This window comes from Saccostrea echinata, unplaced genomic scaffold (genome assembly GCF_033153115.1).
Source record: "Saccostrea echinata isolate AGI-Se365-2 ecotype Australia unplaced genomic scaffold, CSIRO_AGI_Sech_v1 ptg000016l, whole genome shotgun sequence".
Classification (NCBI taxonomy): Eukaryota; Metazoa; Mollusca; class Bivalvia; order Ostreida; family Ostreidae; genus Saccostrea; species Saccostrea echinata.
The window spans coordinates 6106593-6178681 of record NW_026889765.1 but is presented as its reverse complement, the minus strand read 5'-3'; the positions used below and the strand labels follow the sequence as shown (position 1 = coordinate 6178681).

Genomic DNA, 72089 nt, shown 5'->3' with positions numbered 1-72089 from the left:
GCCATGTTGTGCTATGTGTTGCTGTACTGACCATAGAAAATGCGAAAGCGTGGAAACTGTTGAACAGAAAACAGAAAAAATCAGAAACAATGGTTCAACTGATATTTTATTGCAAGATCTCAAGAAGTTTGAAGTAAAACTTTCCGAGACAAAAGTTAAACAGGAAAAAAATATCACCGAAATAGAGGATAATACTGATAAGATGACAGAGGAAATTCAAAATTTGAAAGGAAGAATTATTCAGCATGTTGAGAAACTTGAATGTGAATATTTGGACGAAATGTCAAAACTTGCAAAACAGTGTAAAGAAAAACTGACAAGAGATGTCCAGGCGGTGGGGGATAGAATTAATTTAATGAAGCATTGTATCACAGATTTAGAGAGAGGTAAAGGTTTACATGGTATTAGCTTTTTGACAGAGTACCTTAAAGCGGAAAAAACACTAAGCTATGTCAAGAAAAGCAAATTAAAGATATCTGACTTCACAATTCAGGCAGGTGTTGATGCTGGATTCAAAGCTATCACAAAGCTTTCAAAAATTGGAGAGATATCCATTGGTGAAACAGAAGAAAATTTAGAAAGTACATTTGATGTTAAGAATCTCAAACTGGAGTTATGTCAGGAAATAAAAGTACCTGGCGGTGATGCCAGAAGTTTGATGTTACTTTCTGTCAGTGAAATGTTAATCCCAAACTTGAACAATGCAAATATTTTGAAGTACTACAGAAACAACGCGACATGGAATCTTCAACAAGAAGTACAATTTGGATACAAAACATTTGACATCAAGCGGAAAAATAATGTTCTTTTTGTATCCTGTCCTCACAGTAATGTGATAGAAGTTATCTCTGTCAATTGTTTTCAAAAAATACGCACAATCCTCGTTGGTGTTTCATGTAAGGGACTTTCAGTATGGGATAATTTTCTGTATGTAGCGTGTTACGATTCTATTATCAAAATGGACACGGATGGAAATAAGTTAAAAACCTTTTCAACCGAAAGTGGTGTTCTCTACGTCGCTATCACGAAGAAAGAACATATCGTGTACAGTAATTATCTTAAATCACAAGTTACTGCCATAACGAATGAAGGCACTAGGCTCTGGTTATACAGTCATCCTTCACTAAAGTTTTCATATGGCCTTCACATAGACTGTGATGATATTATTTATGTGGCAGGGACAGAGAGTGACAATGTCCATTTATTATCAAATGATGGATCTCTTCTGAGGATTATTGAAAATATGCCACAGCCTGTGTATGTTATTCTTAATAATGAGAGAAATATTTGTTGTGTTGAATCAAGACTAAACGGTGCATGGAAAACACACATTAAGATTTATTCAATAACATAGTTCTTAGACTTTGTCCTATGCTAAATAAATCATTATAAAAAATAAATTGATTTTGTTTCCATGTGAAATGAAAATTATATACTAGTATACTACATTTTTAATTTGCACTTTGTTAGAATGGTTTCATTCTTAACAAATCACAAATCATATGAACTTTGTGATTTTTGAATTTTGTTTTTCAGTGAACTTATGTTGATATTGGATTGATAATAAAAGATTCATCAAACACAGATACGGTTTATCCATAAAATAGTTGTATTTGTAAACAAATCTGTAAAAAGTACACAAATTACTTGTAACAAAAATAAAATCAATACCTACAGATTTTAGGTCGCCTGGGAAGATTGGAGATACGTCCTGATTGTGCTGTATGACTTCAGTCAGAGTATTCTTATGCAAGTATTCAGAAAAAGTTTCAATTTATACAAAGATGGGAAGTCCTTGTTGCTTCTGATTTTGATGTTATTTATGTGAAATGAATGATGGTCATGTTAACACAAAGTAATGCGATCTCGAGGATGATTTGAAAAGCATCATTTATTAATTCACACAAAAATTCGGCACATCCGGAAGACATCTGTTGTTGTGTGCTATATTTTCAATTTTGGCAATTTTTGAAGACATTTATAAACCCGTTTTATTGGAGCTATCGGTAGATTTCTGATCGTACTGATCATAACTTCTTGTAAGCGACAGAAAATTCAGCATCAAATAAAAGGAATCGGAGACAATATGTACCTCGAACATTGATAAACATGTATATGCATGTACTATTGATAACAACAAGTTGCAAATATTTTAAGTGATGTATAAATTAATTGTGTGAAAGTGGATGAGAGAGAGAGAGAGAGAGAGAGAGAGAGAGAGAGAGAGAGAGAGAGAGAGAGAGAGAGATTCAGTTGTGTTTGAAATTTTATGTACTTTTTCTCCCTTGATTTTTCATAACCAAAGGAATTCAAAGTCAGAGAAGAAGGTAAATAGAGACAATTTGGAAAATAATTGTGATAAAAATGTCCATCCTCCGTATAAACGTTTTAACAATATTTTTCATTCAAATTTACAGCCCATTATTTCACTGAATTGTGTACGGATTTTTCCTTTTACCCGTTGGAAGAGCCCACGACAGGTCGTCAGGTGATACGTCCCCCTCCATGGCACCTGATCCCACCTCTGATGTTTTTTAGAGGTCTATAAGGTCATTGCTTAAATATCTGCATTGTTTTAATGGACTTTTGAGCTTGATTACTATTCCATATTCGCATTTTATGAAGATAATATATATATATATATATATATATATATATATATATATATATATATATATATATATATATATATATATATATATATATATATATATAATATAAAGTTGGAGGAAGTTTATGGATTATGTGCCCCTGGATAAATGTCGGCTCGAGGAAATTAACACTTCCGGAATATCAAGAGACCAAATATACAGAATGGTTACTAATTAAAGGGGTCATAAATGATATAATAAAACCAATGAAATACCAACCCAAAACAAATGCGATCACAAAAAAAATAAATATAGCTTATTGAAAAACAGTAAAGAATACTGACTAATTAAATGCATGATAATCCAATCATAATTAAAATGAAATATCTAACTTTTGTTACAACAGCAGGACGGATAAAATTATGATCAAAATCATGTTTAGCATAAGACCTGTCTTAAAAAATAATAGGAATGTAACTTTTTATATGAGATTTCAAACCTACATTTGATTTAATGTCATTTTATTGTTCCCCTCCTAAATAATTGTAAAAATTTGGTTTTATGTGTGTTTTTATTTATGGGGAAATGGCAGAATGATTTTCTGATCAAAACGGTTCATGTCGTATGGTAAAATTGTAAAAGTCATCTATGCTTTTCTCCTCATTTATTCAAGTTTTTCAATTTCCTGTAACGAAATCCCCACGTGCACGTAATTGACATACAATGGCTTCATTATGGATACACAACAAACAGTCCTTTTCACTGTGATCGCTTTTTTGAGAACATTGTTAAAAAGGGAATATTTTTATTATTATACTAGAAGTTACTCAGAGTATCAATTTTTGACAATCTAGGAGAAGTTTGTCTTCTTATTCTCTCACTTCCAATCATGGGATGCGGACCTAGTGACTGTAAAGGTATGATGGAGAAGACAGAAGTGTAAAATATCATCCTAGAAAAAAAATCGTAATTTATTGAAGTCGACAACCACTATGCCAAATGACAGGACAACCTCTGCCTCTGCATTGACTTCAAATGAAAACCTCAACGAGATCTACACAACAAGGAATATTTCTAGTACATGTAAGATAATATTGATATAGACATACAGTAAAACAGTCTCTTAAACAAGTGTAAAATTTGGAGTTTTCCTTGCTCAAAGGCATGTCAATGGTTTGTGAGTTATTTTGGAGGACACAAAATTCCACGACATAAAAGTGGATTAGTGTTTTTATCCCCTAACAAAAGAATGTTCCAGGTACCTTTGTATGTAAGGAAAAACAATGCAAGAAGAAATTATGTATTATTATAATACGTCTTGATATATAGTTATTATGAATCACTGATTGCATAATAATCTTTGAGTACTATCAAGCTCCACTATATTATTTAAGTACACACAAATCAAAGTTATCTTTATTTTGTTCAGTGCCAATTCAAAGAGTACAGACTTATTGGTTAAAATTGAAGCGAACCGACAATCAGCTAAAATAAGTCAAAGTTGGCATCCCACAAAAAAAAAAAAAAAAAAAAAAAAAAAAAAAAAAAAAAAAATCAAAAACGCTTTTCGGTATTATAATAAAACAGAATGTTAGGCATGTTATTCTGGATTAATAGATAAGTTAAGAATTCTTCTTGTAATGATGTGTTTGAAAGACATTTGTTTGCAGTTAATGAGTTATTTCATCGCAAGAAAAAATAAATTCCAGCAAATTCAGAACCTACACTAAAGTTTTCAAATGAAAGTGTATATCATGGATCGTCAAAGTATACGTTTCGAAATTGCGATTGAATGGGTAGTCTTTTGGGAATTTTCTTGAAAACTTTATCATATCGAAAATGAAAAAGAAAAGGACAATTTTAACGGACAACGTTTCTTCTCACGGAAAAGAGGTAAGTACATGCACATTCTTGTCACACTTATTTTCTATGTATTGAATGCATAAAATTAATCATTTCATAATCGAAAACGTTAACCTTAAAATCAATTTTACTTTTTGAAAGAAAATAATCTTTTCTTTAATTGTAAAAGACAAGACCGTTTGAAATATGTGATTTGTTTTCTTCTAGATCTTGAAGTAAATGTGAGCATGTCCAAATGGTAAAACACATTTCTTTCGAATCGCTTCAAAGTGATAATGGTGTCTAGAGAGGAAATGAAACGTATCTTTGCTGTAACAAATATTTAATGTTTGTTATATCATTATAACAGTCAGTACGTCAAACAAAATGAATGTAGAGTTGTAAACATACGGGTAAGTGATATGGTGATTCAAATGGGGATGCTCAGGCCTCCATAGCACCTGATCCATTTCTGTTTTTTTTAGGTATGTGTTTGCTCTGCTCACAATTTCATTTTGTATCGTTTAACTGGACTTTGAACCTGATTACTGTTCGTGATCTTCACATTTCATGTCCACGTTTTATGGCACCTAAAATGTTTGCTTGGTTGCATTTTACCACAACATTATTTTTCTTTATTGATCTTCTTAATTGTAGGTAGAAAATGAAACAGGTGGAAGTGTTGAAGTGAAACATACAATTTGGTTGAGGACCCTTCAGTCTAATAGGCTCCCATGATTCACAGCAACAGGAAGAGACTTTAAAATTATAGCACAGCATTGTTTTGTAACTTTGTACTTTGTGAAAGAAAAAGTGGAAGGGTTAAATTGACAATGATTTGAAACACCGCTGATCAAACATTTAATAAATATTAGGCTATTTTGACGCTTTATTTCTGTATGATCCAACTGAAGCGCCTTTACACAGAGGATTTGACAGTTGAAAGATTGCAGAATTGACAAAAACATCTCAACAATCTTTCAACCATCGCCCAGCAATTCACCGTCGTAAACTCTCATTGATTTCCAAAGGTCTTCAAAGTATCCATGGTATCTCAAACTCTTAAATAGACCCAGAACAGTCTATCAACGATTGCAAAGATAACCGGTCTTTTAACGAACATCCAAGGATCACCCAAAAAGCGCAGAGAGCATGCCTATTAATCTTTTGAGACAATCCCCGGAAAATTTATTCTGGTACAAGCGGTATTTTAGTCATGTTTCCGCTAGATTGCGCTGTTGGTCATGTAGGGTATAATTATAAGTGAAGCGGCAGAGTTGAGTTAATAAGTGAAGTTACTGCTGAACCGGCAAGACAAGCGGATCATTTTTGACCAAAGGCAACATTCAGTTAAGGACAATAAATAAATATTTTAAGCTTTAGATGTAACTGAACAAGTCTTTCGTGGTTTTAAATATTATTTATTATTAAGAAAGTGACATTGGGGACCAGCAAGAGCTGTAAAGAGCAGAACTGCAGGAACTGTGCTGTAAGAGTCGGTATTTTAAGAAAAAAAAGAGCTTGTAAGAGCCGGGAGCCATAGGAGCCGATCGAGCTGTAGGAGCCGATCACTCAAGACTCAGAATAACTTTGAAGTCTTGTACATAATTGATTAAAGACAAGTAGTCTTCAAATGTATCTGTATATATTGCTGAATCACATATTTGTATATTTTGAACATGCCAGGTCCTCAGAAAGTTAACTGAGAGGATTCAGTCGCCTCGGCTATTTGTAATTACATGTACATTATTAGGTTTCAGGCTTCACTTTTAGATACCCCAATTGTCACTTATACCTCCTTTGGATTACACAGAACATTTAAAACGCTGACTGAGAGATCATTGGGAGATTGCAAAGATCAGTTGATCAACTAAAGTGCATCACAAAACTGTCGGAGATCAAAGTCTGCTCGTGGTGTCACTGAAAGACCTTGATTTGGGGAGATTTCGGAAACAGATTAAGATTTGGTGTTTACTCTCGCGGCAGTCAATAGCAGTATCTTAATATTCGAATTTTTCATCGCAAAATAAGCATGATCTCCCTATCATATTACACAGATCGGACTATTCGAGTCTTTCATAGATTGCTGATAGCAAATCTTCCAAAGGTTTTTTTCAGTAATCTCCATGTGTGCGAACAAGCCTTCAGCTACGAAAGAAAGATCAGTCTACATTCCTTAGTTTTTCAGTTGAGATCTAGCAGCAGAAAATTTAGAAGGTATTCAAATAGCACATAAATGTAGTTCAAACAAATTTCTTTGTAAACTTTAATCTCTAGAATAGAGTTGCCTTTGTTTGCTCATGTCGGTAACACTCTATTTCCGCCTACGGAGGTAAGAGGTAAGTGGCAAAACAATTTTATTGTTCTTAATCCTAAATCTTTATGCAAAATTCTTAGAATCGAAATTTGTGCCCTTTTTTCGTGATAAATTTTATTAAATCTAGGAACACCCTTTCTTAACATCTTATAGAAAACAAATATTTAAAAAATGATTTGATGTTTAAAAAATATTGCATCTCTTTATGAATCCATACAAAGCTGTATAAAACTTTCTTTCCGAAGGGATATCATGTCTTTTAGCCATACCATTTTCATTTAAAACACAAAACCCACAAAATGGCAGTCAAAGAAATAGACAACTGAATAACATGGTTCATAAAACAACCTCTTATCATTTTCAACAAAGATGATGGAAAGATAAAATGCACTGGACTTCAACACTGTTGTGCGTTAAAACCCAGGGACAGGAGCATATTCCATTTCCCGGACTTGGCAAATAAACAGTATTGTGTATCATTATATCGGTGTCCTCTTTTTTAGAAGTTGTGTGACTTAACTAAAGATGCATATGCGTAACTTAAAAGAAACATACACCTAACTTAGAAAAAAAGCATACGCATACCATTGAAAAAAATGCATATGACAGATTGACGGACAAACAAATGCACAAAGATTGATCATTGTTGTATGACGTAAACATTCACAGAATGCAAAGCAGTGACCCTTTACTTTCAATAGATCACCATTGTTCAAAAATTGTAATAAAGACTATGGTTGCACACAAATATTAGTCGATTATTTACCTATTCACATTACATGTATATAAACCATGTATAAAAAAAAATAAACCAGGGCCTAATAAAAAAAATCTGCGTTAAAGAAATATCAATTGAGCTATTGACAAACACAAAGAACGCAATGCTATCTATATTCAAGAAAGCTCTTTCCTGATAGTTAGTGGCAGAAAATTCTTAAAAATCTCAAGACAGCAAAACTCTATAAAGGAAAAATAATTTATCATTTAACAATCATGTAACATGTCATTCATTTAATTATTTTTTCACAACTAGATTCTTATGGCTAGTTTGAGCAATTATTTAGAAATATAATCGTAAAAAAAACAAAATTACGGATAAAAAAATCTACACTCCTCCTTTAAATTAAATTTATTGTTACTTTAACGAAATATAAACATAAAAATTATAAATTAAAACGTTAACTTATAAACATTTATTTGCAGATGATACGTCCTTGTTTGAACTATTGGTAAAAATATAAACAAAAAGATTCTCTTACTCCTGGTTTGAAAAAAAAAAATTAAGCCATGAATTGAAAAACGGGCTATAAATTTTTACCATTGTGAAACAGTAAATTTTCATTTTACTAGAAAAAAAATACATTAAATTTTCCTAAAATAAGATTTTGATCTGAAGATCTTATTGTAGATAATGAAAATGTACATAATATCTAGGACTAACTCTCAAGTCAGATGCTTTATGGTCACTACACATAAAGAGTCTTCATGAAAACCTTGTAAACCTTGAAATATAAACCGGTCAACAGAGGATGCTTATTTCTCATAGGCACCTGATCCCACCCCTGGAATATCCGGAGGTCCGTGTTTGATGCCCTGTTCATAGATTTGCATTGCTTGTATATTTTTTGAAATCGATCACTGTTCGTTATCTTCATCTTTTTTCATATACATACATTTGTATACTAAAAATGTTAAAATATAAAATTGATCAAGGTTCCTTAATGAAGAGTTTTTGCATTTATAGGACCATCATTAGAATATGCAAATGTAAATAGGAGCCATTGTAATGAACTCAATTCTAAACTATTTGAGGATATACAAGTTCAAGCACCAAGAATAATAACTGGTATGAGATACAACTCTTTAAGGTCTAGATTATATGAAGAGTTAGGTTGGGAAATTTAAAATGAAAGAAGAAAGAATAAAAATAATTGATTTCGATTGATAAGAATGTCAAACATTACACAGCAGACGATTTGTTTCACATGTTAGAACCCTGCATGCATTTTCAGAATGAATACAATCTAAGAGATGAACAAATTTCTTTTCATGTTAAAATTTTTGAGATATATCCTATATAATAAGTATTTTTTTACCATCTACAATTAAACTTTGAATGAACTATCAACAGAAGTAAACAAAATGCATTTCAGTTTAATCTAAATAAAATAAAGGAACACTGGAAAAAATCAAAATATTTGATTATGAAAAAAGGAAATTAAAACACTTTGCATTGACAATTAAGAGAAAGATCTGGTAGTCAGAAGCAGACATATTTAACAAGTTTCTAACAGATGACCCAACATGTAAAAGCTGTAGTTAATTCAATGAGGATAATTGCATGGAATTTGTTTTCTGTTTTGTTTATATTATTAATTATGACCTTGTTCTGAGCTGAGAAAGGGGACTTCTATAAGCATTTTTTCATGCCGTCAAATCCCTTTCTTTCTGGAATAATTATTGTTTGAATTTTGTTATTTTGTCTAATTAGAATAAAATTTAAATGACATTTAAATACTACTGTGTAGTTCAAAACAACAGTAATTCACACACACATATTCTCAACAAGAAAATTAAAAAGAAAAACGACTGCGACCAGAGAAATAATAAATACAGTGCACTGAAAACCAATTAAGATATATAAGATATATAAAATGAAAAAAGCTAACTTTTGTTACATACAGCAGAACTGATAAAATTATGATCATAGTCATAATTAGCATAAGATTTTTCCTAAAAAAATTAGGGGAATTTAATTTTATTTAAGAGATTTCAAACCTACATTTAAGTTTATGCCATTTTATCGTTCCCCTTCTAAATAACTGTAAAAATTTGGTTTAATGTGCATTTTTATTCATGGGGTAATGACAGCATGATTTTCTCAGCAAAATGGTTCATGTCTAATGATACTATTATAAAGTTATGTTTTTCTCTCTATTCAAAATTATTCAATATCCTTTAAGGACATCTACACAGAAATGACATACAATGGCTTCATTTTAGATACACAAAAACTATCCTTTTCATTCTGATCTCATTTTGAAAACTTTGTAAAAGAAAGGAACATTTTTATCAATATACTAGTAGTCACTAGGAGAATCAATTTTCTACAATCAGGGAGAATATTTTTTTATTCTCTCATTTCCAATTATGGGATGCGGACCTAGTGACTGTTACGATTGAGAAGACAGAAGTTCTAAAATATCATCATCCGAGAAACAAACTCGTAATTTAGTGAAATTAACAACCACTATGTTAAATGACCGGATAACTTCTGTCTCTTCATTGACTTCAAATGAAAACCTCAAGGAGATCTACACAAGAAATATTTCTAGTAAGATAATTAATATATAAGATTATAAAAATACACATGAAATGTATAGCAGTTTTTAAATTTGATATTTTGCTTGCTCAAAGGCATGGTAATAATTTCCCGGGAATTATTTTGGCGGAGAGAAAATTTCACGACATAATAAATAGCTTATTTTTTTTTCAATTCTTTTAAAAGTACTGTCAAGTTCCACTATATTGATTATATACACACAAATCAAAGATATCTTTATTTCTATACAGATTTAGTGATTAAAATTTTAGCGAGCTACCAACAATTAGTTGAAATAAGAAGATGGCATAAAAAATGCTATTCGGTAATACAGTAAAAAAGAATGTTATTCATGCCTGGACTCCTAGACAAGTTAATCTTTTTTCAGTTGTAATGATATGTTTGAAAGGCATTTATTCGCAGTTAGGGTTATATTCCATTGCGCGCACACACACACACGCAAACACACACCCTCACACACACACAAACACACGAAGCAAACTTCCAGCAAACTCAGAACCTGCAAAAATATTTTTGAATGTATATATTATGAAGCATCAAATGATACGTTTCGAAAATGTGATTGAATCGGTAGTCTTTTTGGATTTTCTTTAATACTTAGTACTTTATCATATCGAAAATGAAGAAGAAAAGGACGATTTTACCGGACACCAATCCTTCCTTGGAAGTACGAAAAAGTGGTAAGTACATGTACACGCACATTCTTGACAAACTGTATTTGAAGATAGTTTTCTATGTCTTTAATGCATAAACTTAATCATTTCATAATCTAATAAAAATCTTTAATTAATTTTACTTTTTGAAGGAAAATAATGTTTTTGCTTTCATTGAAAAAGACAAAATTATTTGAAACTCGTGAATTTTTAGGACATTACCTCTAGATCTGGATTTAAATGTGAGCTCAACATATAACAGTCCAAATGGTAAACATTTTCTATCAAAATGCTTCAATGTTATAATTAACTATGTTAAATGCATAGTTAAAAGTGCCCTTTATTTATCTTCGTAAATTGAGCTAGAAAAGGAAAAAGCTGGAGGTATACATGTAAAAGTGAGAAAAATTATTGTTAGAAAACCACTTCAATCTACTTAGCCTCTGTGATTCAAGCGGCAGCAAGACTTACAAATTACGACACATATTTTTTTTTTTGGTTTTTATGCACTGTGTGGGAGGGAAACGGGAAATCTTTTAATTCAAATGTGATTTGTAACGCCGCTGAATATAGTATAACTTATACAATTACTTTGCTACTACATGTATTCTGACTGTATTATCCAACTAAATCCTTTCAACTGGCGCACAGCCATCTCTACAAGAAGTCTTATTAATCTCAAATAAGTATCCATGTTCTCCTCAAACTCTAAATAGACACCGAACAGACTCCAAAAATTGCAAAGGTAAGCAATCTCTCAAAGAATATCCAAGGATTCCTCAAGGAGTGCAGAGAGAAAGCCTAACTATCTCTTTTACACTTAATTGTCAAACGGAGGTCTTTCGAAGAACACACCATTTTTTAGCGTTGTCTGAGAGATCATTGGGAGATTGCAAAATTAGCTGAGCTTGCCTTAAGTACGTGAGATTAAAGGGAGAAAAAAAATCGTGTGAGGTCATTAGAGATGGCACATTTTGTACTTTGTGAAATTTTCAGTCATTCTTTTTAAAATCACAATACATGAACCACATAACACAATTAGGTCACAGCTTTTTTGAATTGTCACAATGCTTTTACCAAAATTTGATTAGGAAGCACATCCAGCTATTATCTTGTATGCGGAAGTAAATTCTAGGTCATCACTAAGTTTATGGGAATTTGCCCTTTCAGTACTTGATACAGTGATTTTAGAAGTCCTATACATATTACAGCTTCAATTCCTGCAAAGGCAAAGCATCGCACCCCCCTTCCCAATGTCTTGTATTGGTAATTCCTTACGTCCATTAGTAAATGGGGATATTACTAGTGCAGCACCTCTCACAGCCAATTTCTCTTCATTCACAAATATCATATCTGCTAGTGCTTGATCTGCATATATCATCTTGTCTTATATGCCACTCTGTTAAACAATATCCTTGTCCGAAATTTTGCTAGCCCAGACTCTAGAAAGAAAGAAATGGATCCTGTTGGTGTGACTGTAACAAAGGCCTTAAAAATGTTGTGTGTAATTTACTTTGACAAGGTCTGGGCCCTTGCCATCACTTATGATATCAATGATCTATCAATAAATTCCTCTGTACAATTATACAATACAATATGCGATACAATATGCATTCGGAAAATGTTTTCTAAGCATATTTGCTAGGTTCCAACGGTGTGCCTCACGATTTGAGCACTTCACAAGAAACGCTACATGTAATCAAAGGTTTGTAAAATGCCTAACAATTTATTTTAAAAATCTGATTGTTGTAGTGAAGAATATTTCATGTGCTTAGTCCTCAAACGATAAAATTAAGGCGTTGCTTCCATAATTAACGAACCATTCATCTTGCAAGGAATCTTGTGTTCCTTCTTACATATGATCTTTAACAAAAAGCAGAAGTTTGTTTGGGAATCATTTCTTTACATGGACTTAGCTTTGAATGCGATCGACTTCATTTTGGTTTTCATGCTGTCAATTTCCTCTTCAATTGCTTCTCTTCCTTTAGTAAACTGAGGGCAGTGGGCTCTGCATGCATCCAGTGCCTCTGGATCACTGTCAAGATTATCAAGACTGGCAAGGGATGAACGTTCATCATGACCCCGATTTGGTGTTTCTTTTTTTGTCCTGCACTCTTTTCCTCTGCCTCTCATATCGCATAAGATCCCCTACCAATTTCCTCTGAGGAGTAGAAGAGTGTCTGAAGATCTTTGGTGCATAATCTTGCCGAGTCGGGCTATCAGATGGTTTTCCTGAATTCAAAATGCGAATTACACAATAAAAAATATACACCTCCAAATGTGATACGTTTACGGTATCGAATTACTTTTATTTACGTTTGCCTAATACATCGATTTTAACATCGTAAAACTTTAAGAATTATACCTACCTTTTTTGGTTGTATGTTTTAGCTTCTTTTTTGTTTTGAAAATATATGTACAATGTATATTAAACCTACACATTACTGAAAATGTAAGACTCTGTGATGTCACAATAATAAAAAAAGATATATAAGAACCTTATCGGCATTCCAAACATTATACCTCAAACCTACTTTCGTTTTAAATTAAAGGAAGTTTGATGGAAAAAGAGAGGGGCAAAGCCTTTATCCATTTTGCATTTGTTTGAACAGTTGACCAGTATAAAAACGTGATTTGCATGCTGTATGCGTTTTGTCAGAATTTGTTTTGCTTTTCTATTCATGATATATCCGCTTGTCCAAGGAAAATTCGGTAAGATTTCATTGTCCATTATATCGGAATTTGTGAGCCTTCTTCGAGTTTCTGTTTACATTTTCGTGAATGGTTTAATATTTTCCTTGTGTGAATCATTTTAGAATTAAAATTATAGTATCTGTACTGATTTTTTAATGTGTTCTTTTCCCAATGTATAATTATCGTCGTTTCCAACTAACTCACAAACATCCCCCTCCCCCCAAATTTTTACACAATTTAAAGAAATTGTTTTATAGATAAGGTACGTATAACACCCCTTTCTTATAAAAAATGCACAGGTAAAAAAGTGTGGAAAACTTTGTAAAAATGTTCATGCAAGAGTTTTATCCCCATTTTTACATGCACATCATGTCTGAGTAATCTAAAATCAAGTCATCGTAAAAAGACCTGCTCTAATTATTAACATGTATCCTTTTGATTGAATTTTTATGATGTGTACAGTATTATATAATTATGTCAGTTTTCTTTGCTTCGAAATTACACGTCTTTGCGGTTGGTGTATAACGTGGAACTATGCGATGTCACAAAGAAAAGCACCAATATTTTTTTTATGAATTCCATATATTATATGCATTCAAAAGTTAATAGGAAGTAATAATTTACATCTTCACTTTCTGGGAAAATGTAATTGTCATTATTTGTACCTATACGAGTATTCATTAATCAGTATTAGTCTAATTCATCAGCATGTGACGACATGGTGTAAATTATTTACTTCCGTAATTTAAATTAACTCTAATACAATGTTATCTTGAAAAGAATGAGATTTGTTACTTTTTTCTGGATAATTATGTCCTTTGTTTGTATGAAAAAATGTATTAGTACCTTTTGGTTTGAATATTTTGGATCTCAGAGTTTATAGAAAAGATAAGTTTCATTGTATGTACATAATTTTGCAACCTACTTTTGCTTAGATTCAAAGAGTACTTCATTATGGGATTTTTCTTCACACAAGAAAAAGAGATGGACAAAGAAGACTTATCGAATTGTCCCATTTGCTTTGAGCAGTTTAAAACATCACGCTATTTACCATGTTTGCACATGTTTTGCCAGGATTGTTTGTTGTCCTATATTTTGTCTGAATGTCAAGCCAAGGAAGACCCTGTAGGATTTGACCGTCCATTATGTCGAACATTTGTGCCTTCTCCTAATTTATTTGTAAAATTCAGTGAATGGTGTGAACATCTTTCGACGAATAATCTGTTGGATAAATATTCTAGCTGAGGTGACAGTGGGAAATTATGTGAAGCATGTCAACGATTCGACGAGGAAGAGGAGGCAAGAAACTATTGTCTGGCTCTCTGTGAAAACTGTACAAAAAGTCATAGAAAAAGTCGGGCCTCTCAGAATCACAAAATCCGTCCGTTACAAGAGATAAAAAGTGTAAATGATATGTCGAAAATGTCTCCAGATAATATGTGCTCTAAACACAGAGATCAGCCAATAATAAAATATTGCAATGATCACGAGAAGCCATGTTGTGCTATGTGTTATAGTTCTAACCATACAGAATGTGCAAGTGCGTTAACCATTGAACAAAAATCCGATGAAGTAAGACGCAGTGGATCCGTAGACGTCTTATTAAGTAATCTCAAAAAATTTGAAGTAAGACTTTCCGAGGTAAGATGTAAACAAGAACAGAATATTATCGAAATAGAAGATAATGCAAATAAGATGAAAGAGGAATTCAAAAGTCTGAAAGGAAGAGTTATGCAGCATATAGAAAAACTTGAATTTGAATATTTGGACCATATTACAAAAGTTACCAAACGATGTGGAGACAAATTAAAAATTAAAGGGATGTCCAAGTTGTTCGAGATACAATTAATTAACAACGACAATATGTGCCGTCACAAGGCTGCATTACAACACTATATATTTTTATTAATGAATGTCAGTAGCAGAATTATTTTAGATTTCAATTCATTTGATTTTTTATTCCAAGGGCGGATCACACTGACTGCATAAAAATACCATACGATTAAGGCTCTTTAGTATGCAGTATATAGACTGTTGTTAAAATACATATCTTTTTATTCAAAGTTTGGGAATGGGTAAATATGAAAGATTTAAAGTAAGATTGAAATTTTTCAACGTACAACGTATTCGAAAGGTAAGAACACAAAGACATTTATAGTCTATCCTGAAATATTCTGCTAGGACGGAAAAAAAAATCTGGCTAATCGCATTTGGTTGGTTCTTGTTGAACACCTAATTAATAAACTTTCCATATATGTGAAATTTTTATGTATTAAAATAATTAAAAAATTTGTTCAGACTTTAAAATGAGAATAATTTAAAAGCGCTGAGAAAAATCTAAAAGCGCATATAACATTTTAAATTTTAATATCTATGAATACCAACACATGATTAGCAACGAAAATTGCATGTGACATAAGCTCATATGAAAATTTATAGGCTGGGCTTAAATCACAAAACAGACTTATTATTACAAAATGACTAGTTGGATTGAATTTTGATGAACAGACTGATGACTTAAGTAGCAGTTAAGGACGAATGGTATAAACAAAGCATGGATGTCTGGATTAGTATATATATCTTAGGACATATTTTGGTTGTAAATAATACGAATATATTAAATTTCTAAAATATTAAGAAATTGTAAACTATGATGTTTACAATTCAACCTTACAGCAACCACCCTTATTAATGTGTATAGCGTTCTGTCACTTTAAATCACGTTATTGTGAAACTTTAGATGCATGAAAAATTGAAATCTATATGTTTAAACTTATTCATTTTACTAACATAAGCATGACTTTAGTTATTATTATGATTGTTGATAAAAGTATCATCTGTCCTTGAAAAGCAGTATATATAGCAAAAACAAACAGTAAAGAGAACAATTATGTAATTATTTGTTCATTTTGTCCTTGATATTTTACTACTTTTAAAAGACTTTTCTAAGGTGTCCACCATTTTAAAATTTCAGTATTTCAAGACATTTACATCAAGACAAAACATGGGTGTTAAATAATTCGACAAGTATATTCTTTGAAAAAAAAAATTCTAAGGCATTTTTCATAACAAACAAACGGGTGTCTTGAAATGGTATCCAAACAAGCTAAACCGTGAAATTGATTCGGCAGTCTGTAATCTCAAGGATACTTTTTGGTGGTAGTCAATACCAAATACAGGGTAAATTCCTTTGCTAAAAGGTACATTATTGAAGGAACCTATATGCTTCTTTGGAGATCTTTTGCTAAACTTAATTGTTCCTCTATTGGAATCCAGAACAAATCCAAGAACAATTTCGTCTTTGTATCTTTTTGATCTACCGAGATTATAAATACTAAATTCCTCTTTCATCTGACCGTCGTGCCACGTTTGAAGACAGATAGCGTTTCTGTCTTGTTTGCATCTCTTTGCACAAATTACCCATCCAGTGGCCAGATATCGAATGGTATTTCCCCGGTCAACTAAATGCTGACGCGTAAACCCTATTTCAAATATGTATCCCTGTGTTCCAGTATCATAGGCAATTACATCCACAGCCGCTATCACTTCAAAGTATTCAGGTAACCCAGTATAGAACTTCCTGTTGAACTGTACATCGCCTATAACACCCTTGTATTTGATTAGATTTCCTCTGTTATTTCTCCTTGTGAACTTTTCATTTACCTTGAAGTTTGAAATAGTATTGTTATCCTCAGACATAAAAATAAGCCTGTGAAGAGTCGTTATGTCCAATTCTAGAGAGCTTGTTTGAAGTACTGTAAGGGTAGTTCTAGCAAGTGTTGGATTGTATATAGCAAGTGCTGAACGTAAGTCTTTGTTTAATGCAATGTCTTCAAACTGGACAAACTTATGTTCAGGTGTGTTAATTGAAACCATTAATATTTTCTTTGAAGGGATGCACTGAAATATGATTTTCTTGGAGACCGTAGAATTTATTTTATTTTCAGATATTGGTAATTTCTCAATGTCTTTTCCATCAGATTGAGCTATTAAACAAATATATTGATTTTCACAACCAACTGCCGCTATTGACCAAGCCTGTTCATGAATGCCCAGGGTAGCGTCCAAATCAACTAAGTCTCGTTTGGCTACACCAACTTGAAAGAGAACCTGGTTGTTTCCTACATCAGCGATCACATCGAATGTAAATCCAACTTCAAATATCGAATTTTTATGCCTGTTTAACGGATTCTTTGACACTACTCCTTTAAATCTCTTGAATTGTTTCTCTTCATTTTCTGAATTTATTTCACTGATTTTATAATTTGAGAGAACTGTGTCCATTTCTGAAAGATGTAATTCTGGGTGAAGGGTTGTTGAATTCATGAAAAATGAGGGACCTAAAATAGAATACACGGTATGAGAACTGATTTGATGTAAAATGATTTAGAATATATCCTAAATTTTCACAAAATTTGAAATTAGTATTAAGATAGATAAACTCAAGATTCAATCCCTACAGTTTTCTGGGGCAAAATTTATAATAGGATATAAAGATGTAGCTATAAAGAATATTTTAGTAGCTAATTGCACTCCATTATGTACAACAGAATTAGCGTGAGTACTCATACTACAGTGTATGTGAAACAATTCTTGAAGAACATGAATAATGATTAACCTTAATTACAAAAAAAAAAAAACAAAAAAAAAAAAAAAAACCATACAAACCAACAAAACAACAACACGAAAAAATCCAATAGTTTACATCCTATATACATAGAAACTCCACTTTTAACTTGTTTTCATACGTGATTTCTGTAACATGTTCGTAGTAATACATTATAACACAGTATGAGTATTTAAAAGAACCCTAAAACGTTCTTGTGTCTGGTGAGTACTTTTACATAGTGAATCTCAGAGGAATGTTTCTGATTTATTACGATATTCATTCTTTCGGCTGCTTAATCAGATTGAACCACGTCAAAAATTCAAGAGTCATTGTTTCTTACTAAAAAGTGGCATGGTTGAACATAGAGCAAGTATAACAAATTATTTCTTGCGTATCTAAAAAGCACTTTAAATATACTTTCAGAAAAAAAAAACAATGACAGTTTACAGAATTTTATTATAGTGGAGCGAAGAGAAAATAAAGTTACATACACTTGTATCGCTTTTGAATCTTTTGATTTTTTTTTACTCTTATAAACAATCAACTACTACACATAATTAATGTTCTCCTTCGAGTTTTGTCTGATTAAAATGAAATTTGATCCATAGGGAATCACATTTAGATACAAAATTTTCTTCTTCAGTTTTTATTTTCAAAGAAAAAGGTCACTGAAATTAGATACCAAACTTTTGCACGTGTATCATATTAATACATGTACAGTCAAAGACAAGATTTTAAGGGCGTATACTGTATTCTATATTGGCATTCACAGAGAGAACTCCATAATAGTGATGATCCCCTAGAATGTGTACTTGTGGTGGTAATTAACTGACTCAAACAGTGAAGCTACAATACAAAAGCTCTATATAATTAGAAGCGAGATGGTGATAACATAGTCGCATAGCAAAGAAAAAAAAACGTTTCCTTACATGGGGAAAAGTAATTAATGGTGGTCAATAATCGTATCTTAAATAGAAACACTGTCACAGAAAATGAGGTTAACAATGACAGAGAAATACATTACTACATGTAACAGATAAGAGTATCCCATATTGAAACACTGTTAAAAAAAAAGTTACCAAGTAAAAGGCAATGGTCGCAGATATCCTTGTATCCTTACATTGAAGCACTGCCACAGAAAAAATCCAATGGTGGCAGATTTAGATATCCTTATATTAAAAACACTGCCAGAGGAAAATGCGACAGATTAGAGTAACACTGCCAGAAAAAAAGTTACTCGGAGAATGGAGTATCCTTACTTAGAAAAACTGCCATATGAATAACATTGATTGATTGATTGTATATTGTTTACGTCTCACTCGAGGATTTTTCACTTAAAAAGAATCGTCACCATATAATGATCCTGTGAAGGGCTTCATTTAGTCCTTTGCTCGACACTCAGGGCCATTGAGCAGGAGGGATCTTTATCGTGTCAACTTTCACTTGAAAATACCGTTTTATCGACTTAGGTGAGTGGCGGCAGGTGTTGCAACATTACTGCGAACTGCCGATCTCGGAGCGAGCGCTCTACAAACTGAGCCCAACTACCTTTGAAAAAATTGGCACAGTGGCAATTAAAAAATCCTTATATAGTACCACAGCTAGAAAAAAGTTACTGAGTGTGGCAAGTTAGGATACCACTGGAAGAGAAAAAGTTACATAGGAGATCAGATATCAATGTCTAAGAATATAATGCATTTAGGAACACTGCCAGAGAAATGTTTGTTGGATAACAAACAAGAGAGTCAGGAATATCTTTACATAGAAACACTGCCAGAGAAGTGCTAGTTGGGATAGCATATACGGATATCAAGAATATCTTTATATAGAAGCATTGCTAGAGAAAAAAGGACTAATTGCTGGTGTCAGAAACATGCCAGAGAAAAGTTACTTACAGTGTCAAATAAGAATTTCTAACATAATGAAACCAAGACAAGTTCTTACTGCTGTAAAACAAGGGTTTTAACAATTTCAAAGAACACTTGATCTATGAGGTAAGATAACAACAGGGAGCAGTTAGGACAAATTACCAATGATGTCAGAATTTTTTTTTTCGAACAGAGTGAAAAAATTACAAAAATCACAATGATGTCAGATCTTAATTCACAATTATAAATTAGTCTTATATAATGGACACTTACATACAACATTTGCTGTTCCTTTCATTCTTTTATTTAGCAGATACAGAAGTCCTAAAAGAACAGCAAAGGTTAATCCAGACCATAGGGAACACATGATCTGCAAAATGAAATATATGGAGACAACGAACAGTATTCAAGCTCAAAGGTCCATCAAACAATACAAAATAGGAGCAGAGCAAACATCGAAGGTGGGATCAGGTGTCATGGAGGAGTGAGCATCCCCTGCCGACCGGTCACACCCGCCGTGTGCTCCTTGTCATGATCGGGAAATAACGGAAAAATCCGTCAACAATTCAGTGCGTAAATAATGGCCTAATACAATAGAATAATTAGATACATGTATCTAATAAAAAGCTTACGAGATACATAATTAATATTCCAGACTTATATAGGGCCAATCTTATTAGAGATGGCATGTCATTAAATTAAAAAAAAATCCTTTTTAGGTATAATACTTTATTAGTTAAACATTGAGCTATGGGATGGATGTCAGATATCGCGCAACATGATGTATTCCGAAGAATCAATAAGCATTAAATATATATTTGGATAGACTGAAAGTGATGAAACCATGTGCTTTAAATCAATAAAATAAATAACAATATACTAAGTCTTTAATTATTATTCAAAAGTGTATGATTGTAACGTAGTTCCGCACAATAAAACTTTTGATTCTCTTGTCTGCATTTTTAGAAAATATTTCAGTTCTTACCTTCCCAAAGTATAACAATAATTCTCTACGAAGGCTCTGATATCGTCTTAAGTTTTTGACATTCACATGGCACCTCATCAAGTATAACCAATAAAACCTATGTCACAATCATTGCACAGCTGGCTTTCATCCATATCTATTAACTTCCTTAACGAACAATAAATTTAGCTGACGTGGCTGTTTTTTCGGGGTAAGTAAAGAACTAAGGCAAAGAAAAACAGTGCTTCTAAATTCTTTTATGAAATCTTAATATTTTATTTTTGGCATTTCTCTAAAGGAAATAATATTTCAAAATTTGAAAGAATATTGCATTAAATTTTATGTCCTTAAAGTAATTTCATATTTATATCTATTGATGATTTCAATTTTTGGGGAAAGTATTAAATAAACATTTGCTTTGAAATTTTCTTTAAAATTTCCAGATTATTTATATATCGTCAGCAATCAAAATGACTATTAAGATTTGTTTTCCAAATCGAAAGTAGTCACACAAGGCCCGTAATTTTTATTTGTCATACATAAAAATATCCTCGACGGATTTAAAGAACGGTTAGTACATGCTAAATATCTATATCTGATTTTGACATGTGTTTAGCTGTCGAGGTTAAATCAATTTGATATTTTCAGCATGTGTAAAAAAATTTTCGAAATATTTAAATGCCTATTTCTGATTTTGACATGGGCTGAGCGGTCGAAGTTTAATATTTTCAATGTGGAAAGATTGATGTATTAAACTTTTAAAGGAGCAGTCATAACTTATTTTTATCAACTGAGTTGAAGAGGAAAATGGATTTTAATGAAAGAGGTAGGCAAAAGAAAAAGAAATATATATTACGACAAATACAGTCCTTCTTTTACCTTTTTTTCTTTTCTCTTTTCACTCCACAAACAAAATGAATGGTTTTTTAAAAAAAAAATACTATTTAACCATATGCTATTTTTTTCGCCTAAATAGAGGAACTTCGTGAAACGATATTCACGCAAAGAATGGAAGAAGTAACTATAAGAATTTGAGACTGAATAAGGTAGAGCTGAGAGACAGATTTTAATTATATGAGGCTAAATATTTTTAAGACAGAGTTTAATAGTAATTAGAATATAGTAACTCTATAAATGAGACATACCCCAAAACAGTTGGTTTTAATTTTTTTTTTGTATATCTTTTTATTTATTAAAAAATTATATAATACATGAACTTGTATTACGGTGCTGTGAGAGGGCCAGATAAAAAATATTTATTTGTTCTGACGAATTAGATATTTGTTCGAACGAATTAGATATTTGTTAGTACGAATTAGAAATTCGTTCGGACAAATTAGACATTCATTCGGACAAATTAGATATTCGTTCGAACAAGTTAAAAAATTTTCGGTCCAATTATATATTTGTTCGGAAGAATTAGATTTTTCAGACAAATTACACATTTTTTTTCGGATACATACGTCATATGTATCAGGTGCACATTGGGGATGTGGTGGGGATAAATCTTGAAAATTAATTTGTTTTCATTTATCATCTTGATTCTATTTGGAGTTTAGTTTTATTACAATCTCAATCTCTCTCTCTCTCTCTCTCTCTCTCTCTCTCTCTCTCTCTGGCGTTCAAATCATTTACAATGTAATTAGTTCTGCAATATATGCATGAAATAAGTAAATATATATTTGTTTGGACAAATAAAGATCTTTGTTCAAAAAGAATTTATCGTTCGGACAAATTAATTATTCCTTCGAAAAAATTAATTATTCCTTCGGAAGAATTAATTTTTTGTTCGAACAAATGATAAATTTGTCTGAACAAATGATTTGCTCCGAGACGATCCATCCCATATATACCCTAAGTTTTAATTCTTTGCAAATACATGTTTAAGTAATGAACAATTATAGCAAAAATTAAGATCATCAGTAGATATTTGGCTGATATGTAATTATGCATTTCTGTTCTCCTTTATCTTTCTATTTTCTTTTTTCATTTAAAAATTCAGTATGCTGCATGACACATGCATTTTTGATGTGAATGAATTGTTAAGAAACATGACTGATACATGAACCATGTATGAGATGAAACTGAATGGTTTTCAATGAGTTTCTTGCTTTTTTTCATTTAGAAAACTTTTAAAAGATGAAATTGCATTAAACTCTCTGGAAAAAATGCGCAGATTGAGTAAAAGATGGAATGAAAAGTGATGGATTAAAATATACTGGCAAGCCGTTAATAAATGCTTTTAAAAATACTAAGTATTTATGGTAATAATGTTAATATTCTGTATAATCATACGAAATGAAAATTATGTATTTTAAACTAGCCAATAGCTTTATGGAGCATAAAGATATGTATACATAAGGCTTTGTACCCTCCCCCTTTATTTACTTATGTAGTAGTATTCGAACAAAATATTTTTGGAATTTCTTTTACAGCATTTTTAAATTTTATACAGTTTCATATAGTACTAGTTCGAAGGTTTGATACTAGGCCAATGATTCACTAGTCCGGAGAACTATTCCAAAGGCAACTCATTGACACCAGAAACTATCTGAAAAAAATACTCAAGTGAAACTTCCTATCAGGAAGGAAAAGAAAAGTAAACGAGTAATATAATTTATATCATATAAACAGTTAAGCCAGAATAAATATACAGGCTCAAATAATTTATATGTACTAGCATTTTAAACTTTTCTTTGCCAGAATATTTTCAAGTTTAACCCCCACTACAATTTAAAACGTGTACTTTCATGAAATTAAAATATAAATAAGACTTTTAAAGATTTTTTTTTTTTACAAATCCAAGTAATATTTTGTAGAAGTTGAATTTATGAGCAAAGCCCCTTTTAATCCCTTTATCACAACATACTTACAGTTGTGGGGAAACCCGTAGGAAACAAAACTTCAAATTTTGTGCTCGACCCCACTCTAGCTGAAGGTTTTAGACCATTGGGACAGGGGACGTTGAGGTTTCCTAGCTCTATGTTTATTCATTTACTATAATACAGTAGGCATAACAACTTAAGGTATGGGTCTCGTAATTCTTTTTCAAAGAAGTGGAAACTGACCACTGGTATCTCACTTTGAACATTTCAGTATCACCAGTAAATCGTGCTTAATTGGTAGACGCTAATATTGATTTATGACCAAGCTTTTTCGTGTGTCAGGTATGGGAGTGATACCCCCTGTGACGGTACATATTGTCGTCGGCGACAGTATGTACCTACTCTCACGGCACATATTGTCGTCCATCGGTACATATTGTCACCGACGACAATATGTACCGAGACGAGCCTTATTTTCCTCCTGCATAATGGACGACAAAATGTACAGTCAAGCACCAGCACATATTGTCGTCGGCGACAATATGTACCGTCAAGGTCGGCATATATTGTCGTCGATATATTGTTTTGACGAATATTTACTTGAGAAAAGAAAGAGAGATTGACAAACGCACACACAAGCACGGAGGGAGACAGACAGCATTACTCTCAATACTGTAGGGAGAAAACTTTTTGGTCAGAAAATTGTGTCCAGGATTGATGTACATCAATATGCTAAAGATACTGTAATTCTTGAGATATCTGATAAATCAGCTTATTCTTTTTCTTGTAATACATACTTGGAGATTGAATACAACATGTATTAGTTTTTTTGTTCAGTAGTAATGATTATTTGGAAATTATTTTTTGCGTTATTCCTATATACAATCATGTGCCGATATAATTGGTGTTGGGGTTGACATTTTTAGATCACCTGAACTGGAAATTCAAGTGAGCTTTTCTGATCACATTTTATCTGACCGTCCCTCTGCCTGTAAACTTTTCACAATTTCAGCTTCTTCTCAAGAATTACATGTACTGGGTCAATTTCAACCAAACTTGCCACAAAACATCCGTGGATAAAGGATATTCAAGTTTGTTCAAATGAAGGGATTTGACCTCTTTCAAGGGAAGTAGAGAGAAATTTAGTGACATTTTTTAAAAATCTTCTCAAGAATCACTGTGTCAGAAAAGTTGAAACTTATGTGAAAGCTTCATTATGAAGTGTAGATTCAGTTTTATGCTGATCATGTCCATCGGGGAAGGGTGTGGCTACAAAAGGTGATCATAGTTTTTCATAGAATATTTAGAACAAATTCTATAAATTTTTTTCAAGAACTACTGGGTCAGAAGACATGATAGTTATTTGAAAGCTTCAGTACATAGCGTATGTTCAATTTTGATGTCCTAGCTAGCACGAAAAAGACCCCTCACTGCTCAATGACCCTGAATTGCCAGTATAGGTCTTAATTTGCAGCCCTCCACCGGCTAGTGGTGACGTCTACATACGAATGAAAAATTCTCTCGAGATGGACATTATAACAAAAAACAAACAAACAAAAACAAAATTATTTTTTTTCAAATCGTGACCCCAGGGGTAGGGTGGAGCTGGGTGATTAAAGTGTTTCATATGAATATATACAGAAAATCTCTAAAAATCTTCTCGAAAGCCAGAAAGATGTAGCACAGCCCCCCACCCCTGGTTTGATTTGATTTTTTTTATTTAATCATTTTTTTTTTGCTTCGGCAAATTCTGTTTGTTTAACTTGAATATACTCTCAATTTAGTCCACAGGTAAGATTTCATAATTAATAATTTACTTAACATATACAGTAACACATCTTTACATACAAATTTCATTTTTTTGGCTTGTCAAAAAAATATTCTGAACCGCACCTCCCCCCCCTCCCCTCCGTTCTGAAATTTCTGGATCCACCACTGAGAAACAGCAGTAAGCCCGTGATTAGTGATGTTTATATGGAAGCATCCTCAGGTAGCACAGATTCAAGTATCTTCAAATCAAACTCGGCCTAGGGTGGGGCCACAATATGGGCGATCAAAGTTCTACATAAGAATATATATATAAGAAAATTATCTCATCAAAAACAGCAAAGCAATGATTAGTCATATTTATATGGAGCATTGCCGTGCATTGTCTTGCGACATGTTCTGATGGACGACAATATGCGCAGTGAGAGTAGGTATATATTGTCGCCGACGACAATATGAACAGGACGACAAAATGTACCGTCACAATTACGCTGCATGAAATGGCATACGAGACACGTCTGTGTGATTCACACACCAATTACATTCACAAAACTACCAAAAAAAACAACAAAAGAAAACTTTAAGCAACAATATCTGTGGGGTGACAATATGTACAGTGAGGGTGAGGTACATAATGTCGCCAGCGACAATATGTACATGTGTAATTTTTCAGCCGGCGACAATATGTACCGATGAACGACAAAATGTGCAGTGAGGGTAGGTACATATTGTCGCCGACGACAATATGTACAAAACGACAATATGTACCGTCACCCCCCCTTTTTTTTCTTATAGAAGTTGAGAAGCACGAGCACCTGTTATAGCTACATGTTTAGTTAGTAAGATAATGAAATTGCATTTGATTTACCCATAAAATTTCGAGTAGTGGACCCATTGGACGAGGAGGTTTTCTTAATAATTTACCTTCAGATTGGCTGACTTTAGACCTAATAGACATCTTATAGTATATTAGCATTTCCGAATAATAGGAATTAATCAACTTATCTTATTCCAACGTGTGTTTGCTACTAGTCCAAACAGCCACATAATCTGGTACATGTATTAACCCCCCCCCCCCCCAATAATATTAGACCCTCTCTATAAAATATATTTATGACCTTGCAAGAGGGGACGAGTTCTGCTAAATCTGCAGGTATGAATTGTTTGAACACAATACTAAACTACTAATTCGTCCAAACAAATATCTTATTCGTCCGAACGATTTTCTAATTTGTTCCAACGAATTTCTATTTCGTCCGAACAAATATATATAATTTGTCAGAACAATTTTTTAATCGTAATTCAGAGTTGTTGTTCATGGTACGCTCCCACATAGACCTCTCTCAACGCTTGATATACAAGATTCTTGGAAAAATTGTAAATTGTGAAAAATTATATTGAAAAGTTTTTAATCGTATTATTTTTCACTAAAAAGGACTAAATCTATCGTCCCATTAAAGGATTTTTTCTGAGCTTTTATTTTTTTTATTTCTCCGCAAAATAGTTTTTCAATAACCGGGAAAATTAATCGTTTTAAGGGATGATAGTTTTAAAATAAATAATAAAATATCATCTTTATTGATGATTACATTAATTTTTTTTACGATTTGAATTGTAAATACATTGTATATACTGTTTAAAACGTGTACAAGGAAGTTGTACAAAGAACGTTGACAGAGGTGTTGGGAGCGTAGTTGAACACAACTCTAGATAGAGAATGATTTCAAATTTGTCTGAACAAATAATCTAATTCGTCCGAACAAATATCTAATTTGTCCGAATCTCTAATTTGTCATAACGAATATCTCATTTGTCCGAATAAATTTCTTATTCGTCCTAACAAATATTTTATTCATCCGAACAAATTTTTAATTTGTCCGAACGAATTTCTAATTTGTTTAAACGAATTTCGAATTTGTTTGAACAAATATCTAATTCGTCCGAACAAATTTTTTTTTTAATCTGGCCCTCCAGCGTTGCCGTAAAATGCATAAAAGTTAAGCAATTTTAGCTATACATATTAAACATATTGTATTACAACTGACATCGTTTACGAAAAAATATTATAATCTGCCATCATTTTATACATAGGTTTAAATAATGATAAATTATATAGTTACATGTAATAATTCCCAAACATCTTAAAAAATCTCATACATAATAAGCAGTGGTGGATGATGTAAGTGAGGTAGCTATTTCATATTTAAGAAATGAGGTATCCTTTAAGAACTAATAATGGGATGTAAATACGGATTGGTCATGTGATCAAATCCCATAAAGCCCGAATAGTAGCTTTGATCACATAACAACGCGTATATACATCCCCATTAAAGTTTTTAATGAAATATGGAGATAACGAACGGTATTCAAGCTCAAAGTCAATTTTTTACAATAAAAATCGTGAACAGAGCAAACAAGAACCTCTAAAAACATCAGAGGTTGAATCAGCTGCCATGGAGAAGTTAGCATCCCCTGTTGACCGGTCACATCCGCCGTGTGCTCCTTGTCATGATCGGGAAAAACGGAAAAAAAAAATCCGTAGACAATTCCGTGTGTAAATAATGGCCTAACAATTAGTATGGAAAACGTCAGTCAGCATTTGACTTCATGATACGTTGTATTTGCTGACAAGGTCATTATATCGACCATAAAACTTGGGAAACGATGACTTCAAACGACACTGTTGATATTCTTGTTTCATCAACGTGTTTGTCAATAGCTTGCCTCGTTTTAAAAAAAAAATCATCAATAGAGCTTTCTCTTGCGTATCGAATCAACTGCGAGACAAAACTAAAACCGCATATGCAGGTGATAAGGGTTTATTGCTATATAAGAAAGGGAAGTTGACGATTGAAAAATTGAAGTCATCACGTTTATCATAAAGCTTTGTTGTTAGATTGCCATTAAAGTCTTTTTCTAGTAAAATATCCAAATATGAATCAGATGTGTCAGACTCTGTGGTGTGTTTCATTCCAAGCTCACTGGGATATGTTGAGTCGACATATGAATGGAAGTAAATTTTGTTAATTGATAAAACGTCGTCGAAATATCTAAATGTCGAAGACCAAAGCAAGTGTTTTCTTCTTCTCATGTAGAAGTTTTTGAATAATTTCTGCTTCATATGAATACAAAAATAGGACTGCTAATCTTTTTAATTTCAACTGCAGAGAACTTGTGTGTACAATCAGAATGTTTTTAACAAAATAATTTTGCAAATGACCAATGACAAGGTAAGTATATTTACGAGTTCAATTTTTATTGAAAAACAGCCGTCTATAGCTATGATGTCAAAACACCTGGACTTTAATTTTTTTGTAGGGAATAGTTGTATAAAGTGTTGAAAAGTCGTAGGTTTTAATGTTATTGAGTTTGGTAAAATTTGTAATTTCAAATTTTCTAAAAATTCCTTTCAGTTTTTAAGTATCCACATCTGATTTACACAACTTCTCGAATATACTGTTGTACAGTACTTCTGAAGTTTCTCCTTCACTGCTGTAAATAATTTAGTGAGGAGTAAAGAAAGATGCTGGGTAGAACATTTACTCGAACTCGCTATGTATCATTGTTTGTAATGGTGATATCTTATTGCTTAAATTTACATCTGTGATTGATTTTTTAACAAATATTTGGGTACTATAGTTCTAAATCTATAAAAGGATTTATTTTTGTTTTCAAACCTCAACCGTATAAAATAAATGTGTTGAACACGTCGACCAATATTTATGACGTCACTATGATATTACATCGATCGTTTTTGACTTAACGTAGGTCGCGGGTTTGCAGGCCATTTAAAAGTGTCCGAAAACATACCATGAAAATTAGTTATATGAATCCTATACCTTCGTTTTACATTCTCTGAAAATTTTGTAAAATTCGTCTGCACCGTTTTTGTGTAATTAAATATCAAACATGCATTTGTTGTCGTAACATTTTTGACGGTATTCTATTGAATTATATAAGAAAAACGTCGTTTTCGGCTCTTTTTGAGGCAAGATTTTGTTTAAAAATATGTCAATAACTTTTAAATGGTGCAGACGAAATTGTTTCCCCTTTGGTATTTTAACAAAGAATTGATTTGAAATAAATCAAAGTGATAAAATTAATATGTCTTCGGGTTAGTTTTCGCGTTATTTAATGTGGATAATTGCTTTTATATCGCAAAATGTAACATTTTTAAGAACGTCATAAAATATCGCGACGTCATGCTTGACGTCGTGAATATCTATCCGGTATTCATTGCAGAAAAATAAGATAAAATAATTTTTATAAAAAAGAAATTTACGTCTATCTGCTTTCAAGTGACCCGTGAATCGTATCATAATTCAATATCAATGGAATGATTATTAGACATGTTTCTCTTCAGATTTGGTTTTTTGTACGTCTTATATTAGTGAAAACTCTCGCAAGGGACGTAAAACAACAGTAGATAAGACGTATCCTTACATTTGGCTGTGTATTTTTCTTTTCCAGCGTGCTGGCAGAAAACGGTATCCTCTAATCTAACTAATTCAAGTATTTAAAATATTTTTATTTAGACCAGCAAGGCCTTCAAATCTACGAATTTCTGCCAAATATCGTCGCGGCTAAGTACAATATATTTTCAGTATATATCTAAATAAAATATTTATTTTACATACCACATTTTCAGAGGGGTAAATGGGACAAGAATTTAAAATTAATTTTATCTGACGTAATCAACAGCCAGTTTTTTTTAAGAACTTTAATTCTACTAGTTTGACATGGAAATCAGAGTAGTGAATAAAATCTGTAGGTAACAGCATTGCAAGCTGTTGCTTAGGGGATGAACATTTCATTCAGGGATGGGGAGTGGGGTGGGCTGGGGTGGGGGGTTGCAGATTTTGGAAATAAATAATCTGTCATCGAAAATGTTGAAAATAAATAATCTGTCCTCGACTTGGCAAGAAAAGAAATCTGTCCATGACTAGTTCTAGCACCCCCCCCCCCCGAATGGGAGTTTTCAACTTTGATGTTTTTCTTTCTTTCTTTCTTCTTTTTGCTTGACAAACATTTTTCAGTGAAGAAAAAATAAATAATCTGTCCTTGTTTTTTTTTTTCTTTTTGGAAATAAATAATCTGCCCTTCACCGACATGAAAATAAACAATCTGACTAAAATTTACCATCCCTCTCTCCCTCAGAATCAAATAGTTGTACCTATAACAGGAGGTCAGTGTCGCTAAAAAAATTGTTTATATGTTTCATCGTGCCTTAGCAGTATTTGATTTGTGATAAATTTGTAGATCTATATAATTTAAAAATGTCCTTTTTAAAGGTGCTTGGACACAGATTTGAAGTTAATATTTTCTGTATAATGTCATGACTTATATGTTGCTATAGCATTTCATACTAAAATATAATAAAAATCTTATTTCATCTCGAAGTTATTGAAACTTCAAATTTCTGGACGCGTTTGATTGACACATCCTTGCACTTGCACAAATTTTAATTTTTTTCTTAATACTTAAGAAAAGTGGCGATTTTGTTGTGTATTTATGAAAAAGTATTAAAACTATAATCCAGAAAATTCAGAGTAGAAATGTTCGAAAGCAAAACCCACTCACAGTATTGTCAGTCCGTGCTCAGTGGTGTGTGCAGACCTTAACAATTGAACACACCCGGTGAATCGTAAACATTAACAATAACAGAGCTCGTGCCCTGTATACTAAAACAGTTTACGTTTCACGGGTGTATTCAATTTGTTAAACTCTGTACACAACACTGAGCACGGGCTGACGATATTAGTGAGGGGGTTTGCTTTCGTACATTTCTACTCTGAATTTTCTGGATTATAGATGTAATGTTTTTTATTAATACACAACAAAATCGTTTCTTTTCTTAAATATTAAGGATAAAGATAAAATTTGTGAAAGTGCAAGAATGTGTTCATCAAACGCGTCCAGGAATTCGTAGTTCCAATAATTTCCAGATAAAATAAGTTTTTAATTATATTTTCGTGTGAAATGCTATTGCAATATATAAGTCGTGATATTATACAGAAATTTTGAGAAAATATTAACTTCAAATCTGTGTTTAAGCACCTTTAAAAATAAAATTTAATCTTTTGATGTAACAGATGTATTTGCAATTTTTTTTAATAATGGCTTCTTTATTAATAAAAAAAAAAACCTGTTAATTCAAATACGATCAAAGGAAAAAAAATGTCAGTTGAACCTTGTGTCCATATCGTTTAGCGATACCAAGTGAAAACAAATCAATCGCAATTTCTCGGGCCTTTCCGACAAGCCGAAAAACAACCACTTGTTTTTCCAAGCTTGCAGGAAAGGCCCGAGAAGATGCGATTGATAACAAATAATTAAACGTTTTTTTTAATACTTCCAGTGTCGATCATTCGAATCGTAATAAGCCTTCTTCACTAAATTACCAATTCCAACAAAAGTTATATCTTAGTATTGTATCGACTTTACAAATCGTTAAAAGCCTTCATTATTTGTGATAAGTCGTTGCTTAAATAATATAACACTAAACTACCAATTCCAAGAAAAGTTATAGCTAAATAATGATATACTGAAGAATTTAATAATTTAACAAAAATCATCGCAGATTTCTTTTTCATTGTGACGTCATAATCAAATGTGCACAAGAAAGTCGCCCAAATCATATAAATTGCGTACCCAGTTTTTAACGACGTCAGCAAACCCGCGACCTACGTTAAGGTCAAGATCTAGTAAATGAGTTTAGACTTTCTTCTTGGTGCTAGATTCATTATGACGTCATAATTGATTTAAACTTAATTTTTCCCGTACTTTACGGCTTCAATAGAATTATGTAGAATCTAAAGCACTTTCATGGAATTCAATTTGAAATCATGTCATATGTAACCCCGACCCTTATTCAGTTTAATATCATTTTAAAGTAGAGATCAAGAAGATATGAAAAACCGTTTTCTGAGAGACTGTAGGCAATATTGATACATTTCCTTTGTCTGAGATGGAAAAAACCTCCCATATTTATACCAGACTTTCTTCATTTTTCATTGAAAATGGGCAGTTTATAATACGTTTTTCCGATGAGTTTACCCCAAAATTATGTCCGGGTACACCTTATTTTACCAAGCTATATTCGTAAAGGATCATTCAAAGAATGTGTATCTCAAATTTGAGAAATCTGTGGGCACCTGTCATTCACTAGATCTCTTGACCTTAACAATGAATGAATTCCATATCAAATTTGAGAAATCTGTGGGAACCTGTCATTCACGAGATCCGGACCTTAACAATGAATTTATGGTCAGGAGACACAGGTTTAAATATGCCTTGCTCAAGTGTTATATAAAGGAAAACATTTTTCAAATGTAATCATAGTTAAAATAAATATCAAAAAATGCAATGACAAACGAAAAAATAAATCAAAAATTATACAGGCTAGCACTATTCCTAAACAATTAATTCTAAGATTTCTATATTTCATATAAAATTATTTACACTTATAATTTATGTTTTAAGATTTTGAAATATACATGTATATTGTGTTTATTAGTTGATGACCAATTGCAAGAATTGTGGATCCGTCGTGTTTTTGGGAGGGTAACATTTGTTATCTCCCTTAGCATAATGATCCTTGGATTAATCATACAGTATCAGGCACGTCACCAAACCGGTGACGTCATATGTAAGAATTCTTATGAGCTGTTTATTATCTTTTTTATTCAGTATTATGAAATTATTATTCATTATTATTATAATTTTGATTTTTTCAAATTTTATTTTTAAAAGATTTTATTTCTTTTTATATTTTTATTTATGGCATTGAGTATTAATTGTGGATATATGAAGTATTGATTCAGCTAAACGTTTTTTCCTAGGATCAGTAACTCATGAATAAAAGTTGTCAATGATCTTTTCTATCTCAGGTTCTCATTTATATTAAAGCATTCATTCTGATTTTCTTATTTTTAAAATAAAATGATTAAATCCTTGAATTTACTTCTTGACTAGGCACGAAAGTTTTGTTGATCCTATGCTTACAAAATACCTGTTACGATGAAGAAAAGATATCCTAAAACAGTATTTGACTATATACGTATACACTCATTTGAATGCTTATATTTAGACCTTCCTTCCACCTACACCTTTGAAGAACACGAAATATACTCTTCCAGAACCAGGATTTTCGGAATTTCTATAATATTATCGACATGTTTTAAAAAGTCGTGAGAACGATGCACAGTTGAGTGACTTAGAATGACCACTGAAAATTTTTACCACTGAAGAAATAAGAATAATCTTACTAACCAAATACTTGATAACTAATAATTCATGATCACAAACTTGACAAAAACTTTCGTACGTACGAGAAGAGGGAGACAGAGTGACGCACCGCGTGGCTAGAATTTAATTTTAGATTTTAATATCTTATTGGTCAATCTCTGCCTCTCCCAAGACATGAAAAAACTCCTAATTTAAGATTATCTTTATACAAGCATCAAAATGCAATATTTCACGCTTTTACATTTAAGGAGGATATTTATAACTTTCTAAAAATGTTATGCTACTTATGCGGGATTTTTAATTGCTTTCTTAACTTGCGGTCTCAAGGCTGACAGTTTTAATGGCTAACGCCATGCTATTGATAACAATTTTTAAATTGCCATATATTTCTATACTGAGTACTGCTGATACATCACAAAACACAAAAAACTATATGTAATTGAATGGCTGGTAATTCTATACCTAGAGCTTGCGCTTTGTCCTTAATCTTCATACCAGGATGACACTCCTCTTTGTTCATTGTCCAAAAGTTAAGTACAATATATATCAATCTGATGTAGCAAGCGAGTCCATTGTTTTACATTGCTCCTTTTCCACAGTTTTAATGCTGCGCAGCAAATAAAGAACTATAGCCAAGTACGTAGTTATGTTTAATTCACTTCTCAACTCAACTTTATTTTGATGATACATGTATAATTGAAAGTGAATTAATGTTTCTTCCATTTCAGGTCCAGAACTATATCTTGATGAGTCTACTGCGCATGCCGATCTGGAGATCTCCGAAATGGGTACAGTGGTTTCCAACACAAAACGCTACGTTAGGAGACATCGGTTTCATAGATACCATGGTGTAGCTGGCATGATTTCATTGGGTAACTTGGAAGACTTCGAATTTCGTGTGGGAATATTTTATGAAATACAAAAAAGGATAACAAAACACATCCCGCTTTTCGAAATCGCTTTTGCTGAAAAAAAGTTTATTGAAAATGACGAACTAAATTGGCCGATTAAAAAATCTCTGAGCATAAAGGGAAAGAAATGTGGAGAGAAAAGTATTTGTTTAACAGTGGGGAAACACGGTGTGATTTACAAGGAAATTGAAATTTCGAAGTCATACAGCGACTCTTTCTATATAGGAGTGATAACCATAATTAAAAGAAATGAAGATGTACATATTTATTTTTATGACAGGACACAGCAATGTAATTTATTATTTAAACTCTCGCAGATAAATATTTTCAACAAAAATTTGAGATCTTTTTACGGAGTGATGGAAAATTCGCGTGATGCCAAGATAGTTCTTTCTATAATTAGAGATGCTAAAAATGTGGAGCGATTCGACGAGATGACCAGTCATAAAGACGTCTTTAATGCTGGCGACGGGTATGCAATTTCAAACTATAATGCTGGAACCAATTTTAAAAGAGCTGGTAGCTTAAAACAGGCTTATCGCGGCGTTCTTGCTGATGTCGCTTTCAAACAGAATGAAAATGAATCTCTTCTAATAAAATCAGAATACTTTGAAGTTAATTTTCTTTTCGATGTTAATTTGCGAGAATATGATTCTCAAGACTCGGTGTTTGAATTCGGATTCACTCCAAAACACCTAATTAAGAAACACTCAAAACTAAAATATCATTCGGATGCTGTTCTGATATCAATATCTCGATGCACAAAAAGACTAAGACTTTGCATATCATACTGGCAAAATGGGACCCAACATAAAATTTACCATCCCATTGGCAGATACGAACCTAAATACGAAGATTATAATATAACATTTGGGCTGAAAATCGATGCAACGGAGAATGAAGGAAGTGTTTATTATATTGATTCTAGCAACAAGAATATACTACATACATTTCCAAATGTCTCGTTTGCACGCCCTCTGTATCCAGTGATTGGAATGACAGACAAATCTTTCGTCAAGGCCCGTCTTCTGACAAAATCACTTGTTACCAGGATGTATAGTGTTTTTGGATTCTTCATGTATCCACCTATATGTGATTCTTGAAATATAATGCTGCTCTGTTTCGTATTTAGGAAGTATTTAAGAAGTAAATTTTCAATGTAAATGAATTCCCTCGACGTATTTTCAAAGAAATATACCGTTGTTTGATTTGATAAAATATTCAAGCAATAGCAGATTTCTCGCAACTCTGGTACAACAACTATTTCTTTCAGTGGATCAGAAAATCATTGTTGTCAGAGAGAGAGAGAGAGAGAGAGAGAGAGAGAGAGAGAGAGAGAGAGTTATTATATTTAATGCTGTAATTATCTGTAACTTCTAGTAATTTTTCACATAAAACGATTCAAATATAGGACGGAAGAAGTAAAATGTATAAAAAAGACTTTTTTTTAAATATATAAATGGTAGTAATAATTTTCAAGGTTTTAGTTTACAAAACACATAAAATTTCATGTGCTTAAAAATATTTTCCTCTCAATTGATTTTTTTTTTCAAGTATCAGTTTATTATAAAGATTCATTTTATAAATGACTGCAAATTAAAATTTTTAAAAGACAATTTTTTTCCTTATCATGCAGTTTGTCATATAGTAGGAGTATTTTCCCTCGTGTTATTGCAAAAACCATAAGGAAATCTTAAAAATTAAGCTTCAAAATACATAATAAAAAACATTCTATTTGTACATGAATGCCTTAAATATCAAATTCTACTAGTTTTTAATTTAGAGATATATTTCTTTTCTCTAAAGAGATATTTAGCGTTGGTATAGCGCTTGTTCCATGGTAGCGTCGGTATAGCGCTTGTTTTGGAACAGTTTTGGAAACAAAAAAATGATAAGTACTGATCTGGCAATTCATCAATGATGTTTGATTCTAATATAAGAAAATACATCACATAATAGTGCCTGTATATGTCATGATGTGTGTAAGAAAAAAAGAAATCTTATGCAAAACTTCCACGGTATATTTTCGAATCTATTCAGTTCTATTTTCATCATATGTGAGCATTTTATGATAACGTTCATATTGGTGACGTCAACATTTTGCAATTATTACAATTTTTGGTGGAAGAAAATTTACATTGCTTCACTTGTCTACGTAACAAACATTTAATACATAATGTCCAATAATACTAGTATATAGAATTCATTTGCAATCAAAAATCATAAAATAATATGCTGATAGTTTTATACATTGAAGTACATGTATAATGTCCAAAAATGAAATAGAATTACAAAAAAAAAAAAAAAAAAAAAAAAAAAAGTTTTTTTGGATAGGAGATAACTAGTATGCTACAACATTACCATTTAATAATGAAAGAAATTCTTCATATTTTACAAATAACATCTGCGGAACAGCAACATGAACCATACTCTCTTTTACTATAAGTTTTACAAAATTTCACATAATCATCCTGTCGATCGATTAATGTTTATTCACTTATATACATGTAAATGGCATTATTTGATTAGTGTAACGCTTTTCTAGCTTAAAAGACGATCTTTAGAGGAGTGCATCTGCATATGTTTTTTCTTAATATGTCCTTTTCTGCAATCACATAATATGTGTATGTTAGCCAATTATAGACCAAACAATGCCTGTTTGTCTGGCCACTCTTTCTGATAAGAAAAAGTCATCACAAAGATGTATTTGAAAGTCCGCTTTACATTCTATATGCGTCAGGTTGGATATGTTGGAAAATTTGCAAAAGAGACTTTTCGTTTCATTCCGGGAATGATGCCATTAGATTCCTTGAGTTCTAATTCTCTGTTGTTCATTTGGTTATCGTCACTGATATTTACGCAGTTATCTGAAACTACACAATTTTCAGCCACGTCACACTCAGCCTGAGATGACATTGTCTGGTTGGTTGAAATCGTCATTCGTCTCGTGATCCGGAAGTATCTGTCGTTCAATCGACGTCTCCATGACTTCTTAAGATTTGAAATTACCTTTTCAATTAAAAAAAATCCATAATTTCATCTGTAGAAGTTCTTGGAAATTATATTTTTTTGTTTAAGCTGCGTATAACATATTTATACATTTCACCGAACATCACACTAGTTTTTGAATGCATGAAATGTTTATAACTTAAAGAAAACAAAAAGCAAGATTTTTACCTCTCCGTTTATATAGCAGAATAATATGGCTACAAAAACTCCCTGAAATAAAGCAGATTTTAATGAGAAAAAGTCTATGTAAGACTTCATTCTATTCTATTGAATTTAACATTTGGACTCAAATGTAGATATTGATTATAATGTTCACAAAAAATCTACAAATACGAGAGTTACCCCAAAATTCCGTAGACAATTGTAGTTTTGAAGGAGCATATTGTCATGAATTCATAATATGACGTCATAATGTGCACAGCTTATAGCATGTCGTGGGTACTTATAATATACCAGACAATAGGTTTTAACCTTCTCCATAAAAGGTAAAGCCCTTTGCATTTTAATTATTTTATCTGCATGCACGTAAAAAACGCCTTCTCCTAGCCTTAACTCTCTTGAGTAAACCAGCTATGACTAATAAATCTACAGACAAACATTGAGTAATTACACAGATTTACCCTATTTAAATTGTTAGAAGGCGGCGCAGTACCCGAAATTTGCAATTAATAATCGATATACTGTATAATATTTTAAAAAAAAATCTATGGAAAAGAAGTTACTCCTCAGAATTTCGGAAATAGTTTCTTTTTCAATTTTGTATTGTCAAGTAAGTTTCCTCATGCTTTATCATGAATTTTTAGCGTTTTATATCCAGCAGTTTGAAATCTAACTTGTTTAATTTTTCTATGTGGAAATTTTTAATAGCCATACATTTTACAATATTATATTTCAATTTAATATGACTTAATAGCCCTCCAAAATATGGAATTTTACCTTGCATTAAACATGTAAAAATATATTGTTGTGTATATAATATAAAATTGTTGACTTTGTTGCTATGTCATTTGTAGTTCACCTAAAATGATATTTTCAAACATTAAAACCAATTCTTTTATTCATTGTTTTGTAAATATGTAAACTGAGGTTGGTCCACAAAGATAAAACGTTTTCACTATGCTATACTATTCGTGTACTATAGATCTTTTTCAACCATTTTGCCATTATTATTATCATCTTAAGAATGAGTCTGTATGTAAACTAGTAAGTGTCTAAGAATGAAAGTGACTATAATGTATAAAAAAAAAAAAAAGAGCTCGTCAATTGTCTTATTTTTATACATTTTATGATATTGGGCAACGTAATTAAAAAAAAAAAAAAAAAAAAAAAAAAAAAAAAAAAAAAAAAACAGAGAAAAAGCTTTAAAGTTTGAATTTCCAACTTTAGAATAACTACATGTAAACCATAGTTCTAATCAAAGAATTCAACATGACAATACTAAATTGTATTTATTAATTAACCGTGTTTGCTTTAACCCTGGGTTTAAATTTTCATTCGAATAAATAATTTCAACATGTTATTTTCTTTTTACCTGTGAGTGATCAACAACTATGGTAAATCTCTCGTATTCTATACCGCCCTCCTTGCTAATCGGAACACGGTATAATGTTACAAATAGCTGAATCCCGAACAATGGGATTAAAACAAAGGTTGCCTTCACGGCTCGCCTGTAAAAGAGACGGAAATAAATTGAAGGAATCAATAAAAATATAGCCTTAAATCATCGTCAGCTGGATTGATTTCATGGTTCTTGAAGAGTAGCTATGTGAACAATATTTTATAATACAAGAAATATATCTGATACGAAAATTGTAAAATAAAAATACCTAGTATTCAAAATTATGAAATGATTTAGTAGTCTCATCAAAATCAGCTGTTCTGATTCATTATCGGTCACGATTCAGTACAACTGATTTTAATCAGATTCAGTAATAACACAGCGATATAACATAGTGTTAGATTTTAATATAAAAGGTGATAATGGTAACATAGTAAATGTTCTGCTCTTGAAATTAACATCTTGATTAATAGCTCTGCCAGAATATCAATCTGACTGCCATGGGACGCTGCAGCTTTTTCTAATACGACAATAAAGCTTGGAAAAGCATTTGTCGTATAACGCCCCTACTCTTTAATAACCAACCAGACATTGTTATAATTCATAGAACACACACACACAAATTTATTGCAAATATCTTAATTGGTCATGTTATTGCTATCTGCCTAATCATTTACTTTACAAGCACTCCAAATTGAGTCAGCCATAACCAAGGATCCAGATTTAGTATGAACGTCATTATTTGATGACTGATAAAAGATGATAACCGATGACTGATAGAAGGTGATACATTCAAAGATTAACGGTTTAATAATTTGTCTCCAAATGAAAGTTTTGTAGAGAGATCATTTGTGAAAACGGTATAGTTAAAGAGAAGCAATAAATAATGAAATAAGATTTTTTTAAATTAATTATCAAACTGATTAAGTTTTCTAGCAACTGTACAAATTGTTTAAATGTAAATTATCATTCCGTTTCATTTGATATAATCTCAACATCAACATTTATGTAGATATATTTCTCACCTGAAGTTTCCGGGTTCATTAGGGTGAGATTGCATCTGTGTGAGTAAAATTCGAAGGATGTTTCCAAGGATAAGTAAATTTGCCTGTAATTGTTTCAGTAACAGTTTTGCAAGACGAACGACATTATACACATATAAAGATAATTATCAAAGGAAAGATTTCTTTTATCAAAAAATAATGCCATCAGTAGAAGGCTATATAAATGGCAATCAAACAGGTTTATTAAATTGCACATTTTTTGCAAGCTTTGAGACTGATAATTGTGAAGATATGAATAATAAAAGTAGACTTACCACAAGGCACATTAAATTCGGGGCATCAAATATCCATTCCAAATTTTTGTACGAATATGCCCAGCAACTAAAATTCATACATTAAAGCTATATTGAGTATTTTCTACTGACATAGACATGAAATTGCTTTTGAATATATTTTGTTTTACTACTGATAAACCAAACTGATTTTGCACTTGGTGCACTGAAAGTGCTTATTTCATTCGCATTCTTTTAAAAATATTTTTTTTTGAAAATGAGGTTTATGACCTTCATATAGTTAAATAAGATTTTCAAGGACTGGAATAAATGATATCTAGGTAAAAGAAATTGAAACATTTGTGTAAAAAAGTTCTTCACTACACTTGCCTTTCATCATTATATATTTTCCTTAGAAGCGCATAAACTCCAGAGAAAATGAGAGGAACGCCCCATCCTATGACATATATCATCGTGAGGGATTGTGGAGGAGAGAAGGCATTATACATGAGACGTTGGAGGAAAATCCCCTCACACAGCATCCAGGTAAAGCTACAACCCTTAAAATATATCTTCAGGAAGGACAGCAGTTTGCACCAAAACTTAAAAAAAAAATATCAAAAATTTTCCACAATTACTGTCTGATAATTATTTTCAGCATGCACTGTGTTGCATGAAATAAAAATTTGTGCATGCAAGTTACATACCAAACTTTTAATTATTTAGTGTATGAGTTTGCACGCATGTGTCGGAGAGTATTAGCAACTAGTAAGTATGTAAACCAAATACTAGTATTTTTCCAGTTGAAATAATTATTGAGTTTCTGTTTTAAACGCCGGGGTATAATCAGCATCTACAAATTTTTATTAAGACTGAATTTCGCATGAAAAAGAATTAATATTAACATTGCATGAATTCGAAAAGTTATGTAGTAATATTAAAGACCTTTTTCCTTAATGAAAATTATCATACCATACGTAAATCGATGTCAATTTGAATATGACCATGTTGTACTGGCTCCGCGGGGCTATAAAACTTAGATAAGCTTACTTTTGATCTCAGTCTCACTTTCTACTATTAATTCCTTCGGCAAAATTGTCTTACCTAGTTGAAAATCAAGGGATAATCAGGACACATTGAGAAAACAAAACAATTAAGTAGGGTTTCTACAAAAAATACGTTTCCTATATGTTAAAAACGGCCTGTCATGCGTTTACACAATTACACCTATCGGAGTTTCACGTGCTAAAAAAAAGCTGATTTGTACAAACTTGTACAAACAAGTCGTAAGATCTCTTGAATTCAATTATCAATACATGTACATCGATTAATCAATTAATTCTTTCTCGGTTTAATTCGTGTAAAAGGTTATTTAACTTAGAAACCAAATAGCACATTCAGATTAAGAACGATAGATTAACATTTAGCGGACAGAAAAGATTATCAGTATTAAAGTATCCAATTTTAGATGCATTTCGCTTATTTTAACTTGAAATATTGGGCTTGTGACTTTTGCATGCAGAATTGAAATAAATAGTAGAAGACTGGAAAAAATAATGAGCACTTTAGAGCCTTAGGTTTCTACTAATGGAAACATCCCTGGGAAATCAGGGCAAATTAGTTCAGTCGTATTTTATACAAACAAGTACGTTATGAAACAATATGTCACAATAATTTGTCTTTTATCCAAAGATATTTCTTAAGCGGATTTTTCTAAGAACTTTTTCATTTTCTTTCATGGTTGCATGTATGTCGTTCCCACATAGGATTAAATGAGCATATAAATATACGGTGTTAGGCAACGCAGACAAAAAATTAAAACGTGTACATGTATGCTGTAAACTGAAATACTAGTACAGCATACAACTAATTAACTTTAATTTATACCAGCATATATTTTACCGCAATTGCAGACTCGAAAGCATTATATTAAGAAAAGGAAGAAGAAAAAAAATCGTGTTGGTGTGTGATGATCATTGGTGTATGTACGACTGTATTTCTGAAGACGAATAGTAAGCATATGGACGAATACTTAACTGAGGGAAATAGTTATCATGAACCTCCCCCATATACAAATGTTTACAAATGTGTCTTACATTAACCGTATAATGTATAAAGGTACACTGACTGGCCATTGTTGTAGTGTTCATTATTATTATTATATGTAGTTATTATGTTAGAAAAACAAAATTTATACGTACTCCGTTCGCCATCAACGCTGTTTGGAATACTTTAGAACTCTTAACCTTGTCATACGTAATCAAGATATCCCACAATCCCGAGACAACTTCCTGTATAATCAGTGCCATGAAAAAGTTCATGTGAACTCTCACTCTGTTTTGCCTTGAAAGCGCTCTAAATACAACATACATGTATAAGAAAACATGAAGCAAAAAATTTCAACAAAAAATCATTATACTTTTACCATTTTTTGAATGAAGCGAACTTTTATATAATACAGAATTTAAGTAAATCATGATTTTATAAAATAGAATTTAATATATTAGAAATAAGAAATATTTTGACATGAAGTTTACAACAATTGAATATTTAAAGATTCAATGACCCTCCTAAAACGAATTGGACTATCTTTCAAATTGTTTTTTCTTGCATCGATTTATCAAACATCCAATGTAATCAACTGTTATTTCTATATTGGTGCATCTATTTGTGAAAGGCAGCATTTTATAATGACCGTAGACTAATCACATGTGTTTTATCGATCGCGATTCCCTCGGGACTCAGGATTTCCCACACAATTACAATATTTTTGCGCTGGAAGTTAAGAGGTGTTGATTTTAGATTGTTATCCGTGTTGTTTTTGTGCATGATTGTAAAACTGTCGCGTTCAATTTTAATTATTGAATGACAGTATGCCCGGAGTTAATTTTTTTTCTAGTTATCAAAGACTAAAATGAATTTCGAGAAAGCTATACACTCCTAAACTATTGAGTCTAATCATATAGTGTATGCATACCAATGTTAGTTTCCCGTATCATCTTTGCTTATAATTTGAGTAGAATATTTTAAGATACGTTTTGATATGTTTTTAAACATGAAGATAAGTGTAAAAAGTTGTGAAAGCTGGGCAAGTTCATTTCGTCATACATGTTTTGTTCTTTATTTATATGTAAAAACAAGATGAATTCTAAACTGAACAAGAACTGTATTCATGTCTGTCCTGTATATTTTGAAGAAAGTATTTAGATAAATTCTATATGTAATAGTTAAGTTTAAGAAAGGTTGTAATATTGATTTTATTGAAAGATTAAAAAATAACCTGTATCGTATGAATATACAAACAGCTGGCACAAGGAATAGTACACTGGCGATACTGCAGCCTAAACCCAGGAACAAACTGGTCTCAATTCCCTAGACAGAATACAGGTAACTAAATATTACTAAACTCATTTCGACGAATGTCTTCTATAAGTGAGTCAAAGTCTCAAAATAAAACCAATCAATACTGCGATAGTGCAACATCTACGTGAATTTGGTCTTGGCAGGTTTTCTTATTACTTGGAATGGACCTGCTCAAAAACTCTAAATACTCTTATCCCTCCACATTCTTTCGAATAAAATTCTCTATTTTACTGAAACTTATTAGTATCTAATATATTTGACTGATCGTATTAAATTTTCTTTCACACTTAATGTAAATAAAAAATTTATTTCAAAAAAAAAAAAAAACAAAAAACAAAAAAAACAAGAATCTTCAATACACATTAAACTTACTCTCATTTTATAGATATTTTGTACTTCTTTCAGAAGAAAAAGATCTAGAGAGTCTACAAATTTTAGCTGTGCTTGAGAAAAAAAAATATATATACAAAGTTATAAACTCTTTTAGTTATAATATTCGTCAAAATTCTTATGATCTAATTAGTAAAATCACCTGTTTGTCAACACAGTGACTATAGTCTGTCCTTTTTACCCATTCACCTTTAGATGTACATGTTTTTACCGCACTTCCTACAAAAAAAATTGAAAAATCACATTATTTTTTTGATTCCCATTTCGAGAGGTGATTTCTATACATCATTATGTGATCTGTAGGGAAGTTGATGAAGTTCTAAAAGACTTTTATATATACATATATACATTTTGAATGAAAGATATTAACTGAAATAATCAAGAGTCAAAATGATTCTCTTACTTGCTTTGACATTTCTCAATAGATGGTTTTCTTATGACGTATTTTGCCTTGGAGTTATTCCCCTTGGTCGCCATCTTGTAGGTCAAAGTAGTGAACTTTCCTTTTTGAGCAACCAATTTTAAACATGCATGCCAGAAATATATGGTAAAAAATATTTACAATATTGAAATTATGAATTAAAAGAAGATTAAACAAACGTATATTCATAAGAAAAACAGTGTTATCTTCACCTCAGTGCCCAGTATAACAAAGTGAACTTAAATAATGAAGGGATCTGGGGATGTTGACCTACAATATGGCGGCCATGGGAAATAACTCTTGCTTAAATCGCCTCGATGGAAAACCATCTATACTGTACGAGTCATGAAATAATATTTCTCTATTGCCAACTGTACATTAAATTTTTAATCTTAGAAAAGATGACCATGATCTGATGAAAAATACTAAAATGTGTCCATTTAATCAAGAACATTATTGTTGCAAAACTATTTTTTGTTAATGGACACTGGTGTTTTTTGCGTTTTCCTATTTTTTTATGACACATCTTATAACTGGAAACGCAGTATCACCCATTTATTTTTCTAGCTCGTGATGTGGTTATCATCATTGTGACCATTCGTTAACAATCACAATCCGATATGTGTTATTAAAGAAAATCAATGTTCGGGCTTGATTGTCTCAGCAATTCACTTACGAACCTTCTAAACAAGTAAGGAAAATGATTTTTGGACATTAGTATAAAGGTGTACATAACTGAGCTTATCTATTTCATTTTCAACATAGAGTACGAGGAGTTTACTTTACTTCCCAGGAAAAACTCAGGCCCGTAGGAAGCAATTTCAGTTGGGGGGGGGGGGGGCACAGCCATACATTTCCAGTTGAGGGGGCACTCTCAGCTACCAAAAATTTCTTGACAAGCAAAAAAAAAAAAAAAAAAAAAGGTCGTCAGATGTTTTTATTGAGGGGGCACAAGCATATAGTATCTATGTTTTCTATGGTAATTTATATATCGGCAAAATTTTTTTTTGGGGGGGGGGGGGGGCAGCCCCCCCCCTCCCCCCCCCCCCGGTTCCTACGGCCATGAAACTTACAAAAACAAAGAAGTTTATGTAGAGTGGTAAAAATGAAATTCGTGCTATTAAAGTCGATGAATTTATCTTGGCCTCTTAAAGGTGCTTGGACACAGATTTGAAGTTCATATTTTCTCAGATTTTCTGTATAATTTCATGACTTATATGTTGCTATAGCATTTCATACTAAAATATAATTAAAATCTTATTTCATCTCGAAGTTATTGAAACTTCAAATTTCTGGACGCGTTTGATTGACACATCCTTGCACTTTCACAATTTTTAATTTTATTCTTAATGCTTAAGAAAAGTGGCAGTTTTGTTGTGTATAAATGATAAGTATTAAAACTATAATCCAGAAAATTCAGAGTAGAAATGTTCGAAAGCAAAACCCACTCACAGTATTGTCAGTCCGTGCTCAGTGGTGTGTGCAGACTTTAACAATTGAACTCACCCGGTGAATCGTAAACATTAACAATAACAGAGCTCGTGCCTTGTTTACAGAAACAGTTTACGTTTCACGGGTGTATTCAATTTGTTAAACTCTGTACACAACACTGAGCACGGGCTGACGATATTAGTGAGGGGGTTTGCTTTCGCACATTTCTACTCTGAATTTTCTGGATTATAGATGTAATGTTTTTCATTATTACAAAACAAAATCGCTTCTTTTCTTAAATATTAAGGATAAAAATAAAATTTGTGAAAGTGCAAGGATGTGTTAATCAAACGCGTCCAGGAATTCGTAGTTCCAATAATTTCCAGATAAAATAAGTTTTTAATTATATTTTCGTGTGAAATGCTATTGCAATATATAAGTCGTGATATTATACAGAAATTTTGAGAAAATATTAACTTCAAATCTGTGTCTAAGCACCTTTAAAATGTTAAGAATGCTTGAATTAAATACTACTTGAAATAACAAATTGTATTTATTTTTTCATAGATGTAAGATAAGATTGCTCTTTTTTCATAAAAATGCAACAGAATCGAAGCAGTTTCTTTAAGGTTTATAATTGTATTCTATATTTTGTATTTAAAACACTTGAATGAAAGTCTCAATATACAAAGAAAGTGTTTCATATTACATAATAGATTACTAAGCAAAGGTTATCACCGCAGAAGAGTCAATATCTAGACGTAAATGATATCTTTAGACCTCTTTCAGACGACACATTTTGACATTGCAATTTTACATCGATGAGAGTTTTATTGCCCTAGGGCAATTACTCTTGAGTTAAAGGTGACAAGATGTACATTAATTGTACAAATATAGCAATATAAGGAACAAAGATGAAGCAATAAATGGTAATCAAGGCTGGATATTAATGGTTCTGAATGATGTGGGTCTCTGGTTCAACGTATCTGAAGGATTCAAATTGTTTTCTCTGGTGAGAATGAAAAAAAGTACTGGAAAGAATACACATCGTCAAAGAACCTACACTGGAAAACATATGTAAAAAAGTTTTTTTTCACATTAAAGTTCGAATAATAAACCTTGAAGTACAGAAACTAGGGAGTTCGTCAAAGTACTGGAATTGTTGTGGCTTTGGCGTCGGCCGGTTAGAGTAATTGAAATTTAATGTTCCTCGAGCCAGATATTTCGTCCTCGGGGACAAAATCATCTCTTTCGGAATTGCACACATATTCTTGATGGTTCTAGAAAATAACTACATTATATTATTAACCCATGCTGATCTTAGACATAGCCGCCATCATCGCCAGTAAATTGATAGCATGAACCCATTTAGCATATCGGTACATATAAGATTCCTGCACAGATTTCTGTTTGCTTCGAGTTCAAAAAATCTGCAAACTAATTAATTGTCGTTAATTGCATTTTGATTTTGACTTTTTATTACATCAAAAATAAACTTTCCCTTAAAAAATGTAGATAAGTATTTAAATCGAATAAAATGGCACGAATGCTTTATACAGCCCTTTATATAAATGATAAATTGTTTTTCAAACTACATTTGTAAAATAAATTTAATTAGCTAATGCATTTTAGGAAGTTTGCTGTTGCAGATATCAAAATGAACAGTTTGTTCTGGGTTCAGAACTAAAAGATAATCCAATGAGAGTCGTTGCCGTCAAAAAATACTATGTACCGTGTATCATACGTTTTATGTGAAAAATGTTTTGTAAATGATACAAAAGTGAAAGTCCAATAAAGACTGAAAACCAGATTTCTTGAAATTGAAAAGTATTTACTACATAACTAGCCTTCAATATCCCAAATAAGTACTTCTTTCGATATTTCAAAAACATCATGGAAAACAGGAATGTAATCAACAAAGAACCAATTTCATAAAAGTATATTTTCACAAAAATACAGTCTATCTTTGGGTTATATTTTAACTGACATATTTCATATCAAATGTTCAAAAAGGTCATTGATTTTATACCAATTAAGACTGCATATTACTCGATTTACATTAATAAACAGAGGGACGAATGTGACCAGTCGACAGGGGCTAATTACTCCCCGAAGGTATCTGAATCCCCCTCTAGTGTTTCCAAGGGTTCATTAATGTGCCCTGTTCACGATTCGTATTATTCTCACTTTTTCCATCTTCTTTTTTTTTTTTTTATTGTGTAATGGTTTCATTTTCTTATTTAGAAAAACGATGGTTTTGTCCTCGAAAAAACGTGGGCACTTAAATAATTTGATATTTCAATATATCAAAATAAAAAAAAAGCATTTGCGAAAACTTGCACCTTCCCTGCCTGCTTATGTATTTTTAAAGAAAAAACACATCATCGATCAGTCACAGTTCGAAGATATTGCTTAACATAACTTGTAATTAAGATAAATATAAACTGCACTTCTTTTTAAGAAAAACTGGTTTTTCCACGACAGAACAAAATGCAATCATCCTACTTAACATTGTATATATTTTTCAAAAAAAAAAAAAAAAAAAAAAAAAAAAAAAAAAAAAAAAACCATTCTGATTCTAAAGACAAGTACTCTGAAGTTGTGAATAAAAAGATGACAGAGTTCAATGTTGACTTTATTTACATATATCTGCTTTTTGGAGACCAAAGAAAAATTGGGTTTTCCACGACAGAACAAAATGTAATCATTCTTCTTAACATTGTATATTTTTTCTTAAAAACCATTCTGATTCTAAAGACAAGTACTCTGAAGTTGGGAATAAAAAGATGGCAGAGTTCAATGTTGACTTTATTTACATGTATCTGCTTTTTGGAGACCAGGTCATTCAACTGTCCCTTGGAAATTCTACGAGCCAAAATGTTGCTCCTTGCTGAGAGGATATGTTTTTATATTCATAAACTTCTACATGAAAAGAATACTGTTAACCAACTTTTATTCGCGTGCAAGAAATATTCGAGAGTTTGGCGACCTACTTTAACTCGCGAATATTAAACGCAGAGAACCTTTTTTTTTGCTTTGTATTTTTAGGGAATGTTTCATCATTCGCGAAAATTAATTGTCGCGTAAAGATTTCAAACTGACGATACACGAATAGAAGTTGACTTATACCCGTGGCCTAGCGTCAATTCGACCTTTAAATATAAAACGACACTATTCATAAATTAACAATATTTATTTCATGTATATATATCGACTCGATATGTCTTAATTAATTTAAATTCACTTACAGAGTCTACGACAACTGTTTCATATGTAGCACAACTTATTTGATACCGAAAAACATACTGTTCGCACAATCAATTCTAAAATTGAGGCAGGCTTCTTATGAATAAGTTTAAATAAACTTATTTCTTTGACAGTCTCTTCAAAAGTCAGCATTTAGCTAATTTTATGATCGTTACAATGACTGTTTGAAATTACAACATCTTGTTAGGTAGAATTCGACGTTTCAAATGAAATGCTAGGTCAAAGCTTTCAAAATTTTTTTGTCCACGGGATTTTCCGTTTACCCGATCAAAACAGAGTACTGAATACGGCGTATGTACGTAGTCAACAGGGTATGCTTATTCTTCTTACATGTATGAACCTCATCTGACCTCTAGAGTTTCCAGGGGTTCTTGTTTGTGCGCATTCTGTAAAAGTATTACTAGCTCAAAAAGTATTATTTTAAAAAATGAATTATAATTCGAAGTACTGATATAGTAGTTCATGAACAAAAAAGGTCATCAAAAACTACAAATCCCCACTTACTTACGTGCATATTGACCAAGGTGTAATTATTCAATCTTGCAAAAACTTTGCAAGACCTTTTAGAAAATGACAATTTGCCCTCCAACTTATAATAACTTTGTAAAATTTTAGAGATCTGCAACATGCCATTTGTTTTCCAGAATTCGATAAAGCATAAGGGCATATTTTGAAATTAAAAAAAAAAAAAGACAGTGTAAAATTATATATAGCAAAGGCAATGAGCAGGGCTGCTTTCGAAGCGACAAACGTCAAGCATTTTTTGTGAACACTTCCCAGAATTCTTTTGCAAACAAGATTCCATGCGATAATGGCAAATACGCAGTTCCGGAGTTAAGTTTTAGTTCTTGCTTAGAGCCTTAAAGAAATAAAATATAATTGCATCTACTCTTTCGTTTAAAAACTGCATTGTTTAGATTCAGTTATGGAAATGCAACATACGACGTCATGTGAAGTCAAAGTCTAGACTGTCTTTCGTGTGGTTTAAAGTTTGAAGAGGCGGATCAAAATTACTAGTGTAAGTTGTGGTTTTTGATAGTACAATTAAGTGCATTAGCCGTAGTTATCACACCCGCAAAATATAACCAAAAATTGTTTTAAGGGGTATAAGAGATTTTGATCGTATTGGCCTTTTTAATAAGGGTATCTTTAGAGAATAAAAAAATCATATAACTTTCTCTAAATGATTGAAATTGACTAAGTATGGAAAAAACATACTTGAATGTGAAAAATATGGCATGAAGAGAGGACAAGTGACATAATTTTTTGTTCCTGGTGATGCATTATTCCAGCAGCTCCAACCGTCCCAAATCCGTCCGCAAGTATTGTTGACTTCTGGTGGAAGAGCGAGCTGTCTTTGACAACAATTATCTGCAGCTGCGCAACAAGATACCCATTGATGGCATTCATCTGAAGTGAGGGTCGAGCAGACATCTGACTTTGCAGATAGATTTTTGTAGTCCACTGACTGGATTACCCGGATGCGGCCATTGTGGATAAAAACAACTGATGTTGAACTTCCATTTGTATTTACAAAAGGTCGATACTTGATGTAAAAAATGAAGGAAAAACACCAAGCGTAGGCCGAAAGCTGGAACTCTCGGACTGTCGTGTGGATGCCAGTCTGTGAATGGCAATATCTCAGTTTTTGCTGGTTAGAATTGGTCTGATCAACGTTATTAGAAGCCTGAAAAACGAGACTGAAAATTAGTGTAACTCTAAGATCTGTTTTGTTCTCCAAACAATTCCTTATACCTCTATGTTAGAGGGTACAGTAGTGAATGAAAAAAAAAAAAACCATTATCAAAATACCAAAAACACTATTATACTAAATATCATTTAATCCGTTCATTTTTATCATATTTATAGCTTCATTGTTCCTGATTTGTTGAAATAAAGTACTAAGATACAGCAAAGTAAACATACTTACAAGATCAAAACACGTAACAGATTTATATAGATATAAAAACAATAAGAAAACAGCTGATAAATATTCCTCTCTCGAATTGTGTTACTGTGTTAAAATAATAAGAACATGCATGAAAAAAAATTTGATATTGTTAGGGGATCAGTTAGAACTCCGTGTCTCATTTTATATGCAAAAGCTACTTTGTATTTGTTCGACAAAATAATATAAGGTTACATTTACATTAAGGCAAATGAAGTACTGTCGTGCTACCAAACACAGAAAAAAGAACGAATTATGATTTTAAATTCTAAAAAAAAAAAGCCACCTTAGAAAACGTTGCTAAAGTGTTCAAGAATACGAGCTTCTTCAATAAAAATGGAAACCCATATCTTGTGAATGGACTGCAAAAAAATTAAAAATCTTTCTGATTCAAGAAACAAGTACTCTGAAGTTGATATCTAAAAGGTTGCTAGATTTTCTAATTGACACTATCTATGTAGTATTTGGATACCAGATCTTCCAACAAACTGTAGGATTTTTTGGATGAGAACTACAAGTGTTCTTTTATAAGCCGACGTGTTTTTATGCTTCTATTTAGCAGAATTTATTCTCAACATTTCTTCTACATGACAAGAAGAAAACACTTGCTGTGGCCTTCAACTCTACATTTATATGTATCGATTACGTTTTATCAATTTACAATAGTTACTTCCATTATATATCGACTCGAATTTATCCCAGTGAACTCGAAATTAAAGAAGCCACAGAGTTTCCATTCTGATTCAATCTGTTTCGTATGAATGTTTTACTGACTATGGACGATAAGGACAAACAAATAACTGTATGACAATCGAGATGACTTCATTTTTTTCAATCATCAACTCTCCTTAATTGTATTCTCTATCACATGCATATGGTGTTTATATCTCACATTTTATTGGATACTAGAGAGCATGCTCTGAATACGATTCATTTTTAAACCATGGACTACGGACAGATAAGTTGATGTTACAGGGATTTCAACAATCTCATTAAAAGTCAGCATTTCGTGAATTCTATGATCGTTATAATGACCTTGTTTGCAAATTATAACCAATCATGGGTCGTATTATGGCTGAAATGTTTCATTCCAATCGTAAATTCTTTGATTTTATACTAAATTTGACTACGGAATATTCCATCTTATTTATACATAAGGCTCATTGTGGGTGTGGCCGGTCAACAGGGGATGCTATCACCTCCTACGCACCTGATCTGACCTCTGAAATTTCCAGGTGTCCATTTTTTTCGCCCTGTTCATCGATTTGAATTGTATGTAAGTTTTTGAGATCGATCACTGTTTGTCATCTTAACCTTTTCACAGTAAAACTTAGTAGGCGAAAGTGGTAGACTATATAGTTAGGATGTAGAAGGAAGTAAATAATGATTATAAAGAAGGATGGTTAATTCTCATCTAAGAATAATTATCACTGACAATATTGAATATCCATCTGACGTACCTTTAACAGGTAGTGTACCTTAATGTGATATAAACTGATAATAAAGCTAATTTGTTTTGTTCTTTAAATGTGTTGGCAGGGGGAAAATCTAGTTCAAATATACCTCTTAGATATATATCATTTTCAGCTGTATGGATTTTGATATCAATTTTGAGTAACATGATATCATTGATAAGCAATGAAGTTTATCACAGTCTAAAACTATAGGACCAAGTTTTTATTTGACGAGGATATTTAAGTCTTTCTCAAGCACATCATGGAAATAAATGTGAAAGGTAAATTAATCTTAAATTGAACTTGGCTTCGGTCATTACTGAATAAAGCCCTTAAGATTATGAAAAGTTACATCAGATATTACCTAAATGTTTTATCTGTAACTTCTTTGCTTACATCTCTGAGGTAATCGGAGTATTGACTCGTAGGATAAAGTATAATAATTACATAAGAATACCATTTCCACTACAAAGTACTACTTGCCTAGCCTCAGATGTTCTTTAGAGCACAAGTGCTTTGAAAACTGATGCATTTACAATGGATTAGCCGATTACGCAGGTATTTAAGCTACGCTACTAAAAATCATCTCCAATTTGTACACGTGGATCCCTTGAATAGGACTCTCAAAGTTTCATTTCGTATTGTTAATAAGAACCCGTTTCATAACTTAGGAAAAAACATCTTCTTTTGACGGATCACATAGCTATTTTATTGACAATGATTGATCGATGGTTGTCAGAGAATTAGATATGACTTTGGAGAAAAAAAATTGTGGTTGAGACATTTTTTGAAAAATTAAATGAAATTCAAGAAATTTATTTCAACTGCTAAATCAAGACTGGCAAACACTAATTGATAGAAAAGTCATGTTTTCTTATACAACAAGGAATCTTGATATTTAATTATTTCAATATTTTATCAATTTTAGCTATTTAGCTACGTTTGTTATAAAAGAAAATGGTTGGAAAGTTCATCAAAAGGGACAAATAAATTAAATCTGCCTTAACATAAATTACCTCTAATAGTATCAGCCACAAAACAATCGTTAACCAAACAAATAGTTAGGTTACCTCTCTGAATTGTAACTTCATTTCAAACAAATCAGAACGAATTTTTTTCGTACTCTTAGACAAATGTTTTGTTCATGAATTAGCTTTCAGAATACGTACGGTTTTATATAGAGCTTAAAGTATACAGAGTGAATAAAACGAAATACGAATTCAATGGCACTTAATATACTGCACTCCCAGCAAGATAGTTGTATCTTAAATAAGCCTCATGTATGGCTCTTTATAGCTTTAAATTATAAACAGTGAATGAAAAGAAACAGGGATTGCTCAGCACTTATTGCTGCACTCGCAGCAAGACACAAGAAACTTAAGCGCAGGGCGTAATATTACTTAAACAATGAACGTTAAAACATTTTTATAAGTGTTCTTCTTAGCAGAAATACACGCTGTAATTCACTAGATAATTATCCATAGCTTAGTGGTCTTAACAAAGTAGAACGGATTCAGTAAAAAAAAAATTAAAAAAAAAAGAATATACAAACCAAGGTGCTTTGATCTCGAATGAAGGAAAATATTTTCTCTCAACTGATGCATGCACAGAAAATTTATAGTTATCAAAATAATTTCTATGTATTTTGTATTGTTGCATCCTTCTAAGTTTATGCTTCTTGATATGCATAAAATTTGGTACAAAGATTAAAGACAATCATACAGTACAACAGTTATGTTTATAGTTTATCTTCTAAATTTCTTATTCACATGCGTTGCCAGCAGCGATCGCAGTTTTAGAAACCGCTCCACATCATCTGTAATATCCGTCGTGCTAAGGGTGGGGGATGAGGACTACATTATATATGTACGTGTTTATTTGTTAAAACCATATCTCCAAAATTTAATTCTACTTTATTGAAATTTTTCACAGTGATAAAAAATATATTGATGATGTCATTTCATATTTAGCAATTAGCATTAGCAACACATCACGTTAAAAATAGTCATATTGATATTCTTCACTTTATTGAGATTCAATTTAGTTTTACAATTGCTTTAACAACTTTGTTTTTAAGGTATTTTCTGACAAAATTATCAATTAAATCCGTTATAATTAATACGATTTAGTGTCAATGAGTCTTGATAAAGTTATATTAGGTTATCCAAATTTGAAATAAAATCATATTGGGCTATCTAAACCCTTAATCACTGTAGAAAAATTATGGACAATTAATATACAACAAGGGCTAAAATCAGGCGTTGTATTTGCTTCTAAACATTCACATCTGTGATTAAATGTTTATTTGTTTTACCTTACAAAGTTAAAAAAAACGCAGGTCCAGTCATTTTTTTGGTCTCGATTTTTATAAAGTATTTCGTGAAAAAGCTACATGTATCAGTAAATTCCGAGACTATTGATAGTTTGAGGTCAAATTTGTATAAAATACAGATTTATTATCAACCTACATTGATTTAAAGTTTAAGGGGTAATGGGAAGAAAATTTTGTTAGATTTAAGCGGGAGACAGACATTCGACCCTGACACGTTATTTTTTCTTTTGTCGTTAATTATAACAACACCTCCCAGCATGTGCTAGACTATAAAAAGTAGGTTACGTTGTTTTACGTGTAGTAATGGTTATATTCCAGTTGAATGTTCTACACAGATGAACCACTTTTATATCATTAATTTTATCCTAATTTTACCGATCTAGATCAGCGTTATTTGAAGATATTCAAATTTTACACCATAGTCATATTGTAAGATATTATCATTCGTACTCGACATATTATATCAAAATTTGGAGCCCATGATAATACAGATTTTAGGTAGAAACAAGGGTTACTAAAAATTATAATATTTAACTTTATTGCAAATATTTCTATTTAGAATTCTAACGTGGATCTGAAAGGTTCAGATTTTTCTGATAAAGAAATTTGTAAGTAATGACGCTTGAATTTCTTTCCAATGACTATATTTCAATTATGCAGTAAATAAATTCTAAATTCATTATGTTTGAGGGAATTATAACCACAGTAATTATATTTTTTTTTATTTCTTTAAATTTCCACATGCAACAGTTTTGAGAGGAAAAAAACAGACTTTACTTACCTGAATTGATGAAAAAATTATCGAAGTCCAGAGAAAAGCATACATCTCTTTCATCCTCTCTCTGTTACAGCAGAATCAATACTGATAGCAGAACCGGAGTAGTGAACACAATAAAATCCCGGACCGGATAGAGATTGTCAGTGATGAAAGAAAATCAGCAGGAAATTTAACTAAGACGAAGTGATTTCATTTTTAGAGCTAATCTATTTCTATTAAATGAGTAAAAAAAAAAAAAAAAAAAAAAAAAAAATCATTTTTTAGGTCAGTGTTATGCTGGATTAATGCGATTCAAAGACCCTCAGGGAAATTATGTCACTGTGTATGACTATCACTTTTCAGGACTATCACTTAATTTCCGAAATGACTTGGATTTTATTGTGGAACTTTAAAGTATTGTGGATTCGTAAAGGAGCAATGTTGATGAATTTCGCTGATAATCCTTACACACGAATTTACAAACCATAACTTTGTCAACGTATCCGTTCATTGAATCTTCTGTACATACTGAATTTTTCTATGGATATCTCCATTTACCCGATCATGACAAGGGTATCCAGGGGGTTGTGACAGGTCGACAGGGGATGCTTACTTCCCCATTGCACCTGATCTCACCTCTGATTTTTTCAGAGGTCCGAATTTCCTCTGCTCATAACTTGATTTTTTTCACTGGACCTTGGGCATGATTACTACTCCTTATCTAGGAATTATCCACGAATTAACATCCCCATGAACCAGTAAAAATTTGATTGACCGGGAACATTGTCCCCTCAAGAAATAAAATAATTTTAAAGTGTCTTATTGACTAAGGTTCTGTTCTTCGGAATCCGTAACTATTTACTGAGATATTCATGGGATCTATAGATATTACTTAAAACTAAAAAAAAATCTTACTGACAATATTTTTATATACTTAGCAAAATAGTAATCATATAAAATTCGAGAACGAACGACCTCACACTGTGAGAGCTAAGTGCACACCTACAGCGAAATCGATGTGTACGTCTGAAATGGATTGATGGTTGCTCTCCTGAAATAATTGACTTTTGCTAGAAATACAAAAAATGTCACTTGTAAACAATTAGTGAAGTGAAAATCAATTGTTCATATTTTTAAGGGGGGGGGGGGGCAAAAAAGAGACTTTTGTTTTCATCTGAGTTTTATGCTATGCAAATCCTCTGACAAAATTATTTAAAAGACAGTAAAATAGGTCACAGTACACGCATACCCACTGAGATATCACAGGATGAAACTCTGCCATTCAGTGCACTGAAAGATGACTGAAGGTCTAATGAAAGGTGACTACTGAATGTCAAGGAAATGATATTAAGCCACCTTTCCTGGCATTTCAGTCAGCATGCAGGTGAACTGCATTTAAAGCTGCTCACATTCTTGTAAAATTTATATAAGTATAGTACATGTATAGCATCTTAAGCTTCATATTCATATATATATGTATCATCAGGAGGAAGTCCATCAATGTATTTAATCATATACTTTTAAAAATATATATATACATAATGGTAATGTAAATAATTGTAATTAAAAGAAAAAAATTGATAAATAAACCAAAAACATATTTCTGAGTCGACTTTCTCATGCTTAAGTAGATAAGTCCTCACAATGTCCATCGATTTTGCTCATGAACGTTCCAGTGAGGAAATTATGGAAAATATGGTGTTGATAAGGGTGTGGGGTGGATAAGGAGAGGAAATTGTCCCTTGGTTCGATTAAATATTTTTTAAACACGGCTTTCTTGTGGATTGATTCGTTAATCTTTGTAAGTTAATAATGATGATACAAGTTAAAAAATAATCCTTTACTAATAATATTTCGATTTTCAATTAATCCTTACCTTAGGTTCTGAAATCAGCAGTTTAGTAACTTAAAATGCTCACTGAATTTAAAAAGTAATGGGTATATATCCATGTTATTTCTTCAATATTTATCTTTATAGTTAATCATTTAGATTACGAGGACGCCTACTTCTTCAATATTTCATAAACTACCCGACCAAATTTAATTCAATTCTTGCAAACAGTTGGGAAATGCTATTTCCGATATTTTGACATAGAAGTATGAGGCTTTTATGTCATAAACATATGAAAATGACAATAAAAGGGTGTTACATGTAAGATACATGTATGTCACTCGTCAACTTTTGAGAAAAGTTTTTGTCAGACCCTCTAACTTCAAAATTATTTATTACAATTCATTTCTATGATATATTTGAATTAAACAATGCAAATTATACAATATTCAATTTAAAAACTGCCTACAAAATTGTTAAGAAACAAGATTTATTGGGGGCTATTTTTTGTGATGGAAGGATATTTAGAAGGAAATTCCTCAAATCTACACATTTGTTTGATCTTAGAACTTTAGCCCTAAATATTTTTACTCGGAGACGTGTTTTTCGTTATGATACATGTATGCTTGGAATTTTAAGTGCAGGTTTCAATGGATATTTTCAAAAACAGATTTTTCACATTCATTCAACAGACTTTGCCAAAGAAAATAAAGATATATATTAATAAATCAAAATAGGATTATTTTTCTTCGCCTGAAAATAGCATATTTTGACCAATATTTCAAAATTTACATCACTGACCTCAACTTTTTCTTTCATTATTTTAAATAAAACGATCCATTTTAACGGATCAGGACTAAAGTCAGAAAAAAGCATGATATAAGAAAATATTTTATTGTCTTTCTAGATTTTTATTACCCAAATATGATAATTTTGGTGCAAAAAGATCACACAATACTTTATGCGTATTAATTTGCAGGATTTTTTGCAATAAAAATATTATTCAACAATTTACATAAAATAGGATTATATTTATGGCTATTTTTACATTTGGTAATATATGATAAAAATTAATAAAGTGATTAACCTAAAAGTTACAATATTTAAGTGCAAAAAGGTCATATAAATGATACCGCTGCTCAGTAAAATGCACACTGATCCCCAAATTTCTTTGCGATTTTGAGTCATACTACGAGGGTTGTCCAAGAAAAATGCAAACATTTTCAACATCTTTTGTTTCAATCGTGCTATAAAGTTAAAATTGGCATACACCATAATCAACATTGCTTTAATAATGCATAAAAAAATTCAATAAAATATCTCGATAAATAACATTTATCTCTCAGGTAAACGAATCCTACAAAATGGCTGTCGATCGGCGCAACACTGACGACGTCAAAACGTAACTCGTGGCGTTTGTGAATTTATTATGGAATCTTGCGTTTGATAAAATTTGTTTGAAGCATAAATTCGACATTGTATTTAATTTTCTTTTAGTTAGCAAGTTATCCATTTCAGATATTAATTAGCCTTTCCAAAAGACCGCGGAATTAGTAATTTTTTTGTAAATAATCTTTAACAATTTTCCAACCCCCTTCACACGTTTACTTAACTGTTCGTTAAGTTAAACGGCCGTCGCCAAGTTTGACGTCCAGTTTCTGACTTTTCAGTTTGTTGTTCTACCAAACGCTTCTTCCATCGAATAGCCAGTCAAACCATCGTCGAACCTCTTGAACTAGGTATAAATCTGCGTACTAAGATGTATGTTTGTGTCGTTCTATCGTTTACAAATCTTTTGCCGTGTGGACAGTAGTCATATCCCGCTTAACAGTACTGCTTGATAATTTGGTGCTCCGCATTATCACCCGACGTCACCATTTTTGACAATGTCTAAGTAAAGATGTTTTTGCATCTAACGTCATATTTTTGTCACTTGTGATGCTAAATTAATGAATTTTTACACATGAGTACATGTACTTCAGATCATAGAGTTTTTATTTAGGTAATTTTTCGCACATTATATTTCCGTATATCCTGGTAATAAAACTTCACTTACAATACTATTTCTAAAACTCAAAAAGTTGCCGTGCGGCAAACACCGATAATTGACACACTTTAAAAGCTATTTTACATGCATATGACATTAAAGCATTATAATATTTTGTCAAAAGAGCAAAAATTTCATTCCCAACAAGGTGCGAAATATTATTTATTTTGGTCGAATAGTTTTTGAAATATTCAAAAAGTTCGCGTTTTTCTGGGACTACCATCAAATACAAGTAGTTATCTAAAATATACTTCTCAAAAATCCTTGATAAGCTCATATCACGAGTGAAATACCTTAAATATCGGTGGTTGTAATTTTTATGCCCCCGTACATGTAATCAAAGATTTGGGGGTATATAGTTTTTACCCTGTCCGTCCATTTATCTGTCTGTCTGTTTGTCTGTAAAAACTGCAACCTTGCTCATAACTTTTGATTGGTTGAAGCTATGGCTTTTATATTTCACACGTGTATTCCTTGTGACAAAACCTTCCTTTGGGTACCAACATATTTGACCTTTTTACCTTGACCTTGGAGTTTGACCCACTTTTGCAAAAACTGACCCAACTTTAACTTTGGCCATAACTTTAGAACAGCTAGTGCTCGGACATCCATATTTCACATGTACATTTGTCATGACAAGAGCTTTGTACTCTGATAATATTGTTGAGCTTTTGACCTTGACCCTAGAGTTTGGTCCACTTTAAAAAAAAAACTTTATTCTTGGCCATGACTTTTGAACAGGTATCTCTAACGCTTTCGAATTTCACAGGTACATTTCTTGTGACAAGACGGTCCTTTGGATACCAATTATTTTGACCTTTGACTTTGGAGTTTGACTTACTTTTGAAAATCTTTTACCTTTGTCATAACTTTTAAACAGTTGGTGCTAGGGTTTTATATTTTGCATGTGTATTTTTTATGACAAGGTCTTCCCCTGTGACCATTGATTATTAACCCTTTGACCTTGGAGTTTGACCTACATTTATAAAACATTAACCTTGAACAAAACTTTTGGATGGTTGGTGCTTGGGCTTTCATATTTACCAGGTATATCCATTGACACAAGTCCTTTTTTTGGGGAAATGACATTTTTGCTCTCTTGATCTTGGGGGTTGACTTGCATTTGAGAAACTTTAACCTTCTCCATAAGCTGCCATACAGGGACATCAGTTTTTTTCAAACACATCTTGTTAAAATACCATTGCAAGCGATTGATTTCTTTATCTTCAGATTGTTCGAAAATATAATGTCACCTTCTCCATATCGATAAAAACTTTACAAAAGTTTGAAAATTTATCAATTTGACATCAAAAATGGCAATTATATTACGAAATAAGCACAAAAAGTTTCTGTTTGATATTGAAAAAAAAATGGCGACGTCGGGCAGTAATGCGGCGCAAAAAAAAAATATTCAGTACTGTGTTGAGCGGGATATGACTCCTGTACTTATGGAAAAATGATAAAGACAATGGAACGACACCAACAGGAGTCTCGGACACTGGTTTATACCTGTCATAAGAGTTTCAAAGATTACTGAACAGGTCATCCGATGGAAGGGGTGATGAAAACAAGAAAAAAAAAATCAGTGAGAGCTGAAGTCATTTAGACTGCGTTTAACTACTCAAGAAGTCGAGATCATGATAGAGGTAGGGAAATTGTCGAATAATCAGTTTTACGATCTTTCGAAAACTCGAGTATATATGTCCGAGATTGGTGCCTCGGTTACTAAATATAAAGTTAAATGTAGTGTAGAATCTTTGCATCAATCGAATTTTTAATATTATTATGAAAAGACGCACAACTCCTGAAAAATTCACTAGCGTCAGGAACTACGTTTTGAAGTCGTCATTGTTGCGTTGACTGCTACTATGTGAGTTTTGTTTAACTGAGAGAAAAAAAAAATCTTATTTAAAAGGATATTATATCGAACTTTCTATGTAATGTTCAAGAAATGCTGATTATGGTGCTTGCCAACATTGAACACAGAAGTATTAGTGAAACAAAAAATATTGAAAATGACCGCGTTTTTCTGAGATAACTCTCATATATATGGAAAATTATCAAATCTCAAATATATTTTCTTGAAACATGAACAAAAGCACCAAATGTGCATTTTCTAATTGAAAAAAACTAATTAAAATTCTTTCGTTTTCTACACCTTCGACATTAATTGAAGTCACTCATCTCAAGTAGAACTCATCTCTTTTATGACCCAAATCTTATACTTTTCGGAATGATATGAATGTTTCATCATGTGTTTGTATTGTCAATGTATAGACCCTTGTGACTGTGATATTATCCCTACGTGTATGTTTAGAATGTATAATGTACGTATTAATATGGACTATCAATAGTAAAAATGATTTTCTCAGCAGATGATCATGTGCATTGCCATTAAGATCGTCAGGTACATTATCACTGAAAATCACGAGGGATTAGATCATGTTTTTTGTCATGAAACATTATCACTGAAAATCACGAGGGATTAGATCATGTTTTTGTCATGAAACATTATCACTGAAAATCACGAGGGATTAAATATTTTACGATTTAAGGAAATGCGTGTTATTTTAAAGATAAATACTTTCAGTACTAATAAAATTATAGCATTGTTAATAATTGCAACAAGTATGTAAATGTTCAGTGCAATAGTACTAATTGATCAATGTACCATACATATAATTATGTGTTTAAGAAAATATCGTCATCTTTCATATTAATTTTTTTAATGTTTATATGGTTTCTTTGAAAACTGGCATCACATGTCTATAAATGTGTCAAACCTTGGAGAGAATCTTTTTCTACGGTCACAACTTTGAGTAAAAGATCATGAGATGAACAATATCAAATTAATCTGCGCTTTAATAATTGAAAAAGATGCTCTTACTGGAACTTTGAATTAATAATCAATGCAACAAATTGAAAGTTTAGATTGCAGAAGTTCACAACATTGATGATAATCAGGAGAGAAAGGCTCACTGCACATGTCATTTCATCAGGTAGCTTAGATAAAAATTATTTAAAATTGTTTCCATTTCACTTCTCCAAAATTCAGATAAATATTGAGCTCCACTCATTATTTTTGCAATATACATGTAAATTCACATGCAAATTCATTAATGAAAATTAGACTGTAGGTCCTCAATGCTGCTACAGTAAAGTACATCTGTACCTATGATTGCGATCATCCGTCATGAATCACTCAAGTTATTACACCAAGTTATCAAAATGTAAAATCAAATTAGAAATATGATACACATTGACTCTTGCATTAATATGAACTTCGAATCCATTTCATCAGTCTTGCGAAGATTACGAATGTATATTTTATCTTCCTAGCTGATCTTCCAATACGCCTACAAATCAGATTTTTGTACTGTTGAACGAAAAATATTATTATACCCGCACTTTCTAAAGAAATGTCTGTCAAACTATTCCACTTTCAATTTAAGCAGTAACCAATTCATCTTTTGGAATATGATAGGTGGTGTCCTGTAAATATGCAATAAGTTTTCAGAGTTTTCATCTTAATACTTGGGCTAACTGGAGTTGAACGCAACTTTTCCTCTACAAAAAACCTGGTCCCTCAAAACTCCTCTAACAGTACATTTTACGCAATAGCCAAATTATTTTTTTCAAGATGATGAGTGGTGTCCTTCAGATGTTCAATTAATTTTCGAAATTTTCATTTTCACTGTAATGGTCAAACTGGAGTTGAAAAACGAGATTTTCATTTTACAAAACTTGTTTCCAGGAACTCCTCATACATTTTACGCAATAATTTCTTCTGCAAGATGATTGGAGGTGTCCTGCAAATGAGCTATAAGGTTAATGAATTTTCATTTTCATCCTTGAGGTCAATTGGGGTCAAAAATGATGTTTTTGAGTACCACTTTTGGTCGATTTGTTTCATTACTCCATCACAATCTTTAATTTCAGACCGGTAGGGAATTTATTATTTGAAAAACTAACATTAGAGGCCCATGGTCTTGTGCTCACCTGTGGTTTTAATGCTCAATTTGATACATGTGTGTATATTTTACTTAAATTATAGAATAACTTTCGTACAAGTAGAGGCATACGCTTTACGTGTAGGTATTATTGCCTTATGACAGCATCTAGTTCAAGTTGTTTCTATGAATTACGTGTATACAAGGATTGTACCTATCATTGTACCTATTCAATTAAGAATATATATAATCACGATTAATCAGTTTTGGCAAATAGTTTCTTGCTGAAACTTAATGCATTCACAAAGAATCCATTTTTTTCTCGTTATAAGAATTTTGCACCCTATGCAGATGACATTTCATTCAGCAAAGATGCCAGACATATCGATTTAACGAGGTTCGCTCCTGAGCTTTTGAACATATTTTTATTTTAACCTATATTTAAAAAAAATCTGCACAATGTTTTAATTCTTACAATAAATTTGGATTCTACAATGCCAAATAAACTAAATTCAGTTAAAACTCCATGATTAAATTCCATACCAAAAGCATTAAGTGAGGAACTATATTTTGTGGCGGAAGGTTTTTTTTAGAAGAAAATGATCATTTTTTCTCTTTCGAAGTATTTAAAGTATGTTAAGTTTGGATTCCTATTTTTCCATGCAGCCTGCACACAGAGTTATTTTATACAGTGAACTGTTTTATACTGGTCCTAAATTATATATTTAATAAACTGTCATGAATTCTATCATCATATTTGATAAATATAGCAAATATATTGTGAAACTCAAGAAAAAAATAGCCCTTTTTAAAGCTCAAAATTAGCACTATTTTAGTAATATCTGAAAATTAACATCACAGACCCCCACTTTTAATTTTCTTTTCTGAATATATAAGATACTTTTGACCATTCTTCTTAAATGTAGTAAAATGACATTACTTTCAAATGATTTTTTTGCTTGTTAAATTTTTAATGCCAGCAAAATGAAATTTTTTTAGTGCAAAAAGGTCAAATAATTGAACACGCGGAGTAATTTGAAATTTTTTTCGTTGTCAAAAATTTTAATGGGTCTATTCAAGATGAAATAAGACTGTGTTTGTTCCCATAATTTATTTGAATAAAAAATATTGGAGGAAAAACTTTAAAAATAGATTTATGTGTAAGACGTATTTACAGTGCAAAAAGGTCAAACTAAATGCTCTGTAGCGCCAAAAGAAGTGCATTGACCCCCATTTTTTGTTTTGATTTTTAATATAGCTATGTGTATAAATTCTAAAAATACACTTGATAAAAAATTCTCATTACTTTTGATGGCAGGATCCAACCTCCTTAAGGTCTTTTTTTTTCAAATCGATTGGGAGTAAGTGATTATTGTCTAATAAAAGTATGTATCTCAATATTTAATAAATAAGTACAGTAACTCCAAATCTCTGTAATGTTTGTTAATTTCAAATTCATTAACACACTGTCACCTAATTTAATTGTGTAACAGTACTAATTTATAAGTGTCTAAACTATATAGTATTTTAATAGAAATCGATTAATCTGCTTTAATCCAGGGAGTAAGAATGTTGATTGTTTTTCTTATTTGCATGAACATTCGACAGACATCAAAACTGCAGGCGCTATTTTTAAAATTAATTATCAAACCAATTTAGGGGGTAGCAGTTTCAGAACAGATGTGTTTGATCCGTTCAAAAATATCTGGTTGATGCTAGGACTAAATTAACTTTAACAGCTCACTTTGCCTTATTACACCTATACTTGTTAGCAGAATGAATTATTCATTAAATCAAAACTTTACATGAGCAAATCGATTTTTTTTTTCATATTTAGCCTATTTGCCGGTGGACAATTTTTAGCTGCATTAATTATTTGTTGACATTTGTGAACAGATTTTGATATTTTCATTTTATTTAAATACAAAAAGCGCATTGGCAGTCTGACTGTGTACAAAAAAACATACTTCTATGGTCGTAGATGATTTTAAAGGCTGACAACTAACAAATTATTATACATTTGGCAGAGTGGGTTTGATATCAAATTATAAATAAAGATTTATATTTATTTATTAAAGAAGATGTTTTATAAACTTTTCTATTCATTATTTTCATATTGCACTTTTGCATGATACTTCTAATTATTCTTGCTGGCTGACGTATCGACCTTTGACATATGTTGTAACTAATTTTATTGACTTAAGGTTTTAATTGGCGGTAAATTTTCTATTGTTCGGGGGCTGGGGTACTCACTTCTCGGACGGACATCCAAAGTCTTGGCTGTGTTAACAAAGTCGTCTTTTCGTCAACTTAAAATATTGCAATTTACATTTGAAAGATACAGATTAATGTGGAATAACACGAAGACCACATTCAGTAAGTGTTATCTATTTTCTACTGTAATCTTTCCATCTTAGCCTAATATAATTTCGTTGATTAAAATAGAGAGAGCAGATGGAAGTTATTAATTCTTGTGATCGTGATCGTATTGATTGTAAACAACGCTAGATATAAATGTTGTAATTGAAAGTATGGTTTATTTTAAAATTTTATCATTTTTACGATCAGTCGCTCTCTTGTAATAAATATGACAGCATCCAGTTATTTTTATATAGATTCGGATTTGTAACTATGTAATACTGCAAAATACCTGCATAGCTGCCCAATTCCATTAAATTGGTAACTATAGCAACAAAATGCGTTTGTGAAACACTGATGCCCCCGTATGGCAACTAATAGCAAAGTTTAAACTTTCTCAAATGGAAATCAAATATGTTGGTACCCAAAGTAAGGTTTTGTCTCGAGGAAAATACGTGTGAAAATATGAAAGCCATAGCAGCAACCATTGAATGATTATTGAAAAGGTTAAAGTTTTTCAAAAGAAAGTCAAACATCAAGGCCAAGGTCAAATGGTCAAAATTAAAGGTGCCTAAGGAAAGGCCATCTCACTAGAAATATACAGGTGAAATATGAAAGCTAAAGCACCAATCGTTCAAAGGTTATGACCAAGGTTTAAGTTTTTCAAAAGTACTTCAAAATCCAAGGTCAAGGTCAATGGATTACAAATGTTGCTATCCAAGGGAAGGTCTTGTCACAAGGAATAAACACGTTAAATATGAAAGCCCTAGCACCAACTTTTCAAAAACTTTGTCCAAGGTTAAAGTTTTGGAAAAGTAGGTCAAAGTCCAAGGTGAAAGGGTCAAAGTTCTTGGTATCAAGAGGAAGGTCTTGTAACAAGGATTACGTATGTGAAGTATGAAAGCCTTGGCACCAACCGTTCAAAAGTTATGGCCAATGTTAAAGTTTTTCAAAAGTAGGTCAAACTCCAAGATCAAGGTCAATAGGTCAAAGTTGTTGGTATCAGGAGGAAGGTCTTGACACAACAATTAAACATGTGAAGTATGAAAGCCCTAGCACCAATTGTTTAAAAGTTATGGCCAAGGTTAAAGTTGGGTAAAATTTTGTAAAACTAGGTCAAACTCAAAGGTCAAGGTCAAAAGGTCAGATATGTTGGTATCCAAACAAAGGTTCTGTCACAAGGAATCATATGAGAAATATGAAAGCCATAGCTCCAACCAATCAAAAGTTATGGGCAATGTTAAAGTTTTTGCGGACAAATAGACAGATAAAACAGCTAGGCAGACGGACGGACAGGGCTAAAACTTTATACTCCCGAATCTTCGATTCGGGGGCATAATTATTCTTTGTGTATATGTTTTTAAAATACTCTGATAAATAAAATACCTAGACCTGATTTTAGTAATTCGTAATATGTAAGAGTTATTTCCCTTCTTACGCATTTCATGAAGTCTGAGTGTTTATAAACTGGTTACAGTAAACAGCTATTTTCTTGCAAATTACGGTCTCCAATTTTTTTTAACAACCCTTGTCACGCAGTTATAAAAAAATTATTATGTAAATAAAACAAAAACAAACACAAAAGTTGTCCTCTCAAACGATCGCAGCACAGAGTTTCATCTTGCCAAATCCTTTCTCGCTTAGTCTAATAATTTTATTAACGTCCGCCGTTTGTCACTTACAGATATACGTGTTTCCTATCGCCACTGAGCAACAGTGAGGCAGATCAACTACTGTATATTTGGAATATATAAAGGGCGGGGCTTACAGGCGGTAGGATAAACCGGGGTCCGCTACAAACTTGAGTGAAAGCAAACGTCCGGTTCGCTCTAGCGGACTTCGAGTTGACCTCAGGCGAACGCACAGCAAACCAAGAGTGCACCCATTTTTTTTAAATAGTAGACCCCAAGCAAACACACAGCGAACCCGGGGTTTGCTTTTTGGATTTGATGTGGTGTAAGGTTGGTTTGGTTGGTATTGTATATCTATAAATAAAACTTCGATTTTTAACTTGGCTATGCCTTTCAAGATTGGAATCTATAGATGACCTCAATACTGCAAGTGCATTTGCTAACATAACGTGACTGCCACATCACGTGATGAGTCTAAATAAAAAAATCTTATCGTCCTCAACATGCAGTTTTTTACCATACTTTTAAATCCGATATTGTAAATCATACTAGATGAAATCCCGCGCAAGCGCGGGAAATTTAATTTATACCACTACCGACAGAAAATGTATTGTAGTTCTCTATTGACAGCCTACAGGCTTATAGCAGGAACAAATACTTTGTTCAAAATTCCGCATGAAGTAGATTTACCTATCCTACCCCCCCCCCCCCGTTTTTTGTGTTTGTTTTATTTTTTGTTTTGTTTTTTTTTTAACTTGAAAAATAGCAATTTCATTAATTGACATTTATTGTGAAACCTGTTACACTACGTTATGGATATTGTACTTCAGATGCTCTTATTTCATTTCCGTCAAGGATAAAAGCAACGAATATGCACATTTTACTAATAAATTGATTGCGTGGGGTGGGGTGGGAGGGATTCACAGGTACTTGGGTCTTGGTTTATAAATATGTGTGTACCTTATTGATATGTAAAAATGTACTTTACATTTTTACCTATAAATAGAGATTGTTCTATCTGACGTATCCGTATCCGTATACGTATCGAGGTGAGAGAGGCATCTCGATCCCGATGATTTAACCGTTGGGTGACATTTCCATCGTTTCTTGTTTGATTTTAACCTCATTCATTGGAAAATAAGATATATAGTAACATTTCTACTAAAACGTATCAAGTTGCTGTTCACACCTATCATTTTATCGAAGGATTTAAAAAAATAATAAAATTAGTAAAAAAGTAAGTATATTTTTATTGATTTGTTTAAAAATAAAAAAAAGGTTCAAAAAGGGACTTCCCCCTTCTCTCTCTCTCTCTCTCTCTCACTCAATATCAGGATATATTATTGTTTCATTCTCGAAGTAACCTTTACCAGTACAAGACATATTCCCCATAATGCATACAGTCAACGCTCGTTATCTCAACTTGATTGGACCAATTCAAACTTCGATATATCCAAGGGTTTGAGTTAACAAAGTTTAACTGTACGAGGTGTCAGAGATCAAACATTCTAGATGAGTATAAGTTTGTATACATCAAGCAGACACTTAAAATTGATTAACAAAGTGGAGAAGGGGGAAGCTGGGCCGAGGCAGGGAGAAGCCAAAAAATACCAAGTCACCTTTGCAAAATTTTGACAAAAAAAGGTGTAGAAATTAATCAAACCTTTAAAAAACCTATTACTGGGAATGTGTGTATGTGTGTGTGTGTGTGGGGGGGGTATGGATATTAAGTCCTGAGTTTCTCTTTTCCACAAAAATAATTACGGATACATTAACTGTGAAAGATTAACTTGACCATACTGCATACTCTGTGTGTGTGTGGGGGGGGGGGGGGGGGTCACTGAAAACTTCCATCCTTATTTTCTTATTATCATTATCAAAATTCTGTATATCATTTGATTATATTTGATGGACATAGTTCTCCAGAAAAGCTTTGGAAAGCTGGCAATTCTGGGGTGGTTTGAAGACCCTAAATTCCCTAAATTGTTAGGTTATAGCCGTATCCGATATTCCAGAGAGCTTGAGGAAGACTACCATTTCCGAAAGTGATGTAATTACACGCAGTTTTTGTCGGGGATGAATTAACAATTGTCGATAAAAGGAGAAAATTTTTTATGTCTTATACATTACTTTATATACATGTTGACTAAAGTTTACTTAATGATTTATTTATTGAAATTAAGATGTCTGTAATTCTTTGTGTACAAGAGGGATCAAAACTCTGAAAAAATGCTGACATTTTATCAATTAAATGTTTTGTATAAATTTTATCCTTTATTCTGTGTTTTTTTTTTTCTGCTACGTTGAAGCAGCCTCTTCTCTTCAATTCTGTAAACTGCGTGTTGAATTGACTCACACTTTTGGGCCAAAATGCATAAATAAATAAATAAAAATAAATGAATAAATAAATAAAAATCAGCTGGATGGACAAGGTAGCATAGAAGAAATAGATAAATCTATTGTTTTGGCATTTTTTAGCCTAATGTTTCTTTTCTTTCTTATAAAAAGAGAGTTAAGATAATGAATACCCTATTCTGAAACAGTTCTATATCAAACCATGAATTATAATACGCATGTACGACAACAAGAGAACTAAAAGGAAAAATCAAATTTAACAATTGCAGTTTCATTTCATTACCTATTTTTTTTGTCGCCATGAAGTCTTTTCAAGTTTATACTGCTGAAAGGACAAAATATAAAGCAAAATCAAGCCGTATGAGAATAGGCACGAAAGTAGCAATTTCAACTCGGGAGAGGAAGGGGAGACATACAGGTATTTGTCAATTGGTTCATTGGAAAAAAAAAAGAATGAAGAAAGTTAACAGACGCTATGAAAGTATATGCTTAAAAATGCCAGTTCAACCCCCCCCCTCCCCCCTGGGAAGGGGAGGGGGGGATGAACTGGTATTTTTAAGCATATACTGGTAAGGGTCTGGAAGCTAATTCTCTTTAGAAAACGGCTACACGGTTTTATTGATTGTGTGGATACAACGTCTTTTGCATTTTACTGTGTGTGTGTGTGTGTGTGTGGGAGGGTGTGTGTGTGTGTGTGAGTTGGCGGGGGTGGGGGGTTAATTTTATGTCATCTAATGTAAATTACAGAATCAATCAATAAAATGCCTGATGTTAAAGGAGAGAGAGGGGGATCCCGATAAATATTTTTAAACAAAATTGCAATTAAAGTTTTAAATAATATAATGAAAACAAATACATCTATTTTTTAAGAAATTTTCCAGCGAACTGATAGACGTTTACAGCAGCTTAATACATTTTTTATTAGAAAAAAAATATCATATGCAATTCTTAAATGAATGGGGCTGCTTTAAAACCAAACAAATAACGATGGAAATTATAGTAAATAGTTTAGACATCGGGATCGAGATGCCTCCCTCACCTCGATACGTATACGGATACGGATACGTATACGGATACGTCAGAAAGAACAATCTCTAATAAGGTATATACATATTTATAAACCAAGAACCAAGTACCTGTGTAAAAATTAGCTTTTAACGCCCTATGAATAGGCTGAGTATTTGATACAAAAGACTAAGCTGCAATAATGTAGCCCTCTCCGATTTTTTTTTTCTTTTGATCTGATATTTTCTAGCCTCTCTCTCTACCCCCCCCCCCCCCCCCGAAAAAAAAGGAGAGGGCTACATTATTGCAGCTATAAAAGATTGTATTCAGAAATTAACTGTGCGTTGATTAAAGCGAAAATTTTACATCTTTAATTGTATTTGAACAATACCTTATTCATTAATTTTCTCTTTTCATGTAAGCAAGTTTATTGCGAAGTACAAATAGTACTTCGGGTTCGTTGCCACGATGCTCTCAGTAAGGAATATATACAAATTTTACCGATAAATTTATTAGGAAAACCTACTACATACATGTATATGTAATAGTCTTTCGATATGTAATTTTATTCACAACTTATAGTGTTATCAGTGATTAACCATTATACCAATTATGACCAATTAAACAAAAGCTTTTTATGGTCATGTAGCTAAAATCGCCTCGTTTTTTCCTTAACATCGGGCTCGATGCTCTAGAAGCTTCCGTCAATATAAAGATCAGTGAATGACGAAAATATTTTGCACATTTCCCTTTTTAATCGGTTATCACAACTTATTTCTTTTATATCATTTAAATCGAGTTTTGATTGAATAATTCAGTGATGACGTTTTATGTAATAAATAAACGATTGCTTGTTGTCAGTTTCATTAAAAATTGCCAGTAACTTAGATCCGCCAACCGGAAACGCCACCGTACTCACGTTTTAGCTATTTTATGGCTGTTTATAGAAAATGAAAGTAGACTTTTAATTTAATGTACGATACTTACTATGCGAGTGAAATCTAAATATAGTTTACGGACATCAGCTTGTATCTAGTGTATTGTTAGAGGAGTAAGTAAGAACTCTGGTGCACCC

At 32.0% G+C, this 72089-nt stretch overlaps 4 protein-coding genes across 4 annotated transcripts in view; 2 read left to right on the top strand and 2 right to left on the bottom strand.

Annotated features, from left to right (window-relative positions):
* Positions 1-1433, top strand: part of LOC133188856 (transcription intermediary factor 1-alpha-like) — a 1974-nt gene extending 541 nt beyond the window's left edge. The window contains exon 1 of the mRNA XM_061324338.1: positions 1-1433. This exon is cut by the window's left edge and continues 541 nt beyond it. Within this exon, the coding sequence (XP_061180322.1) occupies positions 1-1354 (1354 nt within the window). The 3' untranslated portion in view covers positions 1355-1433.
* A 15070-nt stretch (positions 1434-16503) lies between these two features.
* LOC133188769 (uncharacterized) lies at positions 16504-20284 on the bottom strand. The gene is made up of 2 exons (XM_061324256.1): positions 20191-20284; positions 16504-17780 (listed from the first exon to the last, which is right to left on the bottom strand). Exons 1-2 carry the CDS (start codon positions 20282-20284, stop codon positions 16504-16506), a joined length of 1371 nt encoding a protein of 456 aa, XP_061180240.1.
* Positions 20285-32993: 12709 nt separating this feature from the next.
* Positions 32994-35734, top strand: LOC133188768 (uncharacterized). The gene is made up of 2 exons (XM_061324255.1): positions 32994-33121; positions 34449-35734. Exons 1-2 carry the CDS (start codon positions 33064-33066, stop codon positions 35732-35734), a joined length of 1344 nt encoding a protein of 447 aa, XP_061180239.1. The 5' UTR covers positions 32994-33063.
* Positions 35735-36981: 1247 nt separating this feature from the next.
* On the bottom strand, positions 36982-55949 carry LOC133188854 (calcitonin gene-related peptide type 1 receptor-like). Its single transcript, XM_061324337.1, has 11 exons — positions 55862-55949; positions 50565-51033; positions 44370-44446; positions 43755-43846; positions 42676-42829; positions 40865-41076; positions 40517-40583; positions 40224-40306; positions 39172-39307; positions 37809-37850; positions 36982-37640 (listed from the first exon to the last, which is right to left on the bottom strand). Exons 1-11 carry the CDS (start codon positions 55913-55915, stop codon positions 37368-37370), a joined length of 1659 nt encoding a protein of 552 aa, XP_061180321.1. The 5' UTR covers positions 55916-55949; the 3' UTR covers positions 36982-37367.
* Positions 55950-72089: the final 16140 nt, after the last annotated feature.

Excerpts from the sequence above, each read along its gene's own strand:
- LOC133188768 (XM_061324255.1), top strand. The coding sequence starts at position 33,064 with ATGATCCTTGGATTAATCATACAGTATCAGGCACGTCACCAAACCGGT. Across the intron at positions 33,122-34,448 it reads CCAAACCGGTGACGTCATAT|GTCCAGAACTATATCTTGAT; the intron begins GTAAGAATTCTT and ends CTTCCATTTCAG.
- LOC133188854 (XM_061324337.1), bottom strand. The coding sequence starts at position 55,915 with ATGAAAGAGATGTATGCTTTTCTCTGGACTTCGATAATTTTTTCATCA. Across the intron at positions 41,077-42,675 it reads CAGCGTTGATGGCGAACGGA|TTTTGGTGCAAACTGCTGTC; the intron begins GTACGTATAAAT and ends TTTTTTTTTAAG. Across the intron at positions 40,307-40,516 it reads CGAATTTAATGTGCCTTGTG|GCAAATTTACTTATCCTTGG; the intron begins GTAAGTCTACTT and ends AAACAATTACAG.
- LOC133188769 (XM_061324256.1), bottom strand. The coding sequence starts at position 20,284 with ATGTGTTCCCTATGGTCTGGATTAACCTTTGCTGTTCTTTTAGGACTT. Across the intron at positions 17,781-20,190 it reads AGGAACAGCAAATGTTGTAT|GTCCCTCATTTTTCATGAAT; the intron begins GTAAGTGTCCAT and ends ATTCTATTTTAG.